Raw genomic sequence first — 72,089 nt, 5'->3', positions numbered from 1 at the left:
TCTCTCTACTAGCTAATGAAATCCCAAATGTTAAGATCAGTTGATTCTAGATTATACCCATGCTTTTGTAGCTAGATTACTGATACTGTAATCACTGCTATATAGTTCTGAAAAAAAAATGAACCTGATAATAGTGCAAATAATTGATTATTTTCATAAGTCACTAAATGAACATCTTAGCTTCTTGTGTATTCCTTGGTGTAGTTTTCCTTTTGCCCTTTTTGGTGAGGTTCAGAGACATTGTCTATGAAATGGAACATTGCTCACATGTATAGGATTTTCTTTTTGTGGAACCATAAAAGATTAACACTATAATTAGTTTGCTTAAATAAATTAAGCAAATAACCAAATATGCTTTTGAAAGTTAACATATTGCTGATGGAAATTTTTTTCTACTGCTACAACTCATACTGTCTCTTCTTATTAATCTGCCAGAGCTCACCTATGTATTCAAATCAGGTGTTTCTTTAAAATACTTCTACCAAAAATATATTCAAAGAGTGTTTGGAAAGAAATACGTCTTATGGAAGCAAATGCCTTCTGATATGTCTGATGGCAAGCAAATCAATATTTAGAACCGTTCTCTTTTCCCTTTCTCCTGTCTCCTTGATTGTGACCCACGTACCTACTAAAAATCTTGCTTTCTGTGATGCAGCATTATTTTGAGTTATCTTATAAAACGTGAAATTTAAAATACATTAGTACCAGAGCCCTAAGAACACTTCTTTAAAATTCCTCTCTCCCTCGAACTACAAAATCAGTGTAGTTTTGCCTAAACCATTTGTTATGTATCCATGGTAACAACTTGCAGGTTTCCTTTCTCTGTGGGACAACCAACCTTTCTCAGTAACCCGTGCCTAAACTCAGTCAGCTCACTAACTTAAAAATGTGCTCTGGATTTTGATGTGATAATAACAACTGCACAATCATTCACATATGGTGTTTTCACTCATTGAGATACAAAAGATGCAACAGAATAAGTAAAAGCCAGGGGCCACGTCTTTATAAACTTCACCAACTTTCTCCCGTTCAGCTTGGAACAAAATAATGTGTCTTCCACCATCATCTCTATTGGATCAGCACTGTGATAAGTCTTCAATCCACCATGCACAGTGACCCATGTGTGTAATCTCAACACTCTATGAGGCTGAGGTAGGAAGATTCAAATTTGAGAGCCAACTGGGTAATTTAGGGTCTTAGTAAGACCCTGTCTCACAAAAAATGAAAAGAGCTGGGGACGCAGCTCAGTGTGAAAGCCTAGGCTTCAATATCTACTATAAAAAAATCTCAATTCTTCTTTCCTCTGCAGAGACTTCAATTTCTGAAATTCAATCTGTATTTTATGAATTGTGAATTTTATGAACTTCATCATAAAATGCTTTTATTCTATCTTTCTTACTACTGATTGATGGTGCAGCTGAATTTGAGGTTGATCTCTATTTCCCCTAAAAGTTTTGAAGATACAATTTTATTTTACCTGGTTCCTATTTTTGAAGAAAAGTTTGCTGTCAGTCAAATTGCCATCCTTTTCAAGGTAATCTTTTACTACCTTTCAAGGTAATCTTTTACTACCTTTCAAGGTATTTGATATTTTACTGTTTCACTATTATGCAACTCATGTTGTTTATTTTTATTTATTTTTCTCAGAGCTTATAATGTTGCTTTAAGCCAAATACATGTGTTCTTTTATTGTGGGAAATGATCACCACTTTCTCTTAAATTATTGCTTTTATCCAATTGCAATTGGATACTACGTCTGGTTCTGAAATCCCTGAAGATAAAAGCTCTATTCCTGATCTATTCCTTAAGTCTTTTACTGTATTAGGTATGTACTGCCGTGTAACAAATGACTCCAAACAGTGGAGTCAAACAAAAATGGAAGGAAATCAACCAAAAATGGAGTGAAATCAATAATACAGTAATATCATTTTAGCTTAAACAACAGTAATCAACAGTAATTATTATCTCCCAATCTTTGTGGTTCAGGAATCTGGGTGCGAATAAGGAAGAAGAATCCTCTGGCTTTGCGGTTGTCTCAGATTTAGCCGTGTTTCAAACCGGGATTGTGGTGATGTTTGTACTACTATACGTACACTTCTATATGCATTTACTAAAAGTATTGACCCATGCCTTTATAATGGATGAGTTTTTGTGAAATATAAAATACACAATAAAGCTATTAAAATCCTTTTAAATTTCAACGACTCTATTTCCCTTTAGAAATTTTCTTTGATTCTATTTTAAATCTTACTTGCCTATTATCTCATTAGAGAAAGCTTCCCTACTTACCTTTGCTTTAATTACAACGCATTTTTTCCCTTTTGAAACCTCTTTAAGGCTGTTTAATAGACTTGCTCAATATTCTTTTTTCAATTACTTAACGTTTCCTGTTTATTAAAGTGACAATTTCACTGATTGCTGGCATGTGGACTGTTCTTGTGGTTTTCTTCCTTATAAAATGTTATTTTTCACTGTCACCACTTGTTTTAGCTGTAGGAATCCCCTGTGACCTATATTTTTTCTTTAAGTGTCCTTTGGAAAGTCTTTTATATTCCTGAACCAAGTCTTTGTTAATTTTCAACCATGAATACACTATATGGTCAGCTTTCTCAGAAATGGCAATTTGTCTTCATGCCCGATCTGTGAGAATACACACTTCCTTATTGCTTTCTCATCTAGTCTATACAGCTTTTTGAAAACTTTCTTTTAAGTAATAAAGGCAGCTTTGTGAAGCTCTTCCCGCCTAAGGCTCTGCTTCCAGCCTGCACTAGTATTAAAAATTGAGGATAAAATTCTAAAACCAATGTATGTGTCCCCAAAATTCCAACAAAGAGTTAATTTCTACTTTTCATTTATGTGCTAGGGTTTGCTTTTCTTGGCATTTTAGGAGTCTTCCCACCCCAGCCTTTCTTTTTCTTTTTTTTTTGGAGGGTAGCCTTCTATTAAAAATATTTTTGGAATATACAATAGGAATTGTAAACTGTGATGAAACCGTTCAAAAGAAAAAAGAAACTGATGGGGGAATGGGGGAAAGAAGGAGGAGAAAAGGGAATATAGGAGGATTCAAACCCTCCACACACACACACACACACACACACACACACACACACACACACACACAATAGTTAAGATCTGTATCTTGTACTAACTACTATAAAGCTAACAATGTACAATGTATTAATTATTGTTACTTCCTATTGGCCTGATTTCAATATAAAGACTCTTTATTTCTATTTTTTCTTCTTTATTTCTATTTTTCTTCTTTTTAAAATAAAATTTTAAAATAAACAAACAAACAAATAAATAAATAGTTTTGAAGCTGGGCACAGTGGCAAGTGTCTTTAATTCTGGCTACTTGGAGGGCTGAAGCAGAGAGAGAGTAAGTCCAAGTTCCCCCAAAGGAACCTGGTGAGGGTGTCTCAAAAGAAAACTAGCACAGACAGGTATGATGTAGCACGTGGTACAGTGCAACCTCCACCCTCGCTCACACAAAATGCTTTGCGATTTTTTCCCTTTACTTCTATTGTGTAAGACTCCTGGCTACATTACCTTAGTGCACATGTTAATTGGAATTTCTTACTTTTCAAATAATACAGTCCCCATTCTGTTCTTATTTTACTTGATTCTTTGAGACACTGAATATTGCAAACTTCTAATGCAGGAATCTTTATACTTGGGTTTTTGTGACACCATCTACTTCCTTAATTTCTTGTTCTCACAAGATGTCGTGTAATTTGTTAGCAAAGCACGAACTCTGTTATCAGATAGACCTAAATTCAAGTGCTACATCTTTCACTTGCCTACTGTGTGACTTGTAGTTAATGAAGTGACTTGAAGATCCTTATCTATAAAATGGAAAAAATACATATGTCCTGATGAAGTGTAGAAAACAATGTGTATGAAGGACACAACAGGGCATTGAGGAAGAATAAGTGTATTCTGTGTAGCTGTGACAGATAGTTCTGATGTCCTTGCATGAAAATGACCATTCTGCACATCCTCTCCAAACCAGGTCAGTCTCTAGTCTCTATAAGATAAAACAGTAGAGGAGAGTCCCATTGTTTGTTTTCAGACTTCTTTCAAAATATCATTAACCAATGAAAAGAAAGGATTGTTTCTCTGACATTTTTTTTCCTAAAGAGATCCTCATTCTTGAGTAGGAGGAACTCACATAATGAAAAAAACCAAACTTCAAAATTGCTGTACAAGCCGAGTGTGGTGGCTCACGCCTGTAATCCCAGCACTCGGGAGGCTGAGGCAGGAGGGTCCTTGTGAGTTCGAGACCAGCCTGGGCTACAAAGTGAGCTCAAGGCTAGCCTGAACTGCACAGTGAGACCTGGTCTCAAAAAGACAAACAGACAAACAAACAAACAAAAATTGCTATACAGATTTAATGCAATCCCACTCAAAATACCAATAGCGTACCTCACCGAATTAGTGAAAACCCTAGAATTCACTTGTAACCAGAAGAGACCTAGAATAGCAAAAGAATTTCTGGACAATAAAGGTAAAACAGGGGGTATCACAATTCCTGTCTTGAAATTATACTACAAATATATTGTGTCAGACAACAGTGTGGTACTAGCAAAAACAATATAAAACAAAACAAAAAATTGACCTGGAGATAAAAGGGATATAATAAAAGACGCAACTCCAAACATGTTCTGCTACCCTAGCTTTGACAAAAGGAGCAACCACTTTTACTGAAAGAAAGGCAGCCTCTTTAATAAATGGCACTGGAAAAACTGGCTTTCTGAAAGTTGAAGATTAAAACTAGACCCCTATCTCTCTCCTTGTACTAAACTAAAGTAAAAATGGATCAGTGATCTAAAATTAAAACAGAAACACTAAGTCTGCTGGAAGATAAAAGGTAGAACTATCAAAGACATAGGGTGTAGGCAAAAACTTTATGAACAAAATCCTGAGCCCACAGAACTGTCACAAAGAATCAACAGCTGGGATCTCATCTTATTATAAAGCTTTTGCACAGCAAAAGAAACCACTGACAGAGAGAAGAGACAATCCATGGAGTGGGGAAAATTTTTTTCCCAGCTGTTCTTCAGACAAAGAACTAATATCTAGAATACATAAAGAACTAAAAAAGCAGACCTTCTCCCAAATGTAAAGACCCAATCCAAAAGTCAGCATTTGAAATGAGTACATAGTTCTTAGATAAAGAAGTAGAAACAGCAAATAAATATATTTTTAAAATGTTCAGCATCACTGATCATTTGAATTAAAACAACAATGAGGCTCCATCTCCTCCAGAAAGAATGGCTATCATCAAGTAATGAACTGAAATCAAACACTGGAGGAACAGTGGGGAAGAGTGAATGCTTTTGCACTTTTGGTGGGAGTGTAGACTGGAGCAACTACAGAGGGAAACTGTGAAGAGTTCTTAAAACACTAGCCCTAGAGGTTCTGTCAGATCCAGCTCCTTCCCTTTTTGGAATCTTCCCAAAAGAATTAAAAGCATCGTATCACAGCAATATATGGACACCCATGTTTATAGCTGCACAGGTTTGTAATACCTGAATCTTCAAAACAATCCAAATGCTCATCAACCAATGAATGCATAAAAATGTGGGTTTTTATACAATGGAGTACTCTTCTGCAATAATGAAGATAAACTTGGGACACTTTCATCTAAATGGATGCACCCTGAGACCAAACTCTTATGTGTAATAAATTGGACACACATGCATAAATATTACATCATTTCACTGATGTGAGAAACTAAAAGGGTAAATAAGGATCAAGATGTATAATAGATATTGTGAAATAGGAAAAAAATATTCAAATGAGGAAGGGAAAAAGGGAGGGGAAGAAGAGAGGAAGAAAGGGAGAAAGGAAGGGAGGAAGGAAGTGAAAAGAGAAATAGAGAATAGAAGTAAAAATGGAAACAAAACTTTTGTAAATAAGGAAGGGAATGGAGGTTGAAGGGAGGGAAGAGAAACGGGGAAAAGAACTGAGATATGTCATGTACAGGTACCAATTCCCTACGATGAAGTGATCATTATGTTTATGTAAAATATACCAATAAAATTAATTTAAAAAGACTATATTGTGATTTTTTGTCTATGCTAAAAGTGTCTTATGTCACCATTTACCTCAGTTACCAACAATAGACCCTTCCCCACACTCAAGACAAAGATGAATAGATTTAAATTTTTTCTACAATAAAAACAGACTGAGTCAATGCATGATATGAGCAAACTTTGCCCCAAAGACTTAACATTTATTCTTTGTTTGTTTGCTTGCTTCTTTCTTGATTTTGCTTTGGCAGGTCTGTCAATGAGGGAAAGAGAATGAAAAGTTGAAAGTTGGAATTGCAGTGTCTTTTGCATCATTAAATGCAATTCCTGAGGAGAAAGTATCCCAATGGTATCCTAGCTGTTCTCTCCTTCTCATCACGGATTTTCCACTCCCTAGAGGCACCACCTCTACTCTGAGATTACAAATATCATTTACAAATCATCTGCTCTCAATCCTCTCAGTACTATAGTTAAGGCTCTCCCCTCTCCATATGCGGATGCTATTAGAAGTTTCTAGTGCCTGGATAATCATGATCACTACCATTATTACTGTTGCTTTCGTGTTTCCACAAACAAGCAGCCTGCTAGGATAACAGCTACTTTGAATAGTTGTATGATTGTGTTTTATCCTTATGCAGAGCTCTGGTAAAAGCATTATGGGAAGATTTGATTTGAGCTCCAGGTTAAAGCAACATATCTTGATTCTTCACCCTGAAGCCGTACATATTTCACTTTAATCTCTGCTAGATGGGTTTCCTGAACCGCGGTGAAGATGATTGATCCAGAGCGCATCAGTCACATTCAAGGAAAAGGAGAAATGAATGGTCAGGAAGCTTTCTCTGCTTCCAGTGCCTAGTGGTGAGCCAGGCTGGGCTGTGCAACAAGGCCAGGACAATGTAGAGGCCGCTCTGCGGAAATAGGAAGAAAGGTTTTCCCAGTGTGCTTCAGGCACAGGGGTTAGATTCCTTGACTGTCTCATTATATTTACTACCATAGACCCAAGAAGATAATTCTCTGATTTTTTTACAATAGACCTGATCCTACCTAGACATTTCACAGAAAATTTTCAAGCAGCATTTGATTCCTTAATCTGAATCTTCTTGCTTCTTCTGATATTCACAGCCTATTTCAGCATAAAAGGAAGAGAGAGGCCCAGTCCTTTCTGCTTCTTTCTGTGGTTGCAAGAATGCCGTTCCAGAGTTGTCCTCTGATCCATAACCCTCACCTGGCCAGCCATCATACATCATGCTATGAGATACCAGTATAACACCCGAGCCATTCATCTCATACTGAGAAAGAAGCAGTTTCTCCTGACTCTTGAACTGTGAACTCTAGTTGGACATTGGATATGTTACATAATTTCATATGTGCCATGGCACAGTGTGTCAAAGCCATGTCAACAAGAGAGGCAAGAGGGTGAAAGGGCAAAGCGAAGAGCATCGATGCCTTGCTGACAAGTTCATGCCAGGGAAACATCACTGCCCACTTCAGCTTGCCTAAAGCAGTACTCAGGACTATGCAACCTTCAAATGTCTCCTCCTTTCTACCTGTACGGGTTGGTGTGACCTTCAAGAACTTGTTCATCCAAGACAGAACCACAAAAGTCAATCTAGTTCCCTTTATTTTGTTCCTCCCAAAGATTCACCTAATATCCTATTGATTACATCTCTTAAATATTTTCCATATTTCTCACTTTCTCCATACTGCACACAATGCTTCTTCCCAAACTATACCTTGTTGTCTGTGAACCCCGACTACACTTAGGCCTTCCCATCTTTAGTTTTCTCTCCCAGCACCTCTTAAGTGTTCCTCCTACCACAGGCTGAAAGACTGGTGTTTGTCTTCCTCTGAATTATCTCCTTCCTCTTATGTCATGCATTTCCTTGTTACAGCTGCTGCTTTTCTTCATCAGTGGCAGCAATGTTCTAGAATCTACCCACAGGCAGTGACAGCCTTTGAATTCTTCATACAATTACCGCTGGCATGAATGGTTTTCAATCTAGTTTCCAAGATGATCAAAACTTATGCAGGAATCAGTAAGCCCCTAAGGATGTCCTACAAATATTTGAAAAAGAAAACCTCTACACATAGGATTAGCACCGTCACTTGTAACAGCCCAGGAAGAAATGAAAATATGGGATCCAGTTCTGTTAAAGAGTCAAAAATATAATTTGTTTTTCTTTTTATTCCCAAGTCTATGTTAGCCTGCCATGTTGTTTCTTTGCTTTTAGTGTTGAGCCCATGGCCAGGCTCCTTACTGGATGCAGGTGCTCATAGGTGTCCACAATTGGTAATACATGTAGCTTCCTGGCCTCAGTTTCCCCATCCCAAACACCACTCCACAACTCCACATCCTACCTGGAGGCAGAAAAACAAATATCCCTTCCCATACCCTCAGTACCCAGATAAACCCACTGTCAGGATAGAGTGGGCAAGGTCACCTCTGCCTAGTGAGCTGCAAAGTTGAGAGGCACTACCTGCCCACAGAGGGGACAGCTATTTCATGTCTGCTGCAAGATGCTAGGGAGCTTTGATCCCACATAGACCCTCCCCTTACCCTCACCACCAGGCCCTGGAAAAAGGCAGAGAATAGCAGCAGTTGCTAGACAGAGAAAGGCAGTAGGAGGTCTTGGGGTTGGGTAATGCTATGAGGCAGGAAACGACTGTGGAGGACCTACTGAGGGAGGCAGTCTAGGCTGCAAATGAGCCAGACTGCATGTGAGCTGAGGCCCAGATCCCCGACATGTATTCCATCGTCCTATAAATTTAACTTACAAGGTACATACTCGAAGGTAAGATTATTCAGAAATTTAAGATGGAAAAGCATTAAAACCCAAGCACAGGCCTCTCTGACTTTGGGGTCCTGTGTGACTGCACTGGCCCAGTGTGCATGAAGCCTACACTGTGTCTGTAAACAAGTGGTCTTTCTGTTAATCTGGATAGTACATTCTGAAGCATGCTTCTTAAAAACATTTTTGACCAATAGCACAGGACAGTTGTATCTAACTCAGAAATCTTATATATACATATTATAAAACCAGACTGGTGCATCAGACAAAGCAGGAGGCTGAGGTGAAGATGCTCCCAGCCACTCTCTTCCCTCATCTTCCCACACTACTGTGGCCCAGGATGCATGAACTATGCCACAAAACAGGTCTTAGGAAATAAATGGTTTAATCCATTTATATCACCAGTCTAGGAAATTTTTGCAACATCTCATGCTTAGTTAAGGTTAATTTTCTATGATTCAGAAGGTGGACATCCTGTAATTAATAAGAAATACTTTGGACAGAAAATATCTCACTTATCTCTGTATTTAACTATAAATATCAAGAGTAAAACAATGACTGTTGAATCATTGAATAGATAGATATTCGTTTCCTTTACACACATCCACCTACTTTTCCATTGCTACATTTTTCTTATTTTTACCTGGAATTGTAGACCCTCATTACAAATTTTCAACAAAATCCAATTTTAGTTGCAGTAATATTTTTGGATTTTCACTTCAGTTTTGAGAATTTTATGAACATAGTCTTTTAAAATCTTTATGTATTTGTTACTAGTTTCATTTCTCAATATTAACCAAGCCACAACTACTCATTTTAGGTGTCAGTAATTATTGAACTCCCAAATAAGTAGAGTATGTCTTCTAAATTTGTTCGAGAGAGAGACATGAATGTAATAATTTTGAAACTTCCATGTACGTAAAAATGTTTATTGTTAACATCACACACGAATACTGTATTGATGTGATTGGAGGTTCTTTGGTGCCAAACTACAATATTTTGGAACTCCTGTACCTGTTCATCATATATTATCACTTATTAGTTTCATAATTTGTTCTCTTTTTCTTGTAAGAAAGCTTGAATTATTTTGCTTATATCTCTGATTGCATACAGTGAGGATTTTAATCTTACTATTAAAATTTTTGTAAGTCTCTCACAAGTGTTTTCTGTTTGCTTTAGTTTTTAATTTCATGCTGTTCTTATCTTATCCTTTTTCTTTTTCCATTCTGGTTTGAAATAGATCTATGTAGGCTAGGATTTGCGACATATTGCTAGCATAGACAGCTCATCGCCATCTGTAGTGTCACAGGTGTCTCTTCAATTGTGTGAAGCACTAATTAAATTTCTGATACCTCAGGAACATTCATCTGGCAATGAAATAGAACACCCCAATCTTGCTTCTCAGTTCTTTACCCTTAAAGAGATAACATATATCCTAAGGCAACCTTTTGTTGTTTCAAACCAGATCCATTCCTAAAGCTCTTCTGTCTCTGTTTACATTTATATAGGTTTACCTGAGAAGTTACTTTTTCAGAATGCAAGCGCCATTGTTTAGTTTTCTCTTCTGCTTGCCACATTATATAAGATCTCTGGTGGATGCAGGTCATTGCAGAGTGAGGAACAAGAACTCAGCCGTCTTAAATATTGTACAGGTGGCTGCTCTACTTTTTGATTAATGTGATAGCTGCTGTTTTAAAAACAAGAAGTAAAACCAGTTCAAGATTCTTCATTTCTAGCTAGTTCTTTCTAGTTCAGAGGACAAATTGCCTGGAGGATACTGGTAATGTTCCTTCATCAAGAAGCTGCAAAATTAAAGTTGGTGTGTATGTTTGCTGATGTTTGGCTCATGCATTTGATTTCTGTCCCTACTTTGTAATCTATTGTGGGTTATTATCCTTCTGTATGATTCAGCCTGCCTGTAATTTATTTGCAAGTTAAGAGATAACCTATGAAGAACTTAACTCATAATTCAGGATCTCCTAAATGGAGTTATAATTGTTAGGTTAATGCATATCGTAGTAATTTTATTACTCACAAGAAATAATTAACTTTAAACAGTGTTATTGAATGTAAAGAATATCAGTGTCAGAAAATGAAGTCGTTTTTACCCCATCTATTAATTTTGTAACCTTAAACAAATCACTTAGCCTTTCTGCATCTGTTTATTTATTCATTCATGAATCAATAATAGTCACGTTTGTCCTAAGATCTCATAGCTGTGTGGTGAAGGGCAAATGGGTTAATACTTGGGAAAGCTCTTTGCAGTTATTTACACTGTAGACCCGATAATTACTATCATGACTTTGGCTTCATTAATGCCTTCTTGAAACAGTAAGCTAACTGGATAAACAGGTCACATAATTTATTCATGAATATTTATTTACTACTTCAACTATTGTTGAATATCTGAGTATAAAGAGGCAAATAGTCATTATCAGTGTGCTAGCCTCTGTCATTAAAGGAAAACAACAATACAACTCCCCCCTAAAAATTGCTAAATCTACATGAAAATAATTTGCCATCCCTTGGGGGTTCTATACATAGCTTCTTGATTCTTCTCTTTTCATTTGTAAGCATTTGAAACTTTTCAGACTTCAACTGTAGTATTCTTTAGCAGCATAAAGGAAGGAGCAGCAAGTGAGGTAAAGATCACAGAGAAATTTTTGCTGTTGCTGAACTTGGATAGAAGGAAAGGACAGACTGTTGAAAATATTTTGCTGAAAGGATACAGTAAAAATAGGTCTTTAACTGACTTTAAGTGTAAGTGGAACCAAGGACTTCTAACTAGAGTTATAATTTACAGGCTAATAAATGCCATAGTCATCTTGTTAGTAACATGAAAATTTGTTAACATACAGAAGGAGATTAATTTGGAATATAGCAATTTTAAGGACATGGAAATAAAACACATAACAATTATGTGTTAAATTGTTGTAGGAGATATATTCCTCTTAAAAGAGAGAATAATTAAAAACTTTGAGGCTTTTACTTCCAGCTTCAAATGATCATAAATAAAGTGGTACAAACAAAGCATTTTCAAGTAGTATCATTTTTTTCTGTAGCCTTTAGGCATGGAAAAAAGTCTATAACTGTGTTTTCATTTTCAATATAAATATGATGTTTCCATTCATTTATTTTTTTGTCTTTTTCTTTTTCTTTCTTTCTTTTTTTTTTTTTTTTTTTTTTTTTTTTGTCTTTTTCATTTTCCCCCGGCACCGGGGATCGAACTCATGACCGCCTGCTTGCAATGCAGGTGCTTACACCGCTGAGCTAAATCCCCAGCCCCTTCTATTCATTTATTAAGAAACCTGAGAGCAATAGAATCCAAGAGTTATGAATATCTTTTTATCATTTAAATTTTGTATTTTTATATCTTGCCTTTTCAAAAAATTGGTGATGACTTGGGAAAAAAATCTATGTCTCATCCATCACAGACCACTCTAGTTGTTCCATTCACTGCTTCATAAAGTGCTATCCCTCTGCTTCTCACATATACAATGGAAGGAAAAGGTTAAAAGAAGGTCTCTGGTCTTTCTTTCAGCCTCTGTAATTCCTTGGAATATTAACATAAGGAAATTATAGGAAGAAATTGCAAGTCCAGGAGGTTTCTCAAAACTACCTTTATGTACAACGTTAGCTACCACTGAAGAAGGGCATCCAATGATCCATTTTTTTGAGGAATTTTTGGTTGCTTTACTGTAGTGATCAGGCTTGGCATGCTCTTGATGCTTGTGAGCTCAAGAAACAAATAGAGTGGGTTGGATTAGCACTGGGATGGTGAACCTTTTTCAGATCGAGTGCCAGACTGCAAACCAAAACTCACTTATGTACCTCAAAGTGCCAGCACTTCAATTAAACCTAAGAACTGATGTTTGAGTTTAGAAAAAACAAAGCTACATTAACATCTTTTTCTAGCATGTCATAGGTTCGCCATCTCTGAACTAGCATTGATGTTTGAGAAGTCTCAGAATCTCTGGTCTGCATGATTAAGGGCTCTTCTGCTACATGAGGCATCTCTGAAGAGCGAGAGAGGAGGCATGCTTTGTCTGATACATAGATGTCCACGCAGAGATAGAGAAATGACTGTGTATCTGGTAAACGGTTAATGTCTTTTGTTATAAGAAACTTCCACAACTTAATAGCAGAACCAATAATAATACACAATTTTAAAACACACGCACTTCACTGACATACCAGTGCTCAGTGAGTGTATGAAGAAATGTTCAGCACTAACAATAATTATCAGTAAAAAAGCAGTAACCTCCTCCCAGCAAAATACCACTTCACTCTTCTCGGATGGTTATTGTTTAAAAGAGAAAAAGGCAGATGCTGGGAGGATATCTATAAATGTGAATCCTACACACTGTGATGGGAATATAAAATGGTGTAGCCACAATGAAAAAACAATATGAAAGCTCATAAAAAATTAAAAAGTATAATTACTAGATGATCTAACAATTGTACTTCTGAGTAAGTTAAAATCAGGTTAAAAAAGAAATATAATCACTCTCAAGTTCACTGTGGAACTATTCACAATAGCCATAACATGAAAAGAACCTGTGTATCAACAGCTAAATGGGTAAAGCAAATGAGATATAGTCAATACTACCGTATTCACCCTTATAATGTACGATTGGATGCAGTGTGTGGTGACATGGGTTAATATTGAGGATAGTGTGTTAAGAGAAATAAGGCAATCACAGAAATAAAAAAGGTGAATGATTTCATTTGCATGATATATCTGCTCCAGCTGTGAAATTCATATAATCATAAAAGGAGCTACAGATGCCAACAGTAAGGAGAAGGGTCAATGATAAATTACTACTTGACTTGTATAAAGTTTTAGTTAATCAAGATGCATAAATTCTACCTATCTGTTGTTTCATAGTGTTATACTTGTAGTTAGTAGTATTATGTTGAACATTTCATAACAGTGCTGATATGTTGTGTTTCTGCCACAATAAAATAAAAAAAGTAAAAATTAGAATTATCTTATGACCCAGCAATTCTGCTCATGGGACTATGCCCTGAAGAACTTGGAAACAGGTAATCAAGCAAATATATGTAAAGGAAAATCTATGCAGCACTATTCAAGATACCCAAATGTGGAAACAACTCAAATGTCTACCAACTGGTGAGTGGACAATAAAATAAAATGTGATATTTCCTTATAACGGAATTACTCCGTACTATAAGAAAGGCAAAAAAATACATTTATGATATAAAGTAGATAAACTGAAGGAGGCCAAACATTAAATGTCATAAATTCCATGGTTTTGCTTATATGAAATATTAGAATCAATAAATGCATGGACATTAGTGGTTGGTAAGGGCTTTGGTGTGGGGGAATAGGTAATGTCTACCTGATGCATATATTGTTTCTTTTGGACAAGATGAAAATGTTTTGTAGCCAGAGAGAAGTGATGGTTGTACAATATTGTGACTGAACTAAATTCTATTGAATTATATGCTTTAAAATTAGCAGTGTTTGCTACATGATAAAAATTCAGGTGAGAAAAGCAAGCATGTCACAGGCAAATGTGGTTTCTGGTTTGTTTTGGGGATATAGTTTATAGAACTTTTCACCCAGGAAGATGTATTTTAGTTAAAAAATCTCAAGGGGAAAAGTGAATTCGAGGTACTAGGGTGAGTACTTTATATAGTGAGGAAGATAACTTTCATTCTGAAAAGATGATCCAAGTTGGCATCAGGAAGGAGGATTTGGTTTATTTAAAAAAAAAACAGCTGTTCTAGCTATTTTTAAAGCTTTTTTTTAAAAGTCTGTGTTTAATTTTTCAAATGATGCAGAACTCTGTCATAGCAAAGCACTTCTCTGACATTAAGTGCTTATACGGTTTAGAGATACCTCTGGCTAACTTTGAAAAGGACATTGTAATATTATATCTATAGGTCCTCTTTCCAGCCATATTTTTCCCATCACTACTCCCTGTCAAAGAAATTCATGAATTTGTTTACTGGACATCTTTGATAGCTTTAGCAAGAGACTCTCTGAAGGCTTGTCTGTGGCAGCCAAAATGTCACTCAACCAAGAGTGATGAAAGCAAGGATGCATATCATTGTTTATGGCGCTTAAATGTTCCTGAAAAACCTTCAGATCTTCTCTGTGGAAAGATAAAATTACAGGAGTCTCAGGTTGCTCCAGAAACACTTAAAATAATTTACTTGATTGTATAAAAATTACACACACACACACACACACACACACACACACACACACCACCTTTCAGTAACACCGTGTGTTGTCAACCTTTTGCTCATGTCTTCAGTTTACAAATTAGAAATTGCAAACTCGTTGGTAACAATTAACCAAAGTCTAGAAGCCATTGAAGAGAAAGAAGGCCCTCTTTCAGTTAGTAAGCCCTGCGCCCTTTCCACCTCAGTAAAAGTGCTCTGACAGGAGAATGAAATGCTTTAGTTACAGTAGCTTTCAACAGCGCACGTAGGAAACCTCACTGAGACTGAAGAATAGAGATCACCTTAATCAGTTTAATTTCCTTTGGGTTTTCTTTCTGGAAGAAATCTTCCCTGCTGAGTTGCACAGTTGTCTGGGGAAAGCCCCGGGGAGCTAAAACAGAAATTTAGCACAACTTTATTCTCAGACACAGATTTGATGATTGGTTCCCAAAGAAATTACTGAAATAAAGAATTGCATTCTATTATTTCAGAGCACTAAGAAGAACTTGTAGTTTGGAGATAATCAGGAAAGTCTCGCTGGTCAGGGCTGGAGTTGCTTATCCTCAAATCTTCTGTGCCTAAAATGGCATCTGATACCCAGCAGGTACTTGCCCTGTCACATTAGCTGGCTCGCTCTGTCCCTGGGTGTGCACACACTGCAAAGTCTTCTCTGTATAAAGCTAAAGCCCTGTTAAGGGCATAGACTTTGCCTAGCTTCAAAGTCCAGGCCTGATGCTTTTTGTCCACCTGATCACGGGAAATTTGTATACTTTTTTGAATGTCTATAAAATGGTTATAATAACAATAGTTAAACCATGGTGTTATATCACTAGGTGAATTTTATAGGCTTAGGATAGTGCCAGGTACTTAATACATGTAGAATGTGGCTTTAGTTATTATAAATATGGCCCTAAGTATGGATTTGGTCAGTCATAGTTAAACAGATCACACTTATACAGGATTAAGTTAGGTAAGACACAATAACTATACTAAATTTGGGTGTAAACTTAGAGTCTTACATCCCTTAAGAATTTTTATGAAATAATTTTGTCATAGTTGTCCTTTTTAATGGTTTCCCTCCTGTTCCTACACAACAGAATGAAACCTCAAAACACAAAAAGCAAAAGCAAAACTGGCCAGTAGGAGTTTGTAGTTAGTTAGTATAATTTATTGTAAAAATTAGTTGGTCAAGTAGAAGTGTATGGTTAGGCTCTATACTCTATTAAACAATCTATAACAGCAGTGAGTTTTCTGATTGGTGGATACTAAAATACCCATTTTTCAATGACTACAATAGTTTAATAGAGACTGCTCACCCAAATACCTCTAAATAACATGAAGAAAGAATCTAGACTCAAACAAAAACATTGGTTAAATATGATTCCTTACGGTATATATTACTGATTGTGGAATATACAGTTGTTAAACCATAAAACTTTACATCTTACCAGGTGTTCAATACACATTTCATTACTAGATGAATTATAGTATAAAAACAGCCAGTGAAAATCCTTTCTGTAGTATGGGTTCTTCTTTCCTTATCTAAGTATTCTATTTTTATTTTTTATCTATATATTTTGAAATTCTATGTCCTAGTTTCAAGGTTCTTACATGAATTGGTGGCAAGTTCTCAGTTCATGTGTCTGTAATTGTTCAAATGTTCTTTATGTGAAGAGTAATTTTCAATTAGCTTCCTGCTGTACTTTGTGCAATAAGCTGGATCCAGTACCAGCTCCAAGCTGCCAACCTCCTCAATAATGTGGAAACAGTGGCTTGGTCTCTGTTGGGTGTTCAGAGGGTAACATTCTAGTTTGTTAGGAATAATGATGTCCCAGTCAAGATTTAAACAGAAGAGAGACTACTGCCTTCATTTGTATAGAAGCATGTGTACCTGGGTTCTCTTCATATGACTATTACTCCTGCCTGAGAGTGCAACAGATTAAAGGTATTCAGCATTTCATTATTTTATATGATCAGTATCAATATTTTTAGGGCTTGCATTTTTTCCTTTGGGAAATGAAATGTACTTACAACCTATATAAAAAAATCTGAACTCTTCAATAAAATGAAATTGCCACCGTTTCTGTCAATAATCACAAAAAAATAGAGCAGACAAAAATTAAGATAAAATTATGTCCACAGACAAAATTGAAATAAAGCAAATTCATTCAAAGTCAAAGTCAAAGTATCTCAGAAATGGCACTATTTTTAAAAATTCATTAAAACTACCAGTTTTCTTTCTTTTTTAAAATTTATTTTGAAGAGAATAAAGCCAAATGAGAGAAAATAAAATGAGATCAGTCAAAACAAAAGGATGGACATAGTATATGACTTAACACCAAAATACAAGATGATCAACAATGGTTTTAGCTGGCTGGAGTTCTGTATGCCTCATATTTGAATATTATTTTCCTTTCCTATGCTTGGGAAGTTTTCTTAATTATTTCTGTAAATAGCCTTCATATTTCATTTGCATTTACTCCTGCTTCTTCACTCACATTTTTTATTCTTAAATTATAGATCCTCTTGTCATCTTCTAGCCTTTGTATTGTTACTTCCTGGTTCCTTGTTATTTTTAACAGATCTTTCCTATTGTGATCACAAGTTACAAAGCTGTCTTCCAGGTTTGATAGTCTATCTTTAGTTTCTTTCAAGCAGTTTTACCAGCTTTCAATGGAATTTTTAATTTCCTGGTAATCTCTTTGAATCTGTTTCATGTATTCTAAATTTTAAAATATTCATCCTTGAAGGTTTCCCTCCTTTTTCTATGCTCCTCTATTCTTTCATCTGTGTTTTCTTGAGAGGTGCTTAGCATTTCTTTTATTATTTTTCTTGTATTTTCCTTTACTTGTATTAATATTTCTGTTTTTAGTTCTTTTAAAATTTCATGAAGTTGTTTCTTTATGTCAGATACTGTTGTTTCAGAAACTGCAGCTGTGCAACTCCTGATCTCTTCTGTGTTTACATCTCCTGGACCAGTAATGCTTGGGTTGAAGACCAGAGACTGCCTTTGTTTCTTCCTCTTGTCATGTTCCTGGTTTCTTCCAGACAAGTGGGTGGTCCCTGGAACTTCTTGTATTGGTTATAATTACTCTGAAGCATGCTGGCTAGGGATTGCTGCTTTCCCCAATCTGCTGGTGACTACTGGAGTATAGGCAAGGCTGGGGCAGGCTGACCCCTCCCTTCTGAGCTGGTTAACCATGGAGAGTCTTTACCAGCACGTTAGTGTGTGCTGTGTGGTTGGGGCCAGTTAGAAGTAGCTATGAGGAAACCTCAGCTGTGGTTATTGCATCACGCACAAGGGTGGGACTCAGTCCAAGCAATTCTCACCAATCTGCTCTGCACTAGGAGTGGTTGAACGAAGCCGGCTGAAGTTCTGGTTCTGGATTTATCCTATCTGACTCCAAAATGGTGCTTGGGCAATCGACCACTCCCATGGGAGAACTGAGTTCCCCACATTTACCATGAGCTGGTGCAGTTCTCTGGTCCGCCACTCCCCTCCATGACCATGTCTTCCTTCCAAGGTCCTCAGGCTTGCCAACCCCCAACTTCACCATTACCGTGTGTCTCTGGATTCCAGTGGTGCTTCGCAAACAATGGGACCAGCTGCAGTGAGAGCACCTCTGGCTACCACCTTCTCTCCAAACTTTTTTTGTGTTTTCTCTTTCTTTCTTTCTTTCTTTCTTTCTTTCTTTCTCTCTCTCTCTCTCTCTCTCTCTCTCTCTCTCTCTCTCTCTCTCTCTCTCTCTCTCCCCCCTCTCTCTCTTTCTTTCTTCTTCACTTTAGTTTCTGCCTGGGTTGAGAGGATCCATCTCCTTTCTTCTGGTCTTCTCCAGAGTGTTATATTCCAGCATCTGGGCTGTTTCTCTCAGAGAGGCTTTTTACTTTGCTGCTTATTGTCCCACCATATTCCCAGCTCCCTCCAAACTACCAGTTTTCTTACAGTGAAAAAAAAAATGTGTCAGATGAAATAATGTAACTCTTTAATATTGAGTTAAACTAAATAGGAAATATGTTTACAGAGTTAATTTTTCAGATACTATTTCTCAATTGGGAGAACTTTTATGCCTTATTCTTTATGTGAGTGATATATTCTTTCAAACTGTTAGTGAAACTCCATAACTCACTTCATCAACATATTGCACATATGCCATCAAAACATCATGTGCCATAGAGTTCCATGAATGAAGGAGTTGGTGAAAATAAATCACTTTGTCTTGTGCTTTGCCTTGGAAATAAACAATAATAGTCATTGAAAACAAACACAGAAGAAACCCCATGATTTGTGAGCAAAATACAAAATGTCACTAAAGACTTTCATTAATGAACTATTTCACACAGAAACAGATTCCTTAAGTTATTTTTTCTCTATTAAATGTTTATAAGATTAATTTATAATTATTGCACATTCGAGATTTGCTGCAATATATTTTTCTAATTGACTATATATTTGTCTATGTGGAATAATGATCAAAGCAAGTGATTAAGTATATCCATCATATGAAAATTTGTCATTGCTTGTGGTGAGAACATTCAAAATCTTCTCTTCTAATTATTTTGAAATATACAATACAAAATGTTACCTGTAGTTTCCCTACTAATAGAACACCAGAATGCATACTGTCTAACTATAACATTGCACCCCTGATCCACTTTTCATGTTCTCTCATTGTCTCTGGTAACTACTACTCTACTCTGTCAATGATGTTTTTAGCTATCTTGATTCTGTAATCAAGGTGATTAAAGAAGATAACAGCATTACTGCACACCAGGCAGTCCTATCCATTGCAACAAAATTGTCCTTCTTCTAAAAGCAATCTCTGATTTCACCAATGTCTTGTTCAAAAGCTTAAACATTTCCTATTTACCTAAATAAAATAGGCCCCACTGTGCCACCCAACACTCAAAGCCCTCTGGATTCTAACCTCTAACCACTCAGTGCTCTCTTTCGCCAAACATCACTGTTCTCTTCACATTGCCTTCCATGCCTTTGTGTGTGCTGCTCCCTCTGTGTGTCAGCTTTGTGTTACTATGATACGGTATCTGAGATATTGTAAGGAGTAGAAATTTACTTTGATCCATGGCTTCAAAGGTTTTGGTCCATAGTCATCTGGCTCCATTGCCTTTGGGCCGGTGGTGATATTGAGGCAGGGAATCGATTTCAGAAGTTACTCACTTCATGGCAACCAGGAAGCAAAGAGAGATTGGGAGTGGTCAGTGTCCCAGGGTGTCCCTTGGTGGCACACTCTTACTGACCTAAATTCCTATTACAAGGCCCTCTCTACTTCTTAAAGGTTTTACCACTTTTAAGTAGTTCCACTACCTGTGGACTAAGTCATTAACACACAGGCCTCTGGGAGATGCTTATCCAAATTGTAACATACTACCAATAATTTCTTTCCTCTTTTGCATGTTCACGTATGAGATAACTTTTCCTCATCCAATCTTTGCACATTCAAATCCAGAAACATTAAAATCTGAACCAACTGTGAACTTTTATTTTAGGAATTTCCATGCAAAATTCTTCTCCTGAACCCCTGCCTACGGGAAATACTTTGTATCCTAAATTTTCATGCCAGCCTTAATTTGGTTACAAAATCATAAGCTCCTGGAAAACAGAATGCATAAGAAACAACCTTTCTTTTACAAGGTAAAGTGTCTGGATATGCACTGCCTGAAATCACGTTGCATATATTTGGGATTAAAGGAAGGAACTGATTCCTTCTCCAAATTACTTGACTACTTATCCATGCTTCAAATTTTTAACTAGTAACTCAGATTTCATGGTATGTGTCCTTGAGCAAAGATACCAATTAACTGACAATTAATTAATTGTCAGAAACAATAGGAAAATGTTCTTTTAAATGGAAAGAAAATGTAAAACAGAAAAGGGAGCACATCCATTTGTGTTCTCAATATGTGAACAAATAGTTTAATGCCAACGGCTTTTAGACTTTAACAAATTCCCCCAAATCTCAAACTCCTATCATCTTTGATGATGAAAACTGTATAGACACATTTTAATACGTTGCAAATGTATAAAGTTGAAAATGACCTGGTGTTTAACTCAGACAGTTATTAAAATGTTTACCAAAATAAAAGCTCTACCTTATGAAGGGAGGACACATTTTAGAATTCAGAATAAAGGTAAACCCAAGGCTAAGCAGTCAATTGTTTTCTAATTTCCAAAACCACTTGTCAATTTATTTCATACATCAGCTGCGAAGAATTATGGCACAGAAAAATCATTCTAAGATTGGAAGCAAAGGGAGATTAACCTGGTAGACCGTATCGTCTTTTCAAGAGTTCACTTCTAGCATCGGATTTAAAAAATTACTTTTATTACATTGACATTAATGAAAGTAGAATTGGTTCTAGTGAGTTTCCTTTCCTTTTTCAAACTTTTGGGAGAAATTTTTCTATTATCTTAAGCCAGCAGAATAACAAAATTCCCCAAGTTTTACTACCAGCTCTCCCCAGAGCACTGTTAATATGTAAAAGCCTAGAAAATTTAAGGAGTCTGTCATGGAATTGAATGGCTATGAGAGCTGAATCTTCTCCGCCACATTAAATGCCCAAGGAGAGTTGTGGGACTCTCATTTTAATGGTAACTCTCATTTGACCTAACCTCCTAAATTTGTCAATTATAATATATGACGTCTCAGGAAAGACTTTTAATAGGTTTTACTCATGGGGATAACAGTATGGGTCTGAGTTTTCAAACCTCGGTGATTCAGGTTTTAGTCTTCCTCTGTACTTGAATTTATGTGGCATGTCCAGTACTGATCCAACTAAATTTGGCCTTTGATTCTGTTTCATGATTTTATCTTTGTATTTGCTTGTATGGGATAACATCGCTTCTCTGTAGAGCATTTCCATTTATTTATTTACTTTTTACTTACTTTTCCATTTTCTCTGAACCTACTTTAATTTAGTCCCACATTTGAACAGAATTCCTTTCTCAAGGGTTGTTACTGGTATACTAAATATGAAATTATGTTTTTCGTAGATTTTTGTCCTGTCTGCAACACTTGCATCTGTTGGTAACTTTCTCTTCCTCAAAACTCTCCTGTGTGTCGGATTATGCCTGTGGATCATCCAGTATGCCTCTCCTGAGTATCTGATGATTCTTTCCCATTTTCTCTCCTTGACCTCCTGCTTTATAAAGCTGGCATTTTCCTGAACTTCATTAGTTCTTTGCATTTCATACCTTATTTCCTTCAGTGATTTTTCTCCAAGATGAACAGAAAGTGAATTCCTGCCACGATACAGATTCTTATTTTCCAGTGCCTTCTAAAATGTTGCATGTTGATGGTTGATAGATCCCTCGGATTTAAAGTGTTCAAAACTGGGCTAATATTTCCTTTCCTGCACACCTGCATTTCCTCACTGGATATTACCCATCTTGGAAATGGTCAACCTTGAGACCATAGGCTGAGTTTTACTCCCACTCCCCTTCCTGCTGAACAATCTAAGCCGTCATAAAATATGATGAGTTCAATTCACAGTATTCCTCTTATGATACTTTTCCAGCTGGTTTTACCTCTGTTGCAGTCTTTAATCTTCATCATTGCTGAGCCCCTGAATTGCAATCATTTCCTCTTTCCATTGGATGCCTCCCTATTTCACCTTTCAAACTGTTGCCAAGATCCCTATTCAAAAATACTTGGTTAAGGATATTTACCCTTTAAAAAATTATCCCAAAACTTTTCACAGCTTGTAAGATAAAGTAGAGCTCGAGGGGGAAAAAAGACAAAAGGAGAGTGGTATGCTCAGGCCAGCTCCTACCAGCTCTGAAAAGCTGATGGGCTGCACTGCTGGCTGACTCTGAATTCTGAATTCAGTAGCTCTCCGTGGTAGCTTTAAATTGGTCACGATGGTGACATTAACACCAGGAAACCCAGCGAGTGCTGTAAATTGGGGGATTTTTCTTTCTTTCTATTTATTTTCTTTATTTTTTCATCTGTTGAACATGGACCAGCACTTCACAGCAGAGGTAGGTGGCTCTTTTTATATTCCTATTCTGTGTGGTGGTAGTGTGATGTCCCACAATTCAGCCTAAAAGGTTTTGCTTCTCTATTTGGTAAAAGAAATTTTGGTTTATGTATCTGTATGTGTTTATATCAGTATCTGTGTATTAGTGTTCAAAAGTAGTCACGTTCTTACTTGGGGATAGTTGTATTTGTACATAAACCAGGTTTAAAAATGAATTCTGTTGCTGTTCTTTTGGGCAACATTCTGATGATTTCTTCTGATAATTTTTTAATGTGTTACACTTTTACGCAAAAGTATTTTATTAACTGTCTTACATTGTAATCCTGAAAATGGATAAGGAAAGAAATGTATATATAAGTATATATAAAACACGTGTATATTTATATGTCATATATGTAGGAATGTATGTTTTTATATATCACATATATAATGTACACAGTTCATATATATTCACACAAGTGCATGCATATGTGTTTGTATTTATAGATCGAAATCTAACTTTTAAGCCTGAAATCTTAAAATATTCAGTTTCCCTTACGGAACTCCATGCACCTGTGCTTTAGCCACCCTACAAATGCAAGAATCTTCTGTACCTAGGCTGAAACATCATTCCTGCCTGGAATGTCCTATTCATCTTTCCCCCTCTTCCACACTCCTTACAAAGTAATCCTCTTCCTTTTTCTGTCTTCATTGGTGAAAAGCCTTCCTGGACTTCCTTTTTTCAATACAAAATTCATTTTCTCTTTGTCTAGATATATTCCTTTGCTACTTGCTGGGCAATTTAGCAAAACCCTATTTCAAAATTAAAAAAAAAAATTTTTAAAAGGACTGTGAATGTAGCTCAGTGCAAAGGCCCTGAGGTCAATCCTAGTACTAAAAAAATACATTTACATTTACTGAAATTTTGTTTACCTTATTTTTTTATCCCCATTCCCTAAAATTGCATGTATTACATTGTTAAACTTAATAAATGTTGAAATAATGAATAAGGAAGAGTATGTCAGGTTCATGTATCATCACAGAAATCAACTCCAGGTGTACTGAAGATTTAAATGTCAAAGGTAAAACATGTTTCTCTATTTACAACAGGGTTAGTCCAAGCAACATAAGAGAAGTCAAATACCAAAAAAGGTACTATTGATAGATATGATGAATTAGAATAAATCTTAGGAGTAGAAAAAGATATAATAATAAGTGAGCAAACCAAGAATAAATATAGAATGTTTTTAATGTAAATAGTAGATTACAATTCTAATGGTTTAGTGTAACATACAGTCAAAAAATACTTTAGTGAAACAAAAAAACTTTTCAAAAAATATATGTAAAAATGCTCAATTTTATGAGCAGTCAGGAAAAATGCAAATTAAAATGAAAATTATTATATTGGCAAAAATTAAAAGAACTACAACATTTATTGCTGCTCAGGGAACGCACATACAGTGTCCATTAGAGAGTTTAAGAGGAGTAAATTTAGCAATAATTATTAAAATTTAAAATATCTTTACTGTTGGGTTGACATAAGTAATTCCTACTTGCAGGAATCTAACTTGCAAAAATAAAATCATCGACATACAAATATGTAAAAGAGTGACAAATTTTTTAAGGTTTGATATAGCAAATAACTAAAAGTTTCAAATATGTATTCTTAGAAAATTATTGAATTGCTATATACATTAATTTTATTATATACTGTGTACCCCTTAAAAGAATGAAGTAAATTCCTAGCTTGATTTAGAATATTTACACAATGTAACTTTTAAGTAAAACAGTGCAAGTGGCAGAATATTATTATAAATTTAAAAACATAAATATACATATATCAATATTACACAGTGATGAAAATATGAAAACATCAGTTACTTTAAAAGACCTTTGTTTTAAATACCCAAAGTAGCTTTTACAATGACCATGTACTAATTTTGCTAAAATATTGTCTTCATAAATTTTTTTTTTGTTTTTTGTTTTTGTTTTTTACAGGATCTCGCTACTTCACGCTGGTCTTGAACTCACTGTGTAGCTCAGGCTGGCCTCGAACCCATGGCAATCCTCTGGCTTTGACCTCCTAAATTTTGGGATTACAACTGTGACCCTCCATGCCCGGCTTTTGTTTGTTTTATTTTTTTAATTATCTTTTTCTTTTGTTTGTTTTAACAGTAAAAAAAAAAAAAGTGAAATAGATCCTTGTCCCAGTGAAACAAGTGCTCTTGATGAATTAAATTAAAACCCACTCCCTTCTATTTCTTCCTGAAATTTATAAGATTTCTTATAAAGTAAAATGAACTTGTGAATAATAGGAGAAGCATATGCCTGCTATCTGTACCGTTTGTAATGCTTAGCTCTGGAGGGATCAGGCTGCCTGGTTTGCATCTCAATCCCACCCCTCCCTTGCCCAGTGACCTCTGAAATTTCTAATAATTCTATGTTTCAGTTTTGTCACCTCTAACAGGTCGATTCAAACAAGGGCTTATATTATAGGTTTATTATGAGGGCAAAGTGAATGAGTAGCTTTTAAAACAGAAGCTGCTGCGTGATAGGTTTTTCCCCACACAGTTCTGCCGAGTCATCATGGCAGAGGCCCAACATGGTGAAGAAACCACAAAAAGACACGTTATCAGACTGCTTCCTCCATGCTCCAGACCCAAAATAGACTTGCATCTCCTTGCTGAGTGTGTCAAAGGCACTGCAATCCCTACATGAAACAACACTCCTGCTGCTCCATCACCAGCTGGCTTAGCATCACCCATGACAGATAATACAAGCAGCTACATTCCTTGGTTAGAGCTGAGCGAGCCATGAACCCCCTCTTTCTGTAGCCTTTCCGGTGGCCCCCTCATTAAAGGCCTTTTCATACTTTGTCTCTTTCTTATCTCTCCTAGGCTGCTTTACATTGAGTGCAAACAAAACAAAACAAAACAAAAAAACCTCAGTCACCGCATAATCACAGCTTTTTGAGACAATCCGGAAGAAAATACAATGGTCTATTGAGAATGAGCAGTAAACTTCTACTTCTTGCAGATGGTGGACAGCAGTGGGATGTCTGTATCACTGCGGCAACAAGACCATGCATTGGCTTTTAGAGAACTTAAAATAATAGCTTACAACAATAATGACAAGTAAAAGTCATGGTGCTTTTTAATAACACCTTTGAACATACGAATCTAAACCTTATAAATAATAAAAATTTGCTGCCTTTTCTCCTTGCTCCTTTTCCTTGAAAACAATAAAAATCTTTTATTGGCTGAATTTAAGACCAATGCCATAATTACTGTTGAGTGGAATAATGTGCAAGCTTTACATTACCACGTTTGTTACTTCTTTAAGTAACATTTCATTTTACATGAAAGTTAATTGATAGAACCCTCTGCTATACATTTGTCCTCAGCACCATGGACTTAACTGTGCACATTCATTCTGAGAATAAGTCTGTAGCGTTTGGAGCAGCTCAAACTTGTGGTGAGCACATTTTATCATAACTGCTAGGGTGCTACATATTCTTTCATTTAAAATAAAAGATTTGAAATATATCACAATTGCACAGTTATTGTGAAGAAAACAGAACATGACTTTAATTTTGTCATTCAGTATGACTATGTGGCATTTTTATTTGTTTGAGATTTAAAAATACATCAGATCCTCCTTAACCTTTACATGACAGTTGTGCTGACAAGTTTTTGTTTCTCAGTTCCTGGGCATATGATTTCAGTCTTTGCCTGAACTTGACTTTCTGATTCTTACTGTGGCCAACTTCTCAGCTAGCATTTGTGTGAAAATCTCATTGGTGTGAATTTCAAGGCATACTTTTTTTGACAAATGTAGATATTATATCATGAAATGTTACACTTAGCTTAAATACTTTTAATCTAACATATTGTTTCTATTTGTTTCAGAACTAAAGAATGAATCAATAAACAAGTTTATCACGTAAAGGAGGAAACTGTTAAATATTTACTTTTACTTGGAAATTTATTTTTACTTGGAAATGACTTTAGATAATGTTAGATGATTTTGTTTTTGTTTTTTGAGCATAGAAAAAGGAAATATTATACCACAGAACATTGCAAAATAAGATATATTCGCAACTAAATTTCTTACAAGATCAGTCAAGAAAATATAAAACAAAACAATTCCAAGCATTTTCCTTAGCCAAATTTTAGTTTTTCGATTTCTACCTTATTTCCCTGAATGACAGTAATGAAATTTATAAAAGAAAAGTTAAAACTAAATATTTTAATAAAGGAAAGAGAATGTACAAATTTATATGTATTTAATTTCCTGCTTAAAATGATATGCTTTCTTATTTTAAAATTATATTTTGTAATTTGGCATTTTTCTAAAATTTGCTATTCTGGAAATAGAGCTGGAACAACTGGACTGAACAACCAAATGAATCTGCATACACACTTTATATCTTTCACAAAATTTAACTCAAAATAAATCATGGATATAAATATAAAATTTAAAACTCTTAAAACCCTGGATGACAACTTAGAGAAACTCTAGATAATGTTGGCTTTGGTAATGGCTGTTTAAATACATCAAAAGTATGATCCATGAAAGAAATAATTGATAAGCTGGACTTTATTATGTTAAAAACTTATACTGTGAGAAAGATGCTGTGAAGATAATAAAACCATTCACCTACTGGCAGAAAATGTGTGTAAAAACATATCTAGAAAGGAAAGTATCCTAAACATAGAAAGAACACTTAAAATTCATCAATAAGAAAACAAACAACCAAATTTAAATTTAGGCAAAAGTTCTCAACCCTCACTTCACAGAAAAGATCCTTAATATCATATGTAACTAGGAAATGCAAATTAAAACAATAAAGAGATGGAACTACAAACCTACTCACATAACAAAAATTCAAATCTGATAGCATCAAATGCTGATGAGCATGTAGAGCATCAGGAACCCTTCTTCACTGCTGCTGGCAATGCAGAATTGCACAACACTGTGGGAAACATTGTGTAGGCTTCTACTAAACTAAATAAATCCATACTATATAGTCCAGCAATCATATCCCTTAACATTTATCAAAATGACTTGAAAACTTACATTTACAAATACCTGGGTGTGGTATTCATACTAATTTTATTCATAATTGGTCTTAGCCTCTGTGTGCTGACATAAAAGAAAATGTAAGACTAAGTAATATATAAAGAACAGACACTTATTTCTTCACAATTCTGGAGGCTAGGAATTCCAAAATTAGAGGGTCAGCAGTCTTCTCTGTGCTTCTAAGATAGCGGCTTTCTGCTCTGTCCTCTAAGGTGGGAAATGCTATGTCAGTAGGTGAAAAAGCAGAAAGGCAAGAGAGCTAGATGCTGCGTGAAGCCTTTCCCATCCACAAAGTGGAGCCCTCTTGGTCTAATTGTCTCTTAGAGTCCTTCCTTCTTAACCCTGTCACACTGGTCATTAAATTTCAGTATTTGAATTTTTTTAGGGAAAATATTCACACTGTGACATAAATTGCATACCCTTGGACGTAACCTATGATAAATGAATGGATAAACTATAGTACACTCTCACAGGAAGAAATGAATTGTCAAGTCATGAAAAGGCAAGGAAGAAACTTAAATATATATTGCTAAAGCAAAGAAACCAGTCTGAAATCTTAGCTGTCTGATTCCTATAAACCTATATCCTAGAAAATGCAAAATTATGGCGATATTAAAAAGATCCGTGGTTGCCAAAGCGGGCAGAACACAGAGAATTTTAGAGTAGTGAAATATTATAAGTGATACTGTAATGCTGGATACTGGTTAACCGACATTTGTCCAAACCCATGGAATGTACAGCAGCAGTAGTGAACCCTAAAGTAACCTATAGACTTTGGTGAGCAATAATGTGTGTATATGGGTTCATCAGTTACAATAAATATGCCACTCTGGAATAAGGCATTGCGTGTGGAGGAGGCTATGCACCTGTGGGTGTATGAGTGTAAGTCTATACTTATTGTGCTATAAATCTAAAACATCCCAGAAATATAAAGTCTATTTAAAATTAAAGAAAAGAAACAAAAAAAAAGCACTTGAATTAATCTTTTACCTGTATTTATCTGTTGTCCTGTCCTTAACTAAAAACTAGATTATACTCTGAGTACTCTTTCTTGAAGTCCTTTTGGGAAAAACTTGGAATTTTCTTAAACATTGTGAACATTGATTATGGGGGGGTTGGCATCCCCTTTTTTCTAAATGGTTGCTTCCAGACCTTGTAAATCCCCTGCTCTTACAAACCCTTGCTCTGTGTTAAGCACACATCTACTTTTTTTTTTTTGTCCTTTTCCTTTGTATCGGTACCAGGGATCGAACTCACAACTGCCTGCTTGCAAGGCAAGCACTTATGCCACTGAGCTAAATCCCCAGCCCCCACACATCAACATTTATTGCCTAATTTCTGTTATCTTCAGAACTTCATACTTGATGAAGGTGGTAATTTCTAATTCCCAGTCTTTCTTATAGCCCAGCGGTAGTGAACCTATGCATGTGTGTTGCATATTTTCCTTTTAAGACAAATACATTAGTATAAAAGTTGTTTATCTAACTTAAAACCTCACTACTCTGGTTCAATCGCAATGTTGGAACTTTGTAATAAATAGATGAATTTTGGATTTGGAGATACATCTTGCAATTCCTCCACCATCACGCTGAATAACGTCAGTGAGAATGTGCTATCTAATCTAGCAACTCAAACACGTCTTTTTCCCTTTGCATGTAACTAATGGCTTTCCTGCCTTCTTTTAGAGACACAGTCATCCACAGGTTAAGATGCTGGCGCCATTCTCCATCACCAGCTCAAAAAGTCTATCTTTGTATTGATGGTGTCTATCTTCTAGACCTTTAATTTATTCTTTGCTACTGCTCTGTTACTATTTCACAAAAATACTTTCCCTTGAGTCTACATGTTCTACGAGGCACCATTTTATTCTCTGCTTCCCCCACTAAAAATATTTTGAGTTTTTGTAAGACCATAAATTGCATTTTGGTAATCTCCCTATATAAAACCATGCAAAATGAACTTTGACACTTTGCATAAAATTAGATCGCTAATACTTTGAAATACTAGAATTGATCTATTAATTCCTCTTCTTCATCTTGTGTCCCCTTACCCCTTTACCCTCTTTATTCAGGCCACATTGGTATTCTTTCATTTCTCCAACCTGCCAAGTTTTATTCTCTCTGTTGTTGTCAGCACAATTTTTACCACTGATTGAGTCTTTCTTCTTTTATTTATTCCACAGCTAAATTCTTCTATCTCCTGGAAATCAAAAAAGCATTAACTCCCTAAGAGTTCCTGGATAACCTACCAAGTGGAATTTACCTTCACCTATGCCATTTCATTGCAGCCTGGTCATTTTTATTATGATTTAATAATCATGTTTGTATTATAGGACAGTAATGTTAACTTTGGCAAACTGGTACATACATATACAACATCTTTCAATCATTTTGAATTCCTCTATTCCTTCTCCTGCTTCTCCCACTTCCCCTAATCCCCTGCTTTATTGCCAAGTCTCCCTTTCAGTTTCCTCTCATCTCTTTATTTACTTATTTATTTATTTGTACTTTAAATTTCTCACAAAAGAGAAACCATGAGATATTTAACTTTTAAGTCTGTCTTTTTTGCTTGGAGTGATGGTTTCCAATACCATCTGTTGGGAGCCGCGTCTGTGATAGCTCGCCTTGCGCGGCGGACGTGCGGCCTGTGGTAAAGAGCAAAGCCTGAGGTAGATTACCCCTCCCATCGAATATGTTAGTTTCCTGCTTACCGCGTAAACAACCCGCTCAACAATATAGTCTGCCTGGCAACTGATGATGTTAGCCAATCAGCTTGCCTTGCTTACTTTAACATGATTGGACACTGTACCCGTATATATACCGGTGCCACCCCTGGGCGGAAGAAGAAGCCAGGTAGAAGCCCAGAAGTAAAAGCCCAAAAGGAGCCGCGGAGAGCGGACCGGTAGAGGCTTTGGGGCAGACTGAAGCACAAAAGGAGCCGCGGGGAGCGGACCAGAGGAGGCTTCAGCTGGGAGAACCCAGGGCAGGCTGTACGGAGAAGGAAAATAAAAAGAAAAGGTTGTCCACTACCAGACTTTGTCGTGTGTCCTTCCTGCCGGCCGGGAGCGGACATCGACATTTGGAGGCCCGCCCGGGGACTGATCACCCCCGAGACGTGGAAGTGGACAACGCTCCAGTACAGAGCTGCGAGACAGGTGAGTTGGGGATAAGCCTGGGCTCTGGGTGGCGCGCACCTACAGGGCTTTTAGACTCCCCTCAGGCTCACGCGTAAGTGGCGGATTCCTTGGGCCTCACGCGGTGAGTAACATATTAAAAGATGGGAAACATGTTAGGTAGCAACACTAAGAGCGAGGGTGGTTGTGGAGAAAGCTCTCAAGAGCTTACAAAAGTACGCAGGGTATCTGAGCAGGCCCAGTCAGGGAGCTCCCGAGAGGGGTCCGTCAAGGGGAACAAGGATGCTAAGGAGGAGGACGGGGCTCTAGCCTCGGAGTCGTCTGACTCCGAGGACGAGGGAAAGTTGAATGGCAAGGAGGCCAAAGAGACCAGCTGTCAGGAGCCTAAGTCGCTCAATAAGGAGTCGCAGGGTTCTTTTCCAGCGTTGCCCCGCGAATTGCGCTCTGCTCAACCTGGTCTGCGGAGGAGTAGAGAGCTCCTGAGCGCTCCCCGGCGCGAGAGGGAGGCGATCCCTCGCCACGAGGCGGCCGCCTGGGAGCTCCCTCCCCTTTCGCCAGAACAGGAAGTGATGCACGGGCCCCCATTTTCCGCCCAATCACGGCCGCTGTCTTATGCTCCGCCGCCGGCGGGTCGGTATTTTTACAGGCGGCTTTGGCAGGGGGGACGCTTGTCTCATGAGGTACATCCACCTGGGATAGATAGTGGCCCCTACGGGATATTTCCTGTACAAGTAGCTATGGGCCAGGGACGCAATGCATGGGAGCCTTTTGAGATAAAGCAGATTAGAGAACTTAAAAATGCAGTTACAACCTTTGGGCCGACTGCGCCTTACACCATTGCCATGCTGGAGAACCTGTCTTCTGGGCCCCTCACCCCCGCAGACTGGATTCAGCTGGCAAAGGCGTGTCTGCCCTCGGGTAGTTACCTGGATTGGCGAGCCTGGTACACAGAGTTCTCTGCCGAGCAGGCTGAGAAAAACGCCGGTCGAGGAAATGGGGGCTGGGGATTTAGCTTAGCGGCATAAGCGCCTGCCTTGTAAGCAGGCAATCGCCAGTTCGATCCCTGGTACCAATCCAAAAAAAAAAAAAAAAAAAAAAAAACGAAAAAGATAAAAATAAAAAATAAAAAATAAAAAACAAAAAGGGGGAGTAAGCCAAGGCCTGGCCCCAAAGGCACGATTATCCATGGCACTATTCACACACAATTTTTTAAATTTAAATAATGATAATCGCTCCCCAGCTGTGGAGCACTGCAACCCTTCCCCCAACCATAAAGGGTGGGTGAAGTGGAAAGATGTCCTGACAGGACAATGGATGGGCCCGGATCCAGTGGTCAGCTGGAACCGAGGCGCGGTTTGTGTTTTCCCACAGGAACCGGGACGAGAACCACTGTGGATACCGGAGAGACTGACACGGGCAACAAAGCCCTCGACTGAAGATCAGACCTGCCCTACTGGAGATCCATCACAGACCAACCAATAAGATGAATAGAAATAGCGGTAGCCCGAAATGGACAAGAAGATCCTCAGGCATATGCATGGCTTGCTCAATCGGCCCACGACCGAGTCTAGATATGGCGGGCATCCCTCATTCTCCTCCATAAGGTGACAATACACAGCAGGGTAGGAGAGTCAATGACGGGTAAGAGCGTACTCCCCCGGTGCGACTCGACCTAAGCCAGGCCCTACCCCATCCTGCACGTAAGCCGCTGGACTGTTAGATGCTGCCCAGGTCTAAATTTCTCTCCGAGGGGATTTCTTTACGGAGAGGAAATGAGTGCAAGCTTGTGTGCATCCAGGTTCCGTCCAGTTTGTGCCTGGCCCTAGAAAAAGGACGAGGGCCTCAGGGCCTTGGCAGACCATGGCATGGCCAACCAGGGTCTAAGCCAAGGACCTACGGTGGGCCTACACATAGGGCATAAGCCTCTGCACCCAGTCCAGGAAGGGCTACGATGCGCACATTCATAAAAAATAAAATAGGGGGAGATGTTGGGAGCCGCGTCTGTGATAGCTCGCCTTGCGCGGCGGACGTGCGGCCTGTGGTAAAGAGCAAAGCCTGAGGTAGATTACCCCTCCCATCGAATATGTTAGTTTCCTGCTTACCGCGTAAACAACCCACTCAACAATATAGTCTGCCTGGCAACTGATGATGTTAGCCAATCAGCTTGCCTTGCTCACTTTAACATGATTGGACACTGTACCCGTATATATACCGGTGCCACCCCTGGGCGGAAGAAGAAGCCAGGTAGAAGCCCAGAAGTAAAAGCCCAAAAGGAGCCGCGGAGAGCGGACCGGTAGAGGCTTTGGGGCAGACTGAAGCACAAAAGGAGCCGCGGGGAGCGGACCAGAGGAGGCTTCAGCTGGGAGAACCCAGGGCAGGCTGTACGGAGAAGGAAAATAAAAAGAAAAGGTTGTCCACTACCAGACTTTGTCGTGTGTCCTTCCTGCCGGCCGGGAGCGGACATCGACAACCATCTATTTTCCTGCAAATGATGTGATCTCTTTTATGGCAGAATCATATTGAATTGTGTATATCTATCCATTTATCTGTTGATGGGCATCTAGCCTGTTTCAGAGCCTAGCTATTGTGAACTGGGCCACTATAAACATGGATGTACGTGTATCACCATAATATGATGTCTTTAGTTATTTGTGGATATACTCCAGAGAGGTATAGTCAAGTTCAGTGGTATTTCTATTTTTAACTTTTGAGGAATCTCCATAAAGGTTTCCACAGTAGTTGTACTTGTTTTCATTTCCACAGACCATGTAGAGACACATCGTCACCAGTGTTGGTCGTGTGTTGTGTTCTTAGTGATAGTCATTCTCACTGGAGTAAGCTGGAATCTCAAAATAGTTTAGATTTGCACTTCTCTAATGGCTAAAAAATGCCAGATTTTTATATGTGGATTAGTCATTTGCATTTCTTTTGAGAGCTATCTATGTATTCAGGTTATTTGGTCCTTGACTGGATCATTCCAGGAGTTTGGGGGGTAATTTTTTGAGTCTTTTATATATTCTGGCAAAAGAATAGTTTGTCAAAAGAGTAGCTAGCAGAAAATTTTATTTCATTCTGTAGGTCATCTCTTTACCCTGTTGGCTGTTTACTTTGCCGTGCAGCTACTTTTTAATTTAATGTAATGCCATTGTTGATTTTTGGTGGTATGTCTTGTGCTGTAGGCATTTTTTTCAGGACACCTTTGCCTGTACATATGGCCTCCAGGATTTACTTTGTATTACCTTTTAGTAGTTTCAAAATTTTCGTTTCTATATTTATATGTTTGATCAATTTTTATTATATTTTAGAACATGTTGAGAGATAGTGGTCTGTTTTCCTATCACCATTTATTAAAGAGGCTGTAGTCTTGCCCGTATATTTCTGGTCCTTTTGTCAAAAGTCAGACTGCTCTAGGTGTATGTGGCTGTCTCTGTATCTTCTGCTCTATTTTGTCAGTCCGCATGGCTATGTTTGTACTGGTACCTTGTTGTTTTTTACTATGGTTTCATAGTATAACTTGAAAGTTGATATCGTTACATCTTCCGCCTTCCTCTTTTTGCCCAGCATTGAATTGGTTGTTTTGGATCCTTTTTGATTCCACACAAACTTTGAGAATTTCATTTGCTAGTTCTGTGAAGAATGCTGTTGATATTTTAATAGAAATTGAATTAAATTAAAGATCACATGGTATTGACTTATTTTTGTCTATTTTCCTTTTTAGACAGTGTCTTTATGAGGGTGTGAACATAATCAAAAGTGTAATGGACTAAATATAAATCCTTTTCTTTGGATTTCAAGCTTATAGGTAGACTCAAAAATCAGAATGTTGTGACTATGGTTCTTGCAAATTTCTTGAGCATGATTTTATGGTTGTAAGAGAGCTAAACAATGACAGTCTTCAATATGAACTCTGATCACAACAGTAATGAATAAAGAAAGCAATAAACAGTAATACCTACTAGCCTAGAAAATTCTGGAAGACCACTAGGATCAAAATTTGATTGATCGTCAAAATTCTTGTAACTGTATACCCTTGCTAGGAAGAGTCACACAAGAGAAGTGGTTATATTTTCTAACCTTTCAAAATTTGTTTGAACTGAAGAAAGCTCAATTTCAATGGATATGTAATGAACTAGCCTGTGATGGTTTGGATGTATATGTGCATCCCTCTAATCCAGCTATTGGATCCCAATACCCAAGGTGGTATTTATAAGAGATAGAGTTTCTGCAGAAGTGACTAATCCATGAATCCTCTATGCTCATGAATGGGACTAATGTTCCTATAAAAGAGATTAATGGGAGCACCCTTCTGCCTTTGCCCTATGAGGACACAGCACTGGGTGCCATCTTGAAAGTAGAGCATGAAACTTTGTCAAGTACAGAAGTTTGGCTGGGCCATGAAGATGGATGGGAGCCCTCTCCGCCACCTACAGTGTAGAAAGAATGATGTGACAGATTTCCCCTGGGATCCCTTCTCGCCAGGGGGAATGCATTTTTGTTGTTGTCGCCATGTTTGTGGTAATTTATCACTACAGCAGCAGAACACTGTCATTATGCTGTGTTTAGGACAGTCTAGAGTTTAAACTTTTAATCAGGAATTCTCCCTTTATATTTCCAGTATTAAAATTGATTTATGATCATCTGAATCTTCTCTTTGGCTTGCAATATTTTAGTCTGTCTGTTCTATCACTTAGATTTCTTAGCCAGTTCATATAAAACCCTTGTATTTACGTAGTATGTACCAATACACATTAACTGCTGCCTTAAAACTTATTGATTTGTATGACTACCAATCATTATATTTTCTCAGTATTACGCTTGGTTATGAACCACAGAAACCTTTCTTTTAGAGTGGAATTTTCAGAATACTTTGGTGGAATAATATTTTGCCTATTCTGTCACCTCCCTGAACTCTCTGTTTATACATGCTTTGCACAAGGAATATTGTAGGTTTTATAGCCACTCAGGCATGCAATGCATGTTTTGGAGATGGTGTTTTTCCAATATTAGGGAATCCAGCTAATATTTTTCTCACTAAATGCAAGTTTCTCTGAGAATTGTAACATACTGGATAAGATTGGCATCTCTTCAATTTAGAGCCTTATCAACTCTTTTCTAGCAATCTTACTGAAGAATTATCCCTTTAAAATTTAAAAAATTTAAATTAAAATTTAATTTTAATTAAAATTTAAATTTAAATTTAAAATCATTTAAAAAATGATTTTAATTTTTTTTCTGTCTCACATCAACACTGAAATTTTGATAGCATAGCATCAGGGTGGTTACTTTTTCATCATACTCTGTAACTGGTGTTTGGAATTTGATTAATAAATTGGCAGTCTGAAGTTCCCTTCCAAAAAATTCAGAGACAATTCATTTCCTACATTCTAAAAACACTTCTGTATTCTGAAGCCAAAAGAAGACAGGGTCATCTTGCTAGGGCAACTCTGGACCAAGAAAAATAAGCACTTTAAAGACTAAACCATAAATCTCTGGTGTTTACATCTAATCCAAACTCTAGAATTGCATCCTCAAACTTGATATCACCTTGAACCTTAGCTGAACTGTAGTCAAGACCTGCTCTTTTACTAAATCTCTCTTGTATTAGTCACAACACAATACTCACATTTTGTCTTTTGCCTCAAAAATCAACCACAGTTTTCAGATCTTTGACCTTGATTACTTAATTCCACAATATTTGTCCTCCCTCACTTTAGATGCTACATCATTTAGTCACAATTTAAGTTATTTTGGAAAATAAGAAACCAATTATTTTGATATTAAAAAAGGTTTTAGAAAATAAAATCTACTAATCTACCATGCTATACTAGATATAATCTGGGTAATAAATTCATCTATTAAATTTAATTAAAGGTAGTGGGAAAATGAATACATTAAAAATATAATTGGGATACATAGTTTTATTAAAAAATTCAAAGAGGTGCAGGGATTCCAGCTAGAGGACTGGTAGAATTTCTAAGAAATTCCATGGGCTGATTTCTGTTTTCCCCTACTGAACTTTCACTTCAGTAAGAAAAGACAGAAGAGAAACACCAAACATAGTGCATAAATAAAGCAACTAGTATGCTGGACTCAGACCAGTGATGTGGACAGTCCAGGAGACCAGAGGGCAGGGCAGGGCATGGACAAGATTTTAGATGAATGATTAGATTGAGTCTCACAAGAAGGGTATCTTTAAAGAAATATTGGAAGCATGTGAAAAAGGCAGCCAAGCAGAACCTAAGGGAACAATGTCTTCCATAAGGCAGTAGACTGATGTTAGCTACTATCTGTTTTCTCCGCCTCCTTTACTCCTAGAATCTGGTGCTGACTGAGTAGACTGCAGTGGCGGCTCTTTAACAATCCTGGCTGAGACACAGGTTTGACCTCTGACACCTGCATCTACAACCTCACTAGAGTTCTGGGTTTTTTTCAACATATTGAAATATATCAAGTGGAAGTCTTATGAAGAAGGGCCCAGCCCTGTCTATTTAAGAGTTTCTTGTGATTCTAATGCATGGTAAAGGAAAACCAGAGATGGGAGTAGAAACAAGATAAACTGAAAGGCTTTTGTTTTTTTGAAAGCCTACCATGATCTGGATAATACACTGGGTACCTTCTAGACCTCCTCTGAGCCCCATTTCTTTTTTATCCTAGAACAAGAATCTGTGTTTTTCTTAATTCTTTAAAAAGAAATATCTGCATTTCCAGTTCAATTAATTTGCTTTGTCCAGTGTTTTTAAAATTTATTTTTGAAATTAGTTTAGATTTTGGATTACTTGGACAATATTTTGTTTTCCTAATTATGTTTTTCTTTCTAAATGAGATGTCTGCATAGACACAATGTTGTTAGTGAGAAAGTGTGAGTGTGTTGTTGAAGGTGATAAAGAAACTTTTACTCTTTCAAAGGTAGGTTGCATTTTTAATGACTGAATGGTGGTACCTTAGGACAATATTCTGTGAATGCATCCTGGTAGAAGATACATGCAATTAGACAAGTAATTCAACTCTTAAAACCTCAATTTCTCCCTCAGTAACATGGCAGATATTTTCTTAGAGGGGACTGAAAGATAAAAGTTTGACTATAAGTACATTATTTGAAAGGAAAAAAAAAAGTGACAGGAGTGAGTATAAGTGAGGCAGGGAAAGAAAAAGAGACAATTTAACATGAGCAGCTGGGGCTGGGGATTTAGCTCAGCAGCATAAGCGCCTGCCTTGCAAGCAGGCAGTCATGAGTTCGACCTCCGGTACCGATAAAAAGCAAAAAGACAAAAAAATAATAATAATATGAGCAATTGACATGTAAATCCTGGAGCTGAATGCTCCTGGGATATTTTACGACTTAGTGCAATTACTCCACGGAGCACAAGAAACCAAGTCCTGTCAGTTTCTGGACAAAAATTGCTCCATTATTCACCCCCAGCTATCTTACTAGCGCTATGGACTAATTCTATGGGATTTAGTACTGACCAAAAGTCTCAGGCCGAGGTTAAATAAAGAAATGTGGTTGTGGTGACCAGAAGTTGGACAATGTGCATGAATGTTGTACGGGAGGGGAATGGAGTGATATAGTAACAGCCCTTATTTCAGAAAGTTCCTGGGAAGACAGAGTGGGACAATACATGTCAAACACTTAAGAACCACAAAGTCTGGGGTAGAAGTTATAGTTCAGTTACAGTGCTTGGCACATGGGAGGCCCTGAACTCAATCCTTAACACAAAAACAAAAACACAAAATCAAAAGCAACAACAGAGTGCCTGCTCAGCAACCTCATCTCTCAATCTCATAGTACTTTATGCACTCATTTTCTTAGGTGTCTAGGAGGTGCTTAACTATAATCTTTAATCCTAACTTGAATAATTTTTGTAAGAATGCAAAAAAATAGTGATTATTTAAAATAGGCTGGTTAAGAATTAGACGGTAGAACTATATCCATAATTTTAATCTATATCTAGAGCATATTAAGGGGACAGTATGGTTGGGAAAATGACTATATTTGTTACTCTTTGGTTATTTCCCAAGAGCTGGCTATTTAAGAAAACAAAAAATTAAAAAAATGCTATGTGCTTGCTACTGACAGATAGCAAAGTCAATATAACAGCAAAAGAATAAGCTGTGCTCTATTCTGCCTCATATATCAAAAAAATTGCTCCTTGAGTTCAGACATGCTGTTATTTTAGATAGTTGATGATATATGGGCCTATAGAATATTGCTGGATTCCCAGGTTAGGGTTCAGTTTATGGCAAATCATAGTTTGATTTGCAAGGAGAGGAAAAATGATATGAAAGGTATTGATAGGAAATGCATAGCAACAGGACACTGTTGGGAGCCGCGTCTGTGATAGCTCGCCTTGCGCGGCGGACGTGCGGCCTGTGGTAAAGAGCAAAGCCTGAGGTAGATTACCCCTCCCATCGAATATGTTAGTTTCCTGCTTACCGCGTAAACAACCCGCTCAACAATATAGTCTGCCTGGCAACTGATGATGTTAGCCAATCAGCTTGCCTTGCTCACTTTAACATGATTGGACACTGTACCCGTATATATACCGGTGCCACCCCTGGGCGGAAGAAGAAGCCAGGTAGAAGCCCAGAAGTAAAAGCCCAAAAGGAGCCGCGGAGAGCGGACCGGTAGAGGCTTTGGGGCAGACTGAAGCACAAAAGGAGCCGCGGGGAGCGGACCAGAGGAGGCTTCAGCTGGGAGAACCCAGGGCAGGCTGTACGGAGAAGGAAAATAAAAAGAAAAGGTTGTCCACTACCAGACTTTGTCGTGTGTCCTTCCTGCCGGCCGGGAGCGGACATCGACATTTGGAGGCCCGCCCGGGGACTGATCACCCCCGAGACGTGGAAGTGGACAACGCTCCAGTACAGAGCTGCGAGACAGGTGAGTTGGGGATAAGCCTGGGCTCTGGGTGGCGCGCACCTACAGGGCTTTTAGACTCCCCTCAGGCTCACGCGTAAGTGGCGGATTCCTTGGGCCTCACGCGGTGAGTAACATATTAAAAGATGGGAAACATGTTAGGTAGCAACATTAAGAGCGAGGGTGGTTGTGGAGAAAGCTCTCAAGAGCTTACAAAAGTACGCAGGGTATCTGAGCAGGCCCAGTCAGGGAGCTCCCGAGAGGGGTCCGTCAAGGGGAACAAGGATGCTAAGGAGGAGGACGGGGCTCTAGCCTCGGAGTCGTCTGACTCCGAGGACGAGGGAAAGTTGAATGGCAAGGAGGCCAAAGAGACCAGCTGTCAGGAGCCTAAGTCGCTCAATAAGGAGTCGCAGGGTTCTTTTCCAGCGTTGCGCCGCGAATTGCGCTCTGCTCAACCTGGTCTGCGGAGGAGTAGAGAGCTCCTGAGCGCTCCCTGGTGCGAGAGGGAGGCGAAGCCTTCCGCCCCACCTTGGGGGCCGTTTCCGGAGGCGATTCCTCGCCACAAGGCGGCCGCCTGGGAGCTCCCTCCCCTTTCGCCAGAACAGGAAGTGATGCACGGGCCCCCATTTTCCGCCCAATCACGGCCGCTGTCTTATGCTCCGCCGCCGGCGGGTCGGTATTTTTACAGGCGGCTTTGGCAGGGGGGACGCTTGTCTCATGAGGTACATCCACCTGGGATAGATAGTGGCCCCTACGGGATATTTCCTGTACAAGTAGCTATGGGCCAGGGACGCAATGTATGGGAGCCTTTTGAGATAAAGCAGATTAGAGAACTTAAAAATGCAGTTACAACCTTTGGGCCGACTGCGCCTTACACCATTGCCATGCTGGAGAATCTGTCTTCTGGGCCCCTCACCCCCGCGGACTGGATTCAGCTGGCAAAGGCGTGTCTGCCCTCGGGCAGTTACCTGGATTGGCGAGCCTGGTACGCAGAGTTCTCTGCAGAGCAGGCTGAGAGAAACGCCAATCGGGGAAACCGGGGGTGGAACAAGGAAATGCTTATGGGAGAAGGTCGGCAAGCTGATGACCAGACCCAGTTCCCCGGCGCTGTCTATGAACAAATCAATGCCATAGGGCTCCGCGCCTGGAAACAGGTAAGTGGTGCCGGAACAGCCTCCTTGTGTCTTTCAAAAATAATTCAGGGTACCACAGAGCCATTTGTTGACTTTGTGGCCCGAATGCAAGATGCTGCCGATAAGATATTTTCTGATCCGGGAGTGGCTCAACCGCTGGTAAGACAGCTGATTTTTGAGCAATGTACAAAGGAGTGCAAGGCAGCGATAGCTCCTCATAAAAACAAGGACCTCAACGCCTGGATTAGGATATGCAGAGAGATAGGGGGGCCGCTCTCCAACTCGGGAGTGGCTGCTCTCCTGGCCGCGGCTGTACAGCAGAGGGGACCTCGCGGGTTAGAAGGGGAATGTAAGGCTAAAGGGTGTTTTGCCTGCGGGGAGCCAGGACACATTAAACGTCATTGCCCAAACAATGCAGATGCTAGGCCTCGCCCTAGGAATGAAGAACCATATGTTTGTGGGCGATGCAAAAAGGGATCACACAAAGCTGAGGAGTGTAGGTCGGTCTTTGATGCTCAGGGCAACCGTATTTGTGGACAAGATGCTAGAGAGCCAAAAAACGGCCAGAGGGGGCCCCCTTCACAGGCGGGCCCCCGCCCCAGAGACAGGACAGCTCAGGGTGGCAGCCTTCAACAAGGGCCACCCCTGGGTCAGCAGGTGTGGACCTCAGTGTCGCCTCAGGACTTATATTAGTGCCTGATATGGGTGTTCAAGTGGTTGAAACCACCTTTAAGGGACCGTTACCCGAAAATTCCGTGGGTCTGGTGATCGGGAGATCCTCCACGGCCCTTCGGGGTCTCACAGTAGTCCCAGGGGTCATAGACTCAGACTACACAGGACATATTAAAATTATGGTTCAATCTCTTGTGGGTACTATGGTAATCAATAAAGGAGACAAGATAGCACAGCTCTTGCTGCTCCCCAGTCTCCACAAGAGATTTCCCTCAAAGCAGAAAATTAGAGAAAGTCAAGGTTTCGGTTCCTCAGGGGAAGTCTTTGAGGGACTCCATATGACACTTGGTAAAAGGCCCATGCTCTCACTTAAGGTCAATGGCAAGAATATAACAGGGCTCCTAGACACAGGAGCTGACCGTTCCATTATCTCCAGAAAGGATTGGCCTTCCAACTGGCCCACCAACACTGCAGATAACACGCTGCAGGGCCTGGGGATGGTGTCAGCTCCTCAGGTTAGTGCTTCAACCCTGCTCTGGTGCGATGAGGAGGGTCATCAGGGCCATTTCCAACCGTTTGTGTTGCAGTTGCCAGTGTCTCTATGGGGAAGGGACATCCTCACTCAGATGGATGTCACGCTTACGTCAAACTGCTCCCCCCAGGCTAAGGATATACTCAGGAACCAGGGATATACCCCCGGCAAAGGCTTGGGCAATGCCCTGCAGGGTCGGACATCCCCAATACCAGTAGAAAACAAAAAAGGTAGGCAAGGATTGGGTTTTTCTTAGGGGCCGCTGAAGAAGCTCTCCTACCCACTTCGATCAAAATCACCTGGAAATCAAATGATCCGGTTTGGGTACCTCAGTGGCCCCTGCCTAAGGAGAAGCTATTAGCCTTGTCAGAAATAGTCAGTACACAACTTAGATTAGGACATATTAAGCCGTCAACCTCCCCATGGAACACCCCCATTTTTATAATTAAGAAAAAGTCTGGCAAGTGGAGGCTGCTCCATGATCTAAGGGCGGTCAACGCGCAGATGCAGCCCCTGGGGGCGGTCCAGAGGGGGCTGCCAGCTCTCTCAGCCATCCCTCAGTCCTGGCCAGTTTATGTTATAGACCTTAGAGACTGTTTCTTCTCAATTCCCCTGCACCCAGAGGACACTCATAGGTTCGCCTTTACTTTGCCCACCATTAACCAAGAAAGCCCTGATCTCAGATACGAGTGGGTAACGTTGCCCCAAGGTATGGCCAACAGTCCCACTATGTGTCAGATTTACCTTGATTCCCTACTGGCCCCCCTACGAAAATCCTTTCCCAAGATAAGATGTATACATTACATGGACGACCTTTTGCTCAGCGGCAGGGACCCAGACATGCTAAATAATATGCTCAGCCAGTTGGTCGAGGCCCTGAGACAAGCTAATCTGCATGTTGCCCCCGACAAGATTCAGGGAGGAGAAATGGTGACCTACTTAGGCGCGAGAATCTCCCCTATGCTAGTCTCTCTGCAGAAGGTCACCATTAGGATGGATGGCGTTAGGACCCTAAATGACATGCAAAAGCTATTGGGAGGCATTAATTGGATTAGGCCATATTTACATATACCAAATTCAGATCTCAAACCCCTGTTCGACCTTCTGAAGGGAGACCCAGATATAGCCTCCCACAGGAGGCTCACTCCTGAGGCAAGAGCTGCCTTACAGAGAGTGGAAAAAGCCTTAGGTGGGGCTACCTTACACAGAATTGAACCAGGGCGACCCTTTGATGTCTGTTTGCTACAGACTAGTCTACAGCCTACAGCGGTGATTTGGCAGAAAGGACCACTACTGTGGATACACCCTAAGGTCTCACCTGCAAAAGTCATAGAGCATTACCCGGAGGCAGTCGCTTCATTGGCCCTTGAAGCGCATGATAGAGCTGTCCAACATTTTGGCTCAGGACCACAAGCCATCCGAGTACCCTATACCGCCAGCCAGATCAAGACCCTGGCTGCCTGCATAGATACCTGGGCCATTCTGAGATGTGTTTTCCATGGGGATATAAACAATCAATACCCTAAAGACCCTATCTTGTCATTTGTCACTCAGCACCCTATAATTTTTCCAAAGGTTACTGCCTCTGAGCCATTAGTCCCAGCAACTACAATATACACAGATGGCTCCAAGACGGGGATAGGCGCCTATGTGATCCTAGGCAAGCCCCCGGTTACCATACAATTTAAACCAGATCAGCCTCAGGTGGTAGAACTGCAGATCGTTAAAATGATTCTTGAACGGTTCTCAGAAGCCATTAACATTGTCTCCGATTCTAGGTATGTGGTCAATGCTATGCAAGTGCTTGAGACTGCCAGTTTAATTAGATCCACTTCCACAGTGGCTGGACTGTTCCTGTCTATCCAGACATTGCTTCAGAACAGACACCATAAGGTCTTCACCACCCACATAAGAGCACATACATCCCTGCCGGGGCCCATGGCACAGGGGAATGCGGCTGCTGACACTGCCACTCGCCCGTTATGGAATTTTACCTTACTAACACCAATCGAGCGAGCCCGTGCCTTCCATGATAAGTTTCATGTTAATGCCAGGACACTAGCAAACCATTTCCATGTTTCTAGAGCAGATGCACGAGATATCGTGCGACTATGTGACTCCTGTGCCACATACAAACCTGCCATACCGATGGGAGTAAACCCTCGAGGTTTGATCCCTGGTGATGTTTGGCAGATGGACATCACACATATACAGGAGTATGGGACTCTTAAATATGTTCATGTTTCCACAGACACCTGTTCTCACGTCATATTCGCAACAGCAGAAACAGGTGAAAAAGTGTCTAATGTGATCAATCATTGCCTGGCAGCTTGGGCCGCATGGGGCAAACCAAAAATATTAAAAACTGATAATGGACCAGCCTATATAGGCAAAGCCTTCAATGAGTTCTGCAAAATGATGGAGGTTCAATTAAAACATGGTATCCCATACAATCCCCAAGGTCAAGGAATCATTGAGAGGGCTCATAGAAGCCTCAAAGAAATTTTACAAAAACAAAAAGGGGGAGTAGGCCAAGGCCTGGCCCCAAAGGCACGATTATCCATGGCACTATTCACACACAATTTTTTAAATTTAAATAATGATAATCGCTCCCCAGCTGTGGAGCACTGCAACCCTTCCCCCAACCATAAAGGGTGGGTGAAGTGGAAAGATGTCCTGACAGGACAATGGATGGGCCCGGATCCAGTGGTCAGCTGGAACCGAGGCGCGGTTTGTGTTTTCCCCCAGGAATCGGGACGAGAACCACTGTGGGTACCGGAGAGACTGACACGGGCAACAAAGCCCTCGACTGAAGATCAGACCTGCCCTACTGGAGATCCATCACAGACCAACCAATAAGATGAATAGAAATAGCGGTAGCCCGAAATGGACAAGAAGATCCTCAGGCATATGCATGGCTTGCTCAATCGGCCCACGACCGAGTCTAGATATGGCGGGCATCCCTCATTCTCCTCCATAAGGTGACAATACACAGCAGGGTAGGTGAGTCAATGACGGGTAAGAGCGTACTCCCCCGGTGCGACTCAACCTAAGCCAGGCCCTACCCCATCCTGCACGTAAGCCGCTGGACTGTTAGATGCTGCCCAGGTCTAAATTTCTCTCCGAGGGGATTTCTTTACGGAGAGGAAATGAGTGCAAGCTTGTGTGCATCCAGGTTCCGTCCAGTTTGTGCCTGGCCCTAGAAAAAGGACGAGGGCCTCAGGGCCTTGGCAGACCATGGGACGGCCAACCAGGGTCTAAGCCAAGGACCTACGGTGGACCTACACATAGGGCATAAGCCTCTGCACCCAGTCCAGGAAGGGCTACGATGCGCACATTCATAAAAAATAAAATAGGGGGAGATGTTGGGAGCCGCGTCTGTGATAGCTCGCCTTGCGCGGCGGACGTGCGGCCTGTGGTAAAGAGCAAAGCCTGAGGTAGATTACCCCTCCCATCGAATATGTTAGTTTCCTGCTTACCGCGTAAACAACCCGCTCAACAATATAGTCTGCCTGGCAACTGATGATGTTAGCCAATCAGCTTGCCTTGCTCACTTTAACATGATTGGACACTGTACCCGTATATATACCGGTGCCACCCCTGGGCGGAAGAAGAAGCCAGGTAGAAGCCCAGAAGTAAAAGCCCAAAAGGAGCCGCGGAGAGCGGACCGGTAGAGGCTTTGGGGCAGACTGAAGCACAAAAGGAGCCGCGGGGAGCAGACCAGAGGAGGCTTCAGCTGGGAGAACCCAGGGCAGGCTGTACGGAGAAGGAAAATAAAAAGAAAAGGTTGTCCACTACCAGACTTTGTCGTGTGTCCTTCCTGCCGGCCGGGAGCGGACATCGACAGGACACTATTTTAACTGTTCATCTTGAACTATCAAAAGTTCCAGAGGACATTATTTGATCTTATATTGCTTGATAAAACTCTGAAAGCAAAAGAATAGCAATGTTTACTTGATTCTGTTGATAAGCCAGAAGACTACCTGAACCCCAAGTTATGATGGAAACAATGTGGATTTTATGGCATGATTCTCTTGTTTATTATTGCCTTTGTTTGTATTACTAGCAGCAGTCTTACTTGACATGCCCAAAATATGGAAAAGTTTGACTCTTCATGTGGAAATTAAGTGAAGCTTCTGGGCTGGGCATTTGCCTGGGTGATAGTGTCTGAGTTGCTTTTAGGGTTACTCAGATAAAATACCCAACAGCCACAGTTAAAAGGAGGAAAGTTTTATTTTGGTCCACAGTTGTAGAGGTTTCAGTCCATAGCCATCTGGCAAGGCGGCATGGCAGAGGGGCACTGCAGAGGAGAAACAGTCCACAGCAGGGAGGCAGCAAGCATCATTAGCAGGCCTCCCTTTCCCTTTTAATCCATCTGGACTGCAAGCTTATTGGGTGGTACCATCCAAATTCAAGGCAGGGGTGTCCCATTATCCACACCCATAACTATGCTAAATCAATCAGTGGGCTAATTTAATAGCACAAAACCTTAATCTCAGTACCACACACCCTAGATTCAGTCAAACTCAAAAAGCCCACCCCTAAACTCAGGAGTCTTTGGGACGATATCTAGATATAAGCCATAACAACATACAGTGCACACACAACATGTGCAAGCCTCTGGTTTCAATCCCCTGAACCATAAAAAATTAAAAAAAGCATCAAACTTTTCCTATCATCATCTATTTCTGAATCTAAGCAGTTATTGGGTTCTGACCTAGATCCCGGATCCCCCAAATGAGTGTACTGCGGAGGTTAAATAAAAAGAGACAATTTGTCTCTTTAGGGCTCAAGACCCTCTAATTAAGCTTTGAGGATTAAGTCAAAGATTCTCTGGATCAGTCCATGTATATTAGGACCAAGGACAAAAGTTGGAGAAACTGAGGAAAGTGCAGGTAATTAGCAGGACTTAGGAGTCACTTCAAGGACGTCTTCAAGTCATGAATCAAGTCAATTAGAACTGTCTTATCATGAAGACATGGTAGAAGTGAGACTGTAGGAGTAATCTTTGCAGCTGCAGTCTCTGCCTAGTTAATTGGGGTTAGAGCCAAAGTGTCCACAGTTATGGCCTTATATTGTCCTTTGAGGTATCTTTGGCCTCACAGGCCACTACAGGCCTCAGTCAGGACCAGTGATTCATAGAGGTGCACTTACTATGAATCAGCTCCCATTGCCAGGCCAGGGGCCTAGGCCTAGGACAGACTTACAGATAAACATAGAAAGCCAATTAGTAAGATTTAAATCCTACTCAGAGCTGCATTATAGTGGTCTCCAACAAGCAGCAACAAAGCTCTCAGTTCTTAGCTTTGTCTTGTTCTTGGGCAATGCTTCTGTTTTGGTTTAGATCTAAAAGGAACCCCAAATCCTCATGCATTTGGAAAGTGACTGCATCAAGGGAGCAGCTATCCAATGTGTCTTAGGAGTCCGGACCTGGTAGGAGGCCCATCATTGGGAGGGTGTGACCCAGAAGGGTTTATCTCTCTCCCTGGCTCCTCCCTTTTCTCCATGTTTCCTGGCTGCCATAATGTGAGCAGCTTTCCTCTGTCCAGACCTTTCTGCAGTGTCATTTCTGTGTTTAAACCTGCCAGACATGGACTGAAACTTCTGAAACGTGTGCCAAAGTAAATCTCTTCTCTTGTAAATGTGAATGTCAGGTATTTTGTCCTTGCAAAGAGAAAAGTGCCTAAAAGAGTTTCCTGATGTACACTGGCAGGGATAGAATTCAATGTCTCTAGTCTATTAAAAGTTTCTAATTTTTCCACTTCAACCTTTCCTACTGCCTCGCCAAACTTTTCCAAAAGCAAGTTGGTGATAGTGTTATGGTATCCAGGGATATCTATTCACATTCGCAGAAACAAAAAAGAAAGCAATGGAAGAAGGCAATCTTTTGCTTTTTGAATTCTTTCTATGTAATCAAATAAATGTACAGCAATAGAACTAGGCAGATATAAGTCCTTATCCATAATAAAATCACTGCGTTGAAAACAACTTCAGCATGAAAGCAGCTAGCAATTAGTATAATTTGCTCAAACCTTTAGAACCTTTCTGTAAACTTGATTAATGTTATATTGAGTCCTATGAATCCTGTATCAGACTGAAATAGTTGAGAAAGCCCAGGAAGGTGCTTGGAAAATTAACTTTGGGTTCCTGAGATGAACATGGGGAAAGACAGTGTTTCATGAACAAAGGTAACATGTATACATTTGATGGTAATATGAGAAAAACACTGTGGATTATATATCACTAGACAGATGTTCAAAATAATTTGATTTGTGTGCTTTAATTGAAAGAAATGTAAAAAAGGTACAAATTATATTTTATGAAAATAACTATCCTGTAATATCAAGTTTGAACCTCCAAAGACAGATTTCTTTAGCATTTAGCTTAGTCTTTGGTTAATGTACTATTGTATATATGTCTCCTCCATGTTTAACCTAGAGCTATGCCTCTTTTCTTATTTTTATTTACTTGTGAAATAAACACCTACAGTGCTTTTCCAACATATGACACACTCAAGGCTGTAGAGATCAAGAGCATTAACAAACACACCAGTGTTCTTTACTCTGTGGATTTTTTAATGAGCAAGTAATCAAATGTGCTTCACAACTGTAGCTCTCACGACCAAGTGGACTGTGAATACTGGTTGGAGTAAAAGTATGCAAGCAGGGTATTCTGAAGTCTAGGTGGACTCAAAATGATTAAGATGCAATATGTATATGTACCAGTTCTCCAAAATGAATGTAACTGCTAAGCATTGCATACATATATTAACAAAAACTCAAAAAAGAAAGAGGAGAGATGGTGAGCTTGAATTGGAGTATTACAGGCAAAAATAAAACTTCATGGACAGCTCTATTACTTCTGTGCTATCAGCAAGAGAATTTGGTGACTGATTTTACTACTTTACTGAGGACAAGTCATTTATGTGCCCATGGCTTTAATGTGCACAGGAAATCATACATAACAGATAATGAAACATCCTTTGTAAAAACTTCAGAGGAAAAATAATTGGAGCTCATGTTCCTATCTTAGTGCTTCTTGAGTCAGGATGGGAATCAAATAACATATTATGAGTGCTATGTGTAAGCCATGAAGTAGTATATAAATATATTGCTATCATTGTTGTCCTTGTGAATAGCTTTGCCAGTAATAATTAACATAAGTCAGTGCTCTGTGGTTTACAAAGTGCTTTAATGCATTACATCATACGATATTTACTTCATTGCCTTACAACTATCTCAGCTTCTCTCCACATAGTGAATGCTTCAGGTGTTGACTCCGCTCAACCTTTCTGTCTTGACTGAAATGCCGTTTCCTCGTCAGCACTTTCCATTCTTCTTCAGTCTCAATTACGTCCTTTTATATAATTTAGAAGATACATGAAAAATACTTAGCTTCAGAGCACTCGCTATTGCTTGTATGCTGTATTTATATGTGCACTGTTACTGACCTGTATTTTGTACTCTGCAAGATATGCTAAAGGACGCTTTAACTGTGTTTGTTTCTTTTCACCATTGTATTACTGGGCTTGACTACTACAGTGTCAGACTCATGGGAAAAGCAAACAAGTATTTTTCTTAAGAGCATGCAACACAATAACAATAAGAGAGTTTGATGTTTCATATGGAAGGTGTACTTTATTTCTTTCACTGTGTTAATCTTCAGTGAATCTAGACTTTTCCTGTCATGATTGTTGACATCAGATTGTATTACAATTTTTCTGAATGCCCTAGAGAATGACTCTCTTGAAATATCTTCATATTCAGTTCAGATTTGCCCTTGTATCACCTAGTTCACGGCTTAGAGCAGAAAAGGTACAAAACTTCTCTCATGGAATGAGTCACTGAGAACCAGAAATAGACTTGACCAATAATTCAAGTGAGAGGTTATGATGACCTGGAGAATTAAGTTGTATGAACTGAGATAATATAGAAACAGATTCTGTAGAAGTAGAACCAATAGGACGAGATAATTTGTCTTTCATAGTAAGTGAAAGAAGAGAAGAATGAAATTTCAAAGGTGAGAATTAAAGTTTTGAGGAGAGATTTTATATTTATTAGATTTTAACCAATTTGTGTAAGGCAAAAACAATACTGGTGATTTCACATGGTACAAGGGATGAATTTGATTTTGTGTTGCAGGTTTGAGATATTGGTAGTACCATCAAAATTCATTCCATATTCGAGTAAAAAGTTTCCTCAAGAATGAAGAAATGTTAATCTTTTTCACAACTTATTAACAACTTATTCCCTTTTGTTTACCTCAAAGAGGAATTCGTTGATTAATTAAAGCAGTAATTGAACATGTTTCAACATTCTTGAACATGGATTTTCTCTACAAAAAGACACACAGATTCATTAAAAAATAATAGAAAATATATAATCAGACATTTCATTTTCCTTAAAATAGTGATTCTAAAACCTTCATTCTGGTAACCCCTTTGTACACCTAATAATTACTAGGAATATCAAATAGATTGTGTTTATATAAGTTGTATCTATTGATATTCACCATATTCAAATTAAAACAAATTTTAAACTGGTAATTTATTTTGAAATAATATTGAAACCACTATAAATTATTATAACTACTATAATGCCAATATTATAACCATATTTATTTTTCACAAGTTTATGAAAATATTTCAAGACAAAATTAAATTTAATAACAACTATTTTTCAATTTTTGGTTCTAGTTTAGAGTTTGGAATCAGTTGTACATTTTTGGAAATCTCTTGTGCTGTCTGCCTTTGTAGAAGATAGCTGAATTCTCACTTTTGATTTCTGCTTTTAACCTCTTTTAATACATGGCTTGATTGAGTACATGAAGAAAACTCAGTCTCCCACAGATATGTAATAAGAAAAAGGAAAAGTATTGTAATAGTCTTTCCAAGTAATTGGGAATACTTTTCCCTGACATTACACTAAAACTTGATCAGTGTTAGCTTCTTAAAGATTAGTTGCTGTGTGGAATCTAAAGCAAATTCATCAAACATTTTTATGCTCATACATTAAAATCCATTGTGTATGCTGAACTTTTAATTGCTCATTTATCCATGATTCCATGAATTTTGAAGACCTGATGACATATTTCAATATACAACATCAAGTAAACATATTCCTTAATATCACTTTGATCTCATGACAAAAGTCCTGAAGATTTGCGAAACTCTTATGTTAGTGATAATAGATACAAATTTTCCAAAAGCTCTCAATTTTTCATTGGCAGTTAAAAAAAAAGCCAGTTGTTTTCACTGAAGGATAAGATGCCTGACAAACACCTACATAGGAATAACCCTGATTTGCCTGTTATTCATTGCTTCAAATTGAAACAGTATACCATTAAAAAAATCAACAAGGTCAGTTTATAATTCAAATAATCACAGATAATCTTCCTAGAGACCGTCATTGTACTTTAGTGTACAGAGAAAGTGTTTTATATGCACTTCTGATTTCATCACACAAAACATATTGAATAATTTTTCTTGTCTCATGAAGGACATTCTTCAGTGAGCCTGGATTTATTTACTCATTTGTTTGTCTTGGGATTTTGTGGCGGTGGGCTGCCATGACTATTGACAATATATTTGGTGCTTAGCCAATGGTATAACTGCAGGTTTCCTTCTCCATCTGATTCCCCAGCTAAGGTTCTTTAGCAAACAAACAGGCGACACTTTCTCAAACCAAGTGAGTGCTTCTGCAGCATGATGATGTTTCTGCCATGAGATTATTTAAACAGGCAATGGTGCCTTCCCTTGGGAATAAGAGTCACCTCACTTTCTCAATACTACAAAGACTGACAGCAGCCCTACTTGTTCACTCTTCCCAAGTTGTTTCACTTCCAGTGACCCCGCAAGAATGAAGCAGTACCTCCTCCTCCAGGCTTTGAGCATGTGTGACTCAGGCACTACATACGTCTCCTCTTGCCAGTGTCCCGTGGAGTACGACTGGTTATCTCCATGGAAGCCCTCAATCGCTAAAAATTGAAGGGGAGTGAAGAACATTTACATGTAGAACTTTTCACCACTATTGGCATTTAGGATCAATGCTTCAGGTAAAATAATCTTCTACAATTGTCTGGTACTAAGTATAAAGGAACACAGGCAAAACAGCAAATCTAGGCAAGTCTGTATATTTGTTCATTTGCAAGGCAGAAGTACAGCTCTAAAGATAATATAAGAACTTAAATCTTTATTTTTGGAGCTTAATCTTTAATGAGACAAGTTACTGTGTAATTGAGAAGTACAATTTATTTTACCAAATTTTTATCTAGCATGCAGCCAACAGTGTTAAATCATGTCAGGCTTTATTAGCCCCTCAGCTATTGTATATACTTTTTCAGCCAAGGCGATATACACTATCTTCCAAGATGCTTTGGGGGCTTCTGCATTTTAAGTCAGAAAAGCTGTAACAATTCCTAACTACAAAATAGCTCATCAGATCTGCATTTAAGTTGTTCAGTTCTTTATATTGCATATCCAGAAGAACTTGACGGGAAATGACTTAACTAGCACTTTTATATGATTTGAACATGTTCTGTTTATTAAGATAGAATAAATTAGCTGTACGCACCCAGCATGTGTAAACCCTGGAAGAAGTATAATTTTGTCACATTTTTCAATAGCATTATCCAAATGATTTGGAAGAGATTCCTTCTTTTCATTTATCACAAAACTCAATTCATTTTCTCAGCATCTGGAGACGCACACATTGTAGTGGAGGAATGAGAAATAATTCCCTCTTTGAGGCTAGTGATTCATCCTTAAACACAAGAAAATAGTATGAATCAAGTATATGTACTTTGAATAAAATAATTATCTAATTAAAATAATAGTTATGAAAAAGTTTAGAAAAGTAATATTTTGGATGACAATGAAGTACCAGATTTTATTGTGGTGCAAATAGACATAATGCTCTCTTGAAATAGAGAGAAAAAATATGAATTAATTTTTAAAAAATATTTGCACACATATTAAACCTTCAATCTTAGAATATTCTACAAACATAAATATAAAATTACACATAAAATTAGCAAGCAGAACTTTGGTGTCATCCCATGTCACTTACCCTCTATAAAACTCCACTGTACATTCACGAGGCAAAGACAATGAAAAAAGGGCAACTGATATCTCAGTATCATTCTAAACTTTTTTTTTTAACCGTCCTGATTGCCAAACATCCATAGCACACACTTTAACCATCACTGATTTAGAATATTTAAAAACTCTGGATTCGCTTCTAACTCTTGCAACAAGAACTTCATTTCTGTTTTTATATTTGTCTATGTAACATATGAAAAACCCTTACAGATATTAAAGAGAGAAAGTGAAAACCTCCAAGCTGTCAAAACAATAAGAACTACAATTAAACTGAAGATACGAAGATATACTAGTTCTCTTTATTTCTACAGTAATCAAAGATATTTAAATTAAATTTAAAATAATGTTTTTACAAAAACATTTGAAATAAAAGAAATATGTTGATGCTATAAAACTTGACTAGAATATGGAACATGTTCTGGAAATTTATATTAATGAAGAAACTGGATGAATGTTTAAAGGTGTATGCATCTGTGTACATAGATATATAAACATACGTATATATTTATATGCATCTGCATGGTTTATGTGTATCTCAGTGTACCTACAATAGCAAAAATCTTTTCAAAAAATATACATTAGTAGGGATTTGGTTATAAATATTATAAATCCATTAGAATGATTATTTATTTATGTATCTATGACTACCAGTGTTGGAGGCACAGACACTTTAATTAAACATAAACATCTTGAAAAAGATGTGGTTTTTTTATACAGTAAAATACTACTCAGCTATAAAAAGGACCATCTTGAAGCCTTTATAATTAAATGGAGGCAACTGAGAATATCCTTATTAATGAAATAAACAAGACTTACATTAGTAAATATCACTTTGTCTCTCTAGTGTAAAAAATAATGAAAACTGATAGAATAATAAGATCCAAAAAATATAATAGATACTATAAAAGTGAAAGGGAAGGAAAGTGCTCTACAGGACGTAATGGTATGTATAGTATGTAAGATAGATGACCATATTAATAAATTCCTGTTAGATCATTAGGCAGAAGAGTTTGCACTGTCAATATTTGAATGTCTAGCCACTTTTTATGCTTTGATTTTGTGACTTTATCAACTATTTTTAAGATGACAATATGTAATGTATCAACTAGCAATTTTATGATGTTAATTTTTTTGAATTCTGTATTCTTCTACCTTTTTCTATTTTTTTCTTTCTTTCTTTAAATAAAAATAAAAATTCTTCTGCAAAAGTGCATAAAAAGTGTATCTCCATGTCCCTATTTTAAAAAGAATGCACCAAAACGTTAAAGATAAATTAGTGTAGGTAGTACCGTGATTTTGATTTTAGCTTAATATGGGGTCGTATTTCCTGATGGTGTGGGGGGCATGCAATTTTTGATTTTACTTTAGGAGACATATGGCAATAGGGAAGACATTGGTCTTTTCACAGCTGAGGGAGAATTCTACCATGGAGTGAACAGAAGTCAGAGATGCTGCTACACCTCACACAGGTGCCCTGCCCGAGCTCACTAGTGCTGAAGGACTAAGATAGTGCAAGCTAACTCCACCTTACAGATATCTACTCGACTTTTATTTTATGGGAGGAATTGGTTACACAGTAGTCAATAAATAGTTGTTGTAATTAGAGCAATGACATTTATAACATCTGAATATATTGACTCCTTTGTGAAATAGTAAGTTATTAAATTATATTAACAGAAGGGAGGAAAAGCATAAGTCATAAAAATATGTTCTCTTATTGATTTTTAACACCAAATTTTAAGGGAATAAAAATGAATAGAAATATGTGTATAAATTGCTTGTTGAATTATTTATAATGGTGGAAATCTGGAAATTTGCAAAGTAAGGGGAGTGGTAAAAACAAAGTGTGAGTATTCAGTTGATGGACTGCACTAAAGCTTTTAAAATTCACATTTTTGAAAAACATTGATATGAGAAATGTTCATTGTACAGAGGTAAATGAAAAAACAGACCACAAATCTTGAAGTACCATGTGATCCTAATTTTTAAAGACACACATGGGAAAAAGCCTTGCAGGAAACATGTCAAAATGAGTTATGTATTGTTCTTTCTGTGGTGTTGTATTACTGGCAATTTTTTTCTGTGCAGTTTAGGTACTTTCTAAATCAAAAATGAACATATATTACTTTTATTATTAGAAAAAAGACAGACTACATTGATTACTACATGCAATGACCTATATTAACAGAGAAGAAAAAAAGTATGGTTATTTTTGCCCTTGAGGAGCTTGTGTATTATAAAGCTGGGAGGATGAGTCATGCATATCCAGGAAGTTTTAGATTAATAATGAATGCAACAGTATAAAAGGTTTAAAAGAAACTTACACAAATATTTTTTAATCTGGAACTTTGACAGATGCCTTCACCAGTACTATCGTGTTTCATTATACCAGGTGCTCTGGGAGGCACTAGGATTTAACCTCAGGTCTGGGTCATTTTAGTAAAAAGTTATTGTTTCTACTATGTAGACTCCTCTATGCTGGCAGTACAAAAAAAGATGACAGAATCATTAACCCGAGCATTGCAATTGGAACAACAAAAACTCACTCAATTTTCTCTAGAGTCTTAGGGATACCAACAATCTGTAAAGCTGGAAACTATCTTTTAATTCCTGCAAAGAGTAACTCAATGAAACTATTACATGCTAAATGTTTTTCTTTTTTTCTTAAAAGATGTGACATGAATCTCTGCAAAGCCTTCAATTGCTTCTGCAAAGGGGAAGTTCTTAAACACCAAAGGAGAATTTGCAAGGTGTGATGAATGGCTGTAAGCTGGATTACTTCTCAGACTGTTTTCCTTATCTGTAAGTGATAAATCTTGGCAGAAAGTGAGAAAATGGATGTTTTAATCAATTTTGCTTTCATTTTTGACAGATCTTCGTTTGAAAAGGAGGGGCTGTCCTGTGTCTTTCCTTCCTTTTGTCTATATTACAAGATCTGGGTCTCCTTTTTCTGTGACATAGTATATTCAAAATAGTGCTCCTCGTTTAGATAGGGGAGTTAGATCTATCACTATACCCTGACAACACCACCAGATCTAATTCTCTGTATTAGACAAATAAAACATCACTCTTATGTCTGCTACTGAAAAATTTCCACCAGTAGTTCAGGATTGATTAGTTTCTTCAAATTCTCCATTATCAGAAATCTAGAGTTTATTTTGTGTTCAACTCAGGACTTTAATCATGCAAAAGAGTTTAGAAGTGAAAAAGACAAGAAATGTGAATGTGTTTTATTGCAGAAAAAAAAGATATTAAAATACTCACTTTCAGAACTATAGTGTATATTTTTTGCTTGACGTTACATTAAATTACTTGGGACATAAGGTTTTCTCATTACCAGAAAAACTGAATTCTCATTTGGAATTTTGCCAGTATGTCTGGTATCTTGAAATAAAACATTGGATTGACTTTGCTCTTTTACATCATTATTGATGTAAAATAGTTTGAATTATTAACTTAGCATTGCAAAATAAATATTATTTACACCTGTATCAGGATTTTTCTAGAGGAACAGCACAGAAAATATGGATATAATTATGCAAAAGAATGTAATAGGCAAACTTACATGACCAAAGGCAGGAGAGTACACAATGGCAAATTGCAGGATCATAGTGAGGAGAATCCACAGTAGCTGGAGGTCCAGAAGATCCAGTGGCTGCTTACCCAGAAAGACAGAAGCCACAGAACAAAAAGAATCAAGGATGCAGACCAGCGTCAGGTGAAGGCCTAAAAATTCACTGCAGAGTTTCTGGTGCACATCTATGTTGGCAGGGCAAAGAAACTAGAGACTGGTATCCAAGCATGATGGCACCGAAGACCGTAGCTCTTCTAAATGGAAATACTTCCTTCTTTTTTCTTTATTCTTTGCTACAAGCTTATTGGTTGGTGTCCCCCACTCCTGGTCCATTGTTCTTCCCACAGTTTGTGAGCTTACTCATCAATCATCCATAGATGCACCCAGAACTGTGCTTCACTGATCTGTTAGGCATTTCTTAACTCATTCAAGTTGACACATCACAATTATGATCACTCCATTATCCTCTAAGTGGATATTCTGAGCCTTAAAAACTTCAGTGAAATTATAAGTTCACCTAGTGGTAATTACTTAAGTGGAAATGTAACCTAGAAAATCAACTAAATATAACTTCTTTGATCTTCCATACATGATACTCAGTTGTAAGTTAAATGCAATTATTGAAGTAAATGCAAAAATTCTCAACATCACCAGTCCTTAGAGTAATGCAAGTTCAAATCTCAGTGAGGTAGCACCTCACATCCATCAGGATAGCATTATAAAACAAAGAAACAAGCAAGTGCTAGAAAAACAGAAACATAAAATATTCAGTGTTGAACATGATGTGGTAGAGTTAGAATCCCTGTGCCCTGCTGGCGGAAATGTGAAATGGGCCAGCCACCATGGAAACAGTATGGAATTTTGGCAAACAGGTATCACATAGAGTGAACATGTGGTCCAGGAATGTCACTTCTGGGTGTATACTCAAAAGAAGTGAAAGCAGACACTCAGATACTTGTGCACATATATTCACAGCAGCCAAAGATTTGAATTTGTACAGAATTAAAGCCCCTGGTCATAAAGGATTAAGTTATGTCAGTTAAAAGTTCCCATTGCCACACATAGTGTGCAAGAACAAAAAGAGGCAGACAAACCCAGGACTGTGCTAGTGCAATTTACAGAGGGATTTACTGACAGAAGCATTGTCCTGGGCTGATGTGGGTCCAGCGGGACCTCCACAGTTTGGATCAGAAAGAGGGTTTGTACTAATATTTCTTGGACAAAATAACTTGCCTATATTTTGTACTCTGAATAACTACTACAAAGACAATATGCAATGTATTGATTAACTCTCCAACTAACCTGCTTTGAAACTGTCAAGTTTTTTCACTTTAAATAAAATTCCTGAAAATCATCATAAATACAAAATCTGTTACTACAAATCCATAGTTCAGATGTTTTTCCACTACAGATTTATAATTTAGATAGTTTTCTATTATTATGCCATACAATTAAAAAAAAAACTTCTGAAAAATTCTGAAAACATAACATTAAACTCTGTGTAACACCAATTATAGTTTACACACTGCATTAGACCTATTCGGAAGACAGGAAATACATGGAAAATATTTCATGGCTGTAGGTAAAATGCATAGTTACCTGTATTACTCAAAAATTTGTAAATATAAATTCACTACCACAATAAATGAATAAAGGAGAAAAGTCAAGTAATAATCTTAATATGCACCAAAAAATTAATGTAATTCTGATGAAAATTCTAAACTAACTAGGAAAAAAGAAAATTTGACTTTATAAAATATAAAAACAGAATCACACTTGGTGGTTCCATATTGAACAGCTTTAGTCTAGTTAAAATAAAATGAATTCTCTTTTTCTCTTCAATATTTCACGGGTTGTTTTAGTCAATACAGTGAGATAATAAAACAAAGACTACCATAGAGAATGCAAGTCAGGATGTGGAAATATTATACATCAGTAGTGACAAAAACAGTAACTCAGCCACCTTAGGAAGGAAATTGGCAGAATCTATTGAAGTTAGACATGCCTCTATTACATTATCCATCAATTCTACTTCTGGGTAGAGAAGAGAAATGAAAAATGTAACTTCAGATAAAAACTTACATACAAAGTTTCCTAGTGGTTTGATATATAACATCACAAATATGGAAATGACACACTTCGATACAAAAATGCATAAAGGGATGCATTTATACTCTGAGTATCTACTTATCTTGAGATCTAAAAATTCAAAAATAATTTGGGATAATATCAATCCAAACAATGGCTGCCTTATTTGGAGAGGTTGCTGTTTGCCAGCAAAGAGTGTGAGGGAACTTTTGTGAGGGACTGGATTTGATCTGAATAATGGTTACATGGATTTTACATTTGGCAAAAGTCATTGCACTGTGTGTTTAAGATATGTGAATTTTCTATTTGAAACATATATCCTAATTAATAATTTGAAAACATTAATATGAAAAGGAAAGGAAATAAATAAATTGATAAACTTGTGCATATGCAATACTTTTGGGGAGTTTATATTTAAATAAAGGAGTGAAATTAAACAATAACAGGAGAAATAGGGATAATATAGTTACTGTTTTTATTACTGCTGCTGTTATTCTGTTAGCATATCTCCTGCTGAAACTGTTGTATTTATGGAAATTGTTTTTAAATGCACGATAGAAAATACACAGGACAAGACAAAATCTGAGGATATCAGAGAGTTGCTGATGGATGGTCTTCTTTAGCTCAGTGAGTATGAGACCAGTACTGAAGGTGTTACTGGCCTTATCTGTTGCTTAAGTAAGTCAGCATTCGCATGAGAGGGCAACATGGTCATTAGCTTGGGCACAGCTTACATGGATGCATATGCATTATACACTGAACACAGACTTGTTTGGACTCAAATAAAGGCAAACCAGAGCCTTGATGCTCGCCTTTCCCACTCTTCTTTCTTGGCCCATTGCCATTCATCAGGACCCTGAAAGCCTTCCTCCCTCTCCTAAGATCTGGGTGGCATCTCCGGGTACTGTATACAGTATCAAGTATACCCACTAAGCCTGTAGAGGACAAAACAGTGAAATAAAGTAACTTGGGATATTCTTTAGTTTTTGACAATTTCTAGCTTGCAACACTTCTCTCTTGCCAGAGAGACTGAGCAGTTCATATTTGAATCTCAGAGCTGACTACTGCGGCCTCTGTGCTTTAGGCAGTACTCTTGAGACATAAGCCTTGAGCTCAACTTTGAAAGTTTAAGGCTTCCAGTGAGTGTGATTGAATGGAGAGATAAAAATGCATCAGTCTAATATTTACAAAATATATTCCCATTGCATTTTACTTTACTTCCTGCATATTTTACCTCAGGCAGCAGATTCTTACTATGGATTCCATAGTTTGTTTCAAGAATGTGTTTTGATACACGATCAAAGTCACCTATTTCTATAAAATAATAGTTATATATGTATTTTTTCCTTTTTTTTGTACCAAGAACTGAACTGAGATCCTTGTGCCTGCCACGCAGGTGCCATGCTGCTGAGCTATATTTGGCCTAATAGTTATAGTTTGATGTGGAACCTAATCTGCTTCACCTCTCTAGGGTTCTATTTCCTCACTGATAAAAGTAAAGCCATGAGTATGGGTATGTGTAATTTTAGGAGAGTTAGTTAAGCTTTTTGGGTTTTAGTTTCCTCATCTGTAAAATAAAAGTGATTAGAAATTCCATGGCTCCCTACTGTTCTGTTATTCTGAAAATGTTAAACATCTCAAATCTCAACTTTTAAGAGTGAAATCATTTAATGCTATGAAATGTGAAAGGAAATATTTTCAGTCAAAGAGTTCTGTTCAGTACAATTCAAAGCAAGTAACAGAGCCACAGCACTAGTTGTAAGGCTGGTTCTGCTGAGGGCTGATACAATGCCTCTTTAAACACAAATTCTGGAGAATTTTGTCTCTAAGAAAGTAAGTCAGGTACGCATAATTTATTTGCATCTAAAAAAGGAAAGAGATTCAAAGCTAAGAGGGGAGATTGGCTCAGAGCATGTAAAATAGCAATAAAGGTATAGATGCAAAATTTGCTCATGGATATTTGCTGCAATTAAATGTACTTAACAGTTTCACTTTCTATACCCTTTTTCCTCTGCTAATCCTTCTGATATCTTACACATACTATATTCCTGACTTCTAACAGGCTCTGCCTGAAGCGTGCACATAGTTGGGGTTGTGAGAGCTGGAGACTTTGTACGCGCTGCAGTCTCTAGACAGATCCAGCACAATTAGGTGGTGCACCCAGCTGCTGTTTGGGGCAGCAGCACTGTGTCCACGTTGCCCCCTCACAATGCCAGCTGAGTTTACAGAGAGCTATTTGACATGAGTTAAATCCAGAATGTTCACAGTGGTTGTAGGTAGCAATCCTACGGGTGCATACTCTGTTCCCTTAATGTGCATCTTGCCTTCCTCCCTAGCAGGATATTAGCTACATTGTGTCTTAACAATATTGAGGTGAAAAGAGCAGGCTATTGCTGGGCATTTTACAATTAACTGTGAGTTAAAACTCGAAGCTGGCATAACGGCTTGTAGCTGTAATCTCAGCACTCTGGGAAGCTAAAGTTCGAGTTTAGCCTGGGAAATGTAGGAATTTAGTGAAAATGTCTCAAATTTTAAAAATATCAAGGGCCATTACTCAGAGTGAAGGTGCTGGATTCAATCCTGCATACTGTCAGAAAGAGGAATTGCGGGGAGGGGGAGAGAGACAAAGAGAGAGAGAGAATACCAGAGAGCTGCTCCTGCACACTGAGATCTACCATTCAGTTTCACAAAAGGCCATGTTAGAATCTGAAAGCACAGTGTGAAGGCTTACCAAACCCACTGGTGATTAGTCTAATGCTGTGAATAACAAGATTTCTTTGTTAAAAAAAGACAGGAATCTAAGACAGTGATGTGGCACAGGAAATGGGGACAACAGGTGAAATCTAGGCCTTCCTCAGGTCTTAGCTTCTTCCACAAGACATCACATGTTGCCAGCCACGATGTGTGGAAATAATTTTTAGTGTTTTTTGTTGTTGTTGCTTTTTACTAAATTCCCTTGGCTTTTATTTAAACTATCCAAACCTAGATCTATTAGATTGAAGAAGCACCTAAACCAGTGTCAGGGAGATACATTCTCTAACCTTAGAATTTAGAAGGAAACTTAACAAAAGCCATGGTTTTGACTCTCAGTAAGAAATATATTTTCTTTAGAAATCCAGTACTTATATAATTATGAGAAAAGTTATTATAAACCCAAATATGGAGTTCAGTCACCCAAGTATTGAAATCCTCTTTCTAGTCTTCCTCACAATCCAAAAAGTTATATTTATAATCCCATTGAGACGTTATTGGAATCCCAGCTGGTCAATTCCAATCTACCACTAACACTGCAATCCACGCGAGAGTAAAAACACAAAGGCGTATTCTAAGTTAAGGGCAGCCAAGGGGCCCTAAGTCCAATCTTTGTGAGGGTGTTCGGACAAAGGCCTCGATCCTTGGCCTCTCCAGCATTTATTATCTTGTGAAGAAAGGGGGTGTCCCTCAGGACTGAGTGATAGTCAGGTTGTCAGGGATTACTGAGTAACTTGAGCTGGCTGGCCAGGTGCAAGAATGGCATCTCTGTAAATTGCAGAGATAAAGATATGCAGAAGGATCAATTTATATAACCCAATTAAGGTAACAGTGGAATTGTTTTGGGGGGGGCTATCACTTCAGTTTGTGATATGCAAACTCTTGTGCCCTGGGGAGTCATAGCTCTTATCTTGACTCCACCCAGTTGACATTCCTGGAGCTGTTTGCTCTAACATCTCACCAGCTCAATCCTGTATGTAGAGAGCACCATGTGAGGAAACAGGACTGTCTAGTGGCTATAGATTTTGCATATTAGCACCTCAGCTAGCCTTGTTTGCCATGCTCAGAGTTAACTGAAGAGAAGGAAATACCCTAGCCAGCCTTTCACATACAAGTATAAGGAAATGAGTCTCAAAGTAATCAAAGTCACAGTAATTGTTTTGGACTCAAAGGGAGTCACTGGAGTTGTCTCCCACAAAAAGTTATCACAAAACAACACCCATGAACCCTTCATAGGCAGTGAGTTTTGATATTTTTCTATTCAGTTTTCAATTCAGTTCATTTCAGAAAATGAATTGTGTGCTAACTTAAGTTAGTTAAGACTGTTAGATAGGGATCAAAACTTTGCAAAATGATGAGAGAAAATGAGAAGCACCTACATTATCTGTTCTCAAAGAAAAAAAGAATGGATATAGGGTTAAAGGAGAAAAACTTACCTGCTCATGTCCCCTGTCAAGTCCAGGAATAGCTTTAAAAATAACCAAGAAAGTAATGGGTTTCTCCAAGTCTCTTTTGCTCCTCCTGTTAGTACCCCAGCAAAGGCTGGTGTGGACATATCTAACACCCTCACCAGGGCATTGTAACCTGCACATCAGTGTGTTAAGGAGATGGGAAGTGTCAAGATTCCTGTCTGAAAGTGCTACCTTGACTTTCATGTGCTGAGTATTGAGGATTGTTAGGGGATATGTGGAGAGATTTGGTGGATGTCTCAAAAGTCTGAAAATTTTTATCACTAAATCTTATTGTAGTAGTGAAAGGAAGGTCCTTGGGCCTAAAGCAAGGCAGATAACATTTTAATATGGTGGTAAAAAGTAGCTTTAAGTGGTTTTGTCATCTTGAGAGTTTAAATAGTCAGATGACCAGATCCTAAGGCGAGGAGACAAAATCAGAGTGATGATCACCAGTACCAGACTTCAGCATGTAGGCCAGGAGATAGAAAGGACTTTGTGGCAGAATTCTGAAAGCATCAAGAATAGGTTAAGGATGCCATACCTTAATATAACTAGCTCCTATCCCACCCGGCTACCTGTCAGCTCCCGGGGAACAGGAAACACCTAAATGCAACCATAGGCAAGGCAGTAGCATAATAAGATTAAATAGTATCTTGAGACTATACATTTATATTTTGGGGTTGAAACACATTTATGTTACTAAACTCTGTGTGCATTCCACTCCAAATCTTCCACAAGGCGCGAGGGTTCCTTACTATGTTTTTGCTCCCATAGCAAAATACACGAGACAGGGTAATTTATAAACAAGAGAAATTTCTCTCAAGTTCTGAAGCCAAGAAGTTCAAGGTCAAGGTAGCAGCAAGTTCAGTATCTAATCAAGGTTTCATCTCTGCTTCCAAGGTGATGTCTTGCTGTTGCAATTTCTCACATGTAGACAAAGATTCTACATGTTATCCCCAGAACTTTTACATGGCACTAATCCATACAGGGAGAACATTCATAGTCTAAATACTCCCTAAAGTCTCTATCCCTTAATAATGCAGCTTTGGGGCTTAAATATTAGTACAAATTTTGGACAAGAAACAAATATTAAAAATATTGCAATGTTTTTAAAAAAATTTGTATCAGTCATAAAGAAAAATGAATATAACATCCTCTGTACATCTGAGGGAGTTGTCAAACACTGAATATGTCACTGTGGTTTTTTCCTCACTACATAAGCTCAGTGATAAATAAAGTAATTCTTAAAATCATTTGTTATGGCTTATAACAAATTATCCCTTGAAACCTCATGTGGTCACAGATAGGGCTTTTCAGAGATGGTGGAATCTAGGTGTGTGACCCTGGAATCAACCATGTGATGCTGGGATTGATTCGTGTTGCAACACTAGGATCATGGCTGCCCCAGCTACTGGCCCTAAGTGTGAGTAGCCTGAGTAGAATAAAAGGGATAGAAAGAAGACTGCTTTTGTTGCTTGTTGGTTGCAAATCTGCTAGTTTGCTGTCTCACTGCTTGGTGCCTTGATGCCTTCTGGCTGCCATGAACTGTTTGCTTTCTTTGGTGCCTCTCTGACATGCCACTCTGCCTTGGCATCAGCTAATTTATAAATTGAAATGTCCCTAAACTGTGAGCTAAAATAAATCTCTTTTTAAGTGTTAGGTATTTTGTATTAGCAATGAGAAGAGTGACCAAGACATCATTTCATACACAAAGTCATAAATTTTTAACCTAACAATGTTATCAATGTCCTTAAACCTTCTTTTGAACGTGGCATGTTGCACATTCTTTAAAACTGACAACTAAAGGAATCATAGAACTTCTAGGAAGCAGATAAATTCCTATATTTCTTTTTCTCATGTAGAAGGCTACTGTGTATAGCTTTTCCTCACAATAGCAAAAAATATCTAAAATTTTAGAAGATAGAGACTGTGCCCCACAGATACAGTAAAATGGTACAGTGAGCCAATTTTTAGATAATTCCATGAAGGGTTCATTTGTACAAATCATAGTATCAAAATCACATTTTCTTCACAATGACTTTGCTCTTCAATTGTAACTATCATGTGAATGTTTTCTCAAGTAAAAAATGCAATAAACAATTTAAAATCACATAAATACCAATTTTTAAAAATGACACCGAGTGCAGCTTTTTCCCTAATACCTAGTCTATTTGAAGAATTATAGTTGCCAGTTTAAAGTAGATATTGATCACAAATAATAATACTATCATCTTAGTAAAAACACCTGCAAATATCCGTTCAAGTATAAACACATGTATAATGCTATAAATTTTATTTAATGCTTTTCTTCAGAAATAAGAGCCATTATTTAAAGTAAGCATATATTATAAAGAACTTTTAAATATGACTAGTTGAGCTTGATGGCTCACATCTGGAACTCTGGCATTCAGAATGTCGAAGCATGAAGATGTCCAGTTCAAGACCAGCAGGACTACCCCTCAAAATCCTGTTCATCAGCTGTGTTAGGCAGCTTTTAATCATGGTAGCAAAGAACATGACACAAATATGCTTCGTGTGTTATGACCCCCCCCCACCGCTGAGTCACTTAGTTAAACTTGTAAATTTCTCAAGTTAACACAATGCCCAACATCCTAGAACAGTGAGGGCATGTCCTCTGCACCCTAGAATGTAGAACTGCTGAATTACTTAGTTATGCTTCAAGACTTCTCAAGTTAACACAACACATGGACCATAACAGCAATAATAATTAACTGTCATATAACCATTAAGTTACTGGGTCCAATCCTAGGTTGGTCCTAGTCATTTGGTTTCCTGGTTAATTTTAGTTAATTATGTATTCACAAAAAAACAAGCTGACTTAGATTTCACCCCTTTTAAAGTCTATTTATATAGGAAACTATAATCCTATATAAGTGCAACTACATTAATTAATGTAAAATTATATTTCAATTTATAGAGAAATAGCTTTTCTGTTAATATATCAGTTTTAAATATTCCATTAAAATAGGACCCTGGCACTGAAAAATAGCTCCAAGTTGCTACATACCAATAGTTTCACCAAAGTAATCAATGATTTGTTGAAGTCCCCAAGAGCTTTTCAAAATATATCAGTTAGCTCAATAGCTGGAAAATACTTTTATTTTTTAGTAGTTATGGTATTTTAGTATAATGGCTACTGACCTCTCTAAAAAGAGACCTGTATCATCTTGTTAGGCAAACAGTTTTGCTTATGAATCAATAGTCATATGTATTGTACTCTGGCCCCAAGTCATCAATGTCTTGGCTAGAAGAGCCTGCTTGGCACAAAGACATTGAAGATTACATACTTCAGGGCAACTGTTTTTCTCACTTCCCTGGAAGTCTACGGGGATGTTACTTAGTCCTGGTCGGTAGCATTCTGAAGATAATTTCTGGAATATTTTCCTTCCTCAGAAAAATAAACATTAAAAGCAGTTCAAAACTGTATTTTTCTGTCTTTGGATGCTGTTATATAAGACATGGTGGCTTTGGCTGCAAGAGATACCTTCTATCCATAAGCAGGCAGGTTGAGGAAAAAAGCCAGCAATGCATTAAGCATGGTGCATTGTAAAGATGTTGATTATAGAATGAGTGTTGATGTCTTTTTTATATTGAAATCCTATCCCCAAATGTGATGGTTTTTGGAGGTGATGCTTTTGGAATGTTATGGTTTGTGCTCCCCAAAGCTTTGTGCAGTCACAGCTGGGGATTTTTTGGAGGTGGCTGAATCCAGAGTGTGTGGTGCTGGGATTAAGGATATGTGATTAACTAAACCAGTCCATTGATTAATTTAGCAGCACTCTAGTAGCCTGGATAGAGTACAAAAGGGGCAGAAAGGAACTGGTAAGGTCCCTTATCACTTTTGCTGCTTTCTGTTTGTCATGAACTTTACTTCTTTGTGATGCTACCCTGCCTGGGAGCCAGCCAAATGTGGACTGAAAACTTTAGAAACTGTGAGCTAAATATACCTTTCCTCCTTTAGCTTTGGGTGTTGGCTATTTTGTCTCAGCAACATGAAAAGTAACAAAGACAGTGAATAGTTAGGAAATGAGCCTAGAGTTTCCTTTTACAACGTGGTGTCCTGAGCAGAAAAGTCCGTAGACTGAACCTGTTCTTGTTGTACCAAGTGAGGATACAAAGTGTTCTGCAACCTGAAAAGGCCCCTCACCAGAACCTGACTATGCTGGCCACCCAGTCTGGATCTTCTACCTTGAGTGTAAGAAATAGTTTTCTATTGTTTTTAAGAACCAGTGTATAAATCTTTTGTTATAGTGACCTGAATCTACTGAGATAGTGACATTATTTTACTGCTGCATCAAACTTGGCACTTTTCTGCTCCACACCTCCAGACCCTGTAGATGATGGATACTTCTGCTTACATTTCTAGAGGTAAGGACGTACTATCACATAATGGTCTCATTAAGAGGTATTTAGAGGATCTCTAATACCTTGATGAAATTCATTATGGTGTACATAAATTATTTCTTTGAGAAATTTAGAGGGTTTGAAAAGTGATATGACTCCTGGGAATATTAGTTAACATAGATCTAATTATTATTTTCACAAGTGTGCTTTATTTTTAAATTTTAGCTTGCATATGGCTATTGAAAATTCTGCCTTTTAAAGTTTGGGTATGAACAGGTGCAGAAATAATGAAAATGGGATCAAGCCCTCCATAGACACCCTGCTCAGGCAGGGTAGACCATGAATTACAAAGAATTCACTTCTGGTGCACTCTTTTTCCTCTTTCTCCTCCTTTTCCTCCTCCTCCTCCTCCTCCTCCTCCTCCTCCTCCTCCTCCTCCTCCTCCTCCTCCTCTTCTTCTTCCTCCTCTTTCTTCTCCTCTTCCTTCTCTTCATTCTCCTCCTCTCCCTCCATCATTTTCCTGAAGGCTTAAAAATAAAATCTTGGCTAAAGAGGATTCATTTGGGGAAAGAAGCACATAGAAAGGGTCAAGAAGGGCTCTAATTTTTGGTCCGTGTGTTATGATTTCCCCTGACCTGAGAATCATGCCCTTCTTTATCCCTAAAACATGGGCAATAACATACACCAGAACTCAAAGTTCTGTGAACTGCTCGATTAAAGTATCATGGGAGTAAAACACACACACACACCACACACACACACACGCACACACACCTCTCTGTCTCTCTGTCTCTGTCTCTGTCTCTGTCTCTCTCTCTCTCTCTCTCTCTATATATATATATATATATATATATATATATATATATAATGAGCTCCCAGCTTAGGTAACTAGATACTTGATAACTATAATTGCTTTGATAGGAGGAAAACAAACTGGACAGTATATACTGTGTGAAGAAAAAGTACTGGAATCAGTTGACTGAAATTTTATAATGGATAATTTTTACTTATGGTATAAAGGAAAAAATAATATTCTAAAATAAAGACTCAAAATTAGTTTTAAAACGAAATAGGAAAAGTAAATACTGAAAAGTGAAAATGTTGAAATAACAATCACAATAAATTGATGATTGGTAAGTGCTAAAAATATTTTAGAGTATTGAACATCAAATGAGGATTTCTCTCATTAATAATAACTTGAGATATTATGAGGAATGGAAAATAGAATAGAAGTCTAAATATACAGACATTTGAAATCCCAGGAGTGAAAAAGTGAAAGAGACGATAGTGAAGAAACAATAGAAATGATTATCATAAAATTAAGGATTAAGATTTTGACTGAAAGTGTTCGTCAGTTAACAGGAGCAATATTAAACAAGGGAGAAAATAAAAAACTCCAAACCTCTACATCAGAACAAAATCCCAAATGCTTCAAGAAATTACAAAATCTGATGAGCTTTACATCAAATTTCCCAGCAGAAATACTACAATTGAGAAGCGAGGTACAGTACTTCAAAGATATTGTTGAAAAATAATCTTATATCTACATTTTATACCTAGTCAAGCTGTCATTTGAATGTGAGGATCTATTAGAAGTGCTGATAGGAAGAATTATAAGGCCTCCAAGACTCCCGGCCCTTTGTATGCACTCGTGTATAGTTTTCTAGGCTGTCGATGTAATGGACTTTACTTCCAGGATGAAGTTATGTTAGCTAGCACAGTTGACTTTAAGAACAGGATATAGTCCAGGCTTATTCACAAGACCCTTTTAAGTCTAGTTCTAGAGGTTAGAGATGGCATAGTCAGGGTTCTGAAACAGCAGAAGCATACTCCTATTTGTCTTAAGGAGCAACCACTGAGATGGGGAGAGAACAGCATGGTGCAGGAAATGGTAGGCAGCTCTAGAAGATAAGGACAGCACCCTAGTTGACAGTAAGGCAAACCTAATTGGCCCAACCTGAAGGAACTAGACTCTACCAACAATGTGAGTGAGGCAGATACAGATTTCCCTGGAGCTCTCATGGAAGAACCCAGCCCCTGTTTTCAGCCAAGGGGTCTCTTCATTGAAGACACCAGCATCCAAGCAGGACTCTCAGCTACAGAACCTTTGCACCGCTGCATTTGTGGCAGTTTGTGTTACACAGCAATAAAAACAGCAGGAGTCTTGCCATGTTAATTCTTTATTGGAAACTACTAGCGTACCCATAAAACACTTCAAGATGATGACAAATCAAGAACAGAAAACGATATTTTTATTTGAATAACAAAATTGAAGAGTACCTAAATAGAGCCCTGGTTTGCTTGCTTCATTGTTTGTTTTGTGCTGGGGACTAAATCCAGGGTTTTTTGCATGCCAGGGAAGTGCTTTACTGCTAAGATGTATCTTCAGCTTTCATCATCCATGTTTTTTAAAGCATGGTTTATCTCAGTTACTTTTGAGACAATATGAATTACCCCAAAACTTACTGGTGTTAATAAACATTGCTTTATTTTGCTTGTGATGTTACAGGTCAGTAGTTCAGGAAAGACCAAGCCGAATGGTTCTCAGGGTTTCATTTGGTTGCAGTTGGATGTTGGCTCACATTTTGGCCTTCTCCGTTTGCCTAATGATAAAAGTTTGAAGTTCAGCTCACCATGCATTAAGAACAATCCCAGTAATTTAAAATAGTCTGATTGCAGAGGCTTGTTTCTGCACACAAGTACTACTTACCGGTCAAAGATGAGAAATGGCTTTATTGTTCAAGCTGCTGTCTGTTTTTTCTTCAGAAGCAATGACCCCTAGCATTTGCATAGGTTGGAAGCCTTAGAACAATACAATCCACAATTTAACCTGACATGAAAATATCACACTATTTCTTATACTACCAATTGCACCAACTATACATCACAAGCATTTGTATTCAATCTTAGTTATGAAGATGTATAACATAATAGGTCTGCCCTAGAGGAGTTTCTGGCCTTAGAGTAGAGAAAAATATATAGTGCTCACCACAATTATACGTAAGTAGTCCTATAATAATGTCATAAGCAAAGCATTATTGGAGCACAGAGAAAACTCAAATAAAGGTACCGAGGAAATAGCCTTGCTGTAGGCAATAGTACAATGTTTCTTCAACAGTACACATTGAAATAGGACCATATCAATGGCAAAAGATGATACTTCCATGACAAGCAGAAACACCAAAACAGCACAAAGGATTTGGAAGCAGTAAATAGCTTTATTTTACACTGGTGGTCTTGGCCAGGCTCGCTCCTAACAACACACCAAAGCAGTCCCCCTCCCCCTGGCAGCCTGGGATTTTATAGGCTTTTATATGCAGAAAGTATAGAATCAGAACTGTAGGTTTTTAATAGTGCAGGGCAGGTCTCCTAACTTCAGGAACTGGTGGGTTGAACAGAAAGTGAACACCTGGGGCCTGGATGAAGAACCAGGAAGTAAACTGCAGGCGTCTGCAAACAAGTGAGCGGGCTGCATTTTATGTGGCAGGTTGAAAAAATAAAAATAGAACAATAGAACTTTTCTGCTTCATTTCCTGCAGTTATTTGTATACAAATCTTTGCCTACACTCTGTTTAAATCATGTTTTTGTTGATTAAGGCTGAATAGGGTAGTTTGAGAGAATCTAGGTGCTGGGAAACACACTGTATTAACTGACTAAGGCTATGAAATCCTATTACAGAATCAAAAAAATAAACAGGCAGTGGGCAAGAAGGGAGTCTCAAACCTGGGCTCCATACTTGAAGGGAATTTTTAAAATTAAAAGCCTAACTTCAGTGAATAGGTCTTTGGCCTTAATTGTCTTTTGTGTTGTAGGCCCCCCCTGTATAATTTCCTGTAATACTTGCAACTAACTTAGCTATTTGTATTTTTGAAGACCTATCTCAAACCACAGTTAGGGAACACTGGGTATAGTTTTTATCTTAACTACTTTAAGCTGAGAAGGGTCAATGGGAAGGGAGACCACAATCAGGGACCCCCTCTAGCAGAGAACCAATCAAATGGGTCTCAGAAGTGTTGTAGTTTACCAGATATCACCTCTTTTTACAAGGCAAATTCAGTGGATCCTAGTAAAAGAAATATAGCATATTTATTGTTGATTTTATCTGTGTGGTTACTTGGAGTTTGGCAGCCTCTAGGCAAGAATAAACAAATTTTGAGAAATTAGAACATATGTAATCAAAACATGAACACCAGAATGCACAGATTTGAGAAAGAATCAAGTACAGAAATTGTTTTTATGGGGATGGAATAGTGATTGCAATCCATTGTTTTTTTTTCTAGCTTATTATAGACTTGTCTGAAATATCTTTTTGTTGTACTTTTCTGCTCAATGTTCAAGACCAAGTTAAATTGAAGCCTATAT

The sequence above is a fragment of the Cavia porcellus genome, unplaced genomic scaffold (assembly GCF_034190915.1).
Source record: "Cavia porcellus strain 051 isolate PalLab524CR breed Dunkin Hartley unplaced genomic scaffold, mCavPor4.1 scaffold_14, whole genome shotgun sequence".
In the NCBI taxonomy this organism is placed as follows: Eukaryota; Metazoa; Chordata; class Mammalia; order Rodentia; family Caviidae; genus Cavia; species Cavia porcellus.
Note: the sequence above shows the minus strand (reverse complement) of the source record.